The sequence below is a fragment of the Nansenia antarctica genome (genome assembly GCF_963989245.1).
Source record: "Nansenia antarctica genome assembly, chromosome: 3".
Taxonomy (NCBI): domain Eukaryota; kingdom Metazoa; phylum Chordata; class Actinopteri; order Argentiniformes; family Microstomatidae; genus Nansenia; species Nansenia antarctica.
Window position 1 is genome coordinate 21,157,818 of NC_137688.1, and position 70,000 is coordinate 21,227,817.

The window sequence follows — 70,000 nt, forward strand, 5'->3', positions numbered from 1 at the left end:
CGTCCTTTTTTAACAAATAATTAACTCCAGTGAATAAGAAAACATCCACATGCCATATGAAACGCTGCCTAATGTGGATCAGAAGTCACATGGAAAATTCTAAATCCTAATCTCAGAGAGCTCTGGTAGCTAGCTAACACACAGGCTACTGGGCTCCACAGACCGCCTGTCCATGTGGACCACAGCATTTTGGCTATCTGAGATGGTTTCCCTCCTTCACCATCCAGCAGCACACGCCTTCACCTGCTGCTCAGCTCACTTCCCCTCCTCATTCTGACACCGTTTAAACACTTCCTATGGTGTGAGGTATCATCCTGACTAGGATTGGAGTAGTGTTTCACTTTGTGTGTGTGTGTGTGTGTGTGTGTGTGTGTGTGTGTGTGTGTGTGTGTGTGTGTGTGTGTGTGTGTGTGTGTGCTGATCTCTTCTCTTCAACACCTATTCATGAGGTCATAAACTGGATGTGAAGTGAGCTCACCGTGCCCCTGAACCGAAATCTGTTTCTGATTCAAAAGTGTCGACTTTATGTCTGTAACTAATTTTATGGGCACACCTATAGCCTTACCTCATTACTGGTACTAAACCGTAGAGTGTTACATTTGTTATTTTACTATAGCACCTATAGCCGTACAGTATTAAAGTATTAATGTTCCATTAAAGTGATTTTGATTTCCAAATGAAATCATTTCTGGGTAAACCTACTTTAATTGCTAACAATTAAAATGGGCAAAAAGAAACAAGAGGTAGTTTTGTGCAAACCACAATGTCTCAAGCCAGCAGACTAACAGAAATGACTTGGAATGTCACTAAACTTTTTTTGATTGACAGTTCGTCTTGTGAGTCGTTCCTAGGTTCAGTGTTATTCAGCTGGTTGTAACATTTACCAATTCACTAGCTATCAGCTTAGAGTCTCGTATGCAGCACTGCTGTTAGCCAGAGACCTCACGGCTGTCGCCAGTTGTGGCTGCCGGGGGGATTGAGTCCTGTGGCACAAAGTCATTCTACTGACGGTCTTAACGTTATTCAATTCCCCGTCTCAATGCCGCTTTCTTACCATTGTATTCTGAACAGCCTTGCTGCGTTTTACCACAACATTCTAAATGGCCAGTTTCATCTCATCTCAGCTGTTAGGCCTGGGGCATCACTGTGTCCGCAGCTAGTGCCGGCTCAAATGGGAGGGGTGTAAAAGGTAAACAAGTTATATTATTGGTTTATTTGATTTTAGTACCCAGAGCAAAATGTGTTATTGGAGTATTACATGAGCAGGGGGGTATTCCATCAATGTTGCTAAAGAACAATCCAGGCAGGGTGCGAAATAAGGGGGAGCTCGGGGAGCTATAGCTCCCCTAGTGGTGACATGAGCTCCCCTGGAAACATGGTTTGTGAAATGTTGGGGGAGCTCTAAAATATTCCAAATTGCGATGGATTTATTCCAAGTTGTGACGGATTTTACCTGGTGTAATATGATTTGTAGAGGCATACAATCTATTTTGATGTTGGTATTAGGTATATAAATGTTATATAATAGCCTATATAGCCTACATATAGGCCTTTATTGGCTACAACTATGCGAAGGTAACAGAGCGGGGTGCACTGACGTTGAACCCCTCATAGTGATAAGTAGGTGGACATGGTGCGTGCTGCTGAAATAGCCGACATGCGGTGTGTGGTTTAAAAAGCCAGCTCAGTAAATAATTCAAACTTAATGTTTACTTATAGGCTATGTGAATGTGACTGCACCACACATGTGAACAGTAACAAAGCAAATGCAGTTTAATTTTATGAAAAACATTGACAACTAAATCGGCGCCCAAAAAAAAAAAAGCTGAATCCGCTTAGCCTATATGCTCCTGAAACGACAGAGCAAACACGCTACATTACCAGGGATATTAATTACAATGAGCCATTCATTAAAAATAGAAAAAATAATATTAGGCTATTAAATCTCACTTAATGAGAAAACTGGCATCTCCCATCGGTCACTATTTGTTGGCTATCTGGTGATATGGACGTCTTTGAGTGTCTAGAAAAGCGCTATAAGTCTAATGTATTATTATTATTATTTATTATTATTATGGACGTCACTTTAATCCGGCAGTTCTCAAGGTTTTTATGCACCAATCGATTCCTCTAGTCCGTCTTTATCACATTCATTGACGAAAAGGACGACTCGCATGTATAGGTGGAAGGGAACATTCATTGTGAGCTCGGAAAATGTGAGTCTCACAACGGCTTTGCATTCATGAAACCAGGTAGGATGAACGCATAGTTCACTGTCCATTCCTAAATGCCCTGTTTCCACCGTCAACTTTCCTCTTTAGACCTTTGGAGAGTGACATGATGTTTCTCTTGCTAGCAGGTTAAATGTTTAGCTAACTTCACCCGGCACGCAAACAACCAATCCAATAATAATGTGACCTTGTAAGTCTGGGAGGAGGGGGGAATAATTATCACAATAAAACTATGTTAAATAATTATTTGATTAAGTTAGGCTGCGCTACATCGTCAGTCCACACATTTATTATTTAAAAATATGGAAAAAGGTGAAACTACGTTTCAACGTTGTTGAGAATCACAACACAAACTTGCTAGTCAAGCCAAAATACTGCACCGTAATGGATTGGACTGCTACCTAGTTAACTACAACACTACTTTACATTGTTAGCAGGCTCATAAAACAAGCCGTGTTAGTTGACTAGCGATGTGTCATTGATTTTCGACAACGCGGAAATGTATTCACATTTTTCGAAAGAAAAGTCAAAGCATTAGAACGTAGAACGGAAAATCGCACGCGCGCTTTGCGCACGGAAAGCCGGCCCCGATTTGGCCAGAAATTTTTTTTTTCCGTCAGGAGATTTTTTTTTTTTTTTGCTTTAATCCCTGGGCTCCCCCGCACACCGTGATTTAATTCGCACACTGAATCCAGGCTTATTTTGATCAATCTCGCGAGATGTACAAAAAAAATCCAGCCTTATTTTGATAACTCTCACAAGCCTGGATTTCCCTTTAGCGACGTTGATGGACGTTGATGGAATACCCCCCAGGTGTCGCTGACAACACCGAAGCCTCTTACATAACACCAAGACGGAGTCCTCCAGGGTGTGCAGGACAGGGCGCTTTTCTTTTTTCTTTTTTTAAACAAAGACTACAACAAAACTACAAGACCTATATTTTGTATATTTCAGTGATTTGATCATGTGAAGCCAAAATTTCAACCAAAAATGCTGGAAATTGTGATTTTCACTTTAGTGGAAATCACAATTTCACAATTTCACTTTAGTGGCCCTTCATACCACTAGAGTTGCAAGCTCAGGACACAGATAGTGCAGGAACTTGATCACTGAATCTGAATATCTGTAATGGTTTCCTTTATCAGGCAGTGTTGGAATCAGAGGATATGGTGTAAAACATGCTCAATACCACAAGCAGTGTTTTTGTGGTCACAGAGCACCACCTTGTGGTTAAAAGAAGTATTAAGAATGTAAACCCTGCAAATGCTGCCAGAGGTTTATTGGAATTAAGGGGGCACCCAACCACTTTTTAGCATAACGCATGTACATATCTCCAGCACCACACCAGGGTCTTCATATTATGTGAAAACAGCTAAATGTCATCAGTCTACAAAAAAATTAGGAAGCATGACAGAAAACAGATATAGAATTTATTTTCAAGCATATGTGTAGAATCCACTGCAAAGAATAAGAGGAGACAGATCGAAACAGATATAGAATTTATTTTCAACCATAAGTAGGAAAATACATAGGTAGGTGTAAAGGAAACAAGCCAAACTTGTTACTAACAGAAATCTAGTCCAGATAACCAAGAAGACAGCTGAAGGATAACATAGAGTAAGCATTGTTTACCATTCAGTCTCTTTAACAGTTTGTATTATTGATTTAAAAACAGCTGCCTTGATTTCTTATCTCTGTTGATGAACATTCTTGAACATTGTGCAAGTGTTTAATTTTTGCTGGTATTCCATGAATGGTAAACAATATTGGTCCAGTGCATATACACAGTGACACATATCAATAAATGTACTCAGCTGGCTACGGATAGACAATCCTGACCATCGCACAACTACCACTATCAGCGGAGACAAGGGTGACGTGCCAATTTACAAGATGGAGGAGACACGAGAGTGGGAGGAGATGCTGGAGTTGGATGGTCAGTGAGGTGGAAGGAATCCAGGGATACTGCCATGAATGTAGAGGGACAAGGTAAAAGATGCCTGACACAAAGTCCTTCAAAAATTGTTATTTTCCAGGGAAAATATTTCCAAAAACAATACTGAATGAATCTGTGGGTATTATTGCTAAGGTTATGAAAAATGAAATGATGACATGAACGATGCAATTAAACTGTGACATAGCTGCTTCCCTTACAGCCTTGTGTCATGACCATGGTCTTCTGACAGGATGTGTATGGCTTGTGAACGAGGGTGCTCTACATTTGGACGGAGAACAAAACTACAAGCAGCTCTGTACACTAAGAAACTGTGTGCTTCCAAAGAAAGGCCGATATATAAAAAGCCTAAAGTCAACAAAGAAACAAATGCAAAAGAAAGAGAAAGAGCACAAAGAGTACAACATCTGATCACTAACTGCATGCTCAGGCTGATTCTTCCCAAACTCAGACTCTGCCATTTTGTCTCTCAAAGTAACCAGATTTAGTGGGTTCAGAAAGTGAGGGGGGGATGGACAACCAATTGAACCACTCAGTGACTGTAGCAGCTAGCTAGAATGACAGCTTTAACCACTGTTAAGCACAACACATAGTGAGATGGACTAAATAGTACTCAAATCACCACTGGAACATGTCTAGCTACCAGCAGCACATCGCTAGCTTAGTTTTACACACATTTCACACTAGTCAAGAACAGTGCTCTCTACAACTGTATGGCTGCCTAAGCCTAATGCTAGCATACACTTACTAGCCCAAGCAACATCCCAAATAAAGCTGTGGCGAAAAAAAAGCTGAAGATCTGTTTGGAGAGAGTACTGAGAATCAACTCCTCTTCAGGACTATTCCTTCTAGGGGTCATCTCTTTCTTCCAGTCAATCGTGAGTCAATTGATAACAACCAACTCATTTTGCCAACTTGAAAAGAAACAAAGATCTCCCATCAATGACAGAAGGAGAATAGTTTGGTTGGATACAAATATGAAAAACAGAGTAAAAGTAAGAACAATGCAAGAATCATTACCCTATGGAATCATTCATGATATACACATTAACAACACCATTCCAGTTTTTAGAAAGGAAACATGAGATGCATCTTTTATTCACACATTACAAAAAGCTAGTCTTAAATCTACTACAATACTATACGCAATTCAGGATAAACAAACTGGACACATTGGTTTTTCTTCAAGACAAATAAAACATGTATAGGGGACAAGAAAAATAATTCTGAAAAAGGAAGGACTACATTTACATTTCAGTAATGTAGTACCAGTAAAATCAGTAAAACTTAATAAAATTCTAACTTTTACCCAATAGCAAAAGTATCATTTACTTTAAAAAAGTGATATTTATTATTTAATAATAAATGTGGTTGGGGGGGGTGAAGGGGGGGGCTGCAACTGCATATACGATAAGTGCTCATCATCGCCTCCTGTTTAAAAATGTGACCTGAGTCACCATTGACATTTCATGTTCTGATTCTGGTGGTAACAAAACATATAGATAAATGGCAACATGTATGTCTTGTCTATCTGACCAATAAACAAGTGAATTCCCTGCCCCTGGTCCCCTGGACGCCTGGAAGCATCCACTGTGACTTTGGAGTGGGAAGTACTCAATAGCGGAGGGAGAGTGGATATAATCAGACAGAGAGGTTCAGCTAAGGGGATTAACACAACGCGAGTTCAGTAACACACTGGTGGAATGTGTGGGGGGTGGGGGTCAGCAGTGTAGTGGGCCGGGGTCAAAGAGAGGCAAGCGATGGGGGACAGGGGCAAGAAACCTTGGGAACTGTGCTAAAGTACAAGGAACGGGTGCCGTACAAATATTCCATACCTGATACTGGAGAGCTTGGTGAGGAAGGAAGGATATATACACACACTAACACACATCATAACATTGTCACAGCTCATACAAAAAAATGAAATAGACGATAACAAAACCAAAAGGACAAAATCTTCACAAATGTCGACAGTATTTAAAAATAAAAAGGAGAAGAGGTTGTTCAGGTGTTCACCGATTGTAAATAGTGCAAGACGACAACTGCTACGGTGAGGCACAATGTTCCGTTTGTACGATACAGGAATTATGGGATGTTGGAGGCTTGTCAGTCACTGACACACACTTCTCAGCAGGGGAGGGGGGGTGAAATCACTGCTTTGTTGTGATTCACTTTTCCTTACATTGGGTTTTGTTTGAACTGTGAATGAACGAGTGGTTGGTGGCAACAGTGTGATCAATGGCTTGTTAAATGGGTGAGAAGCATCCGGCAGGGTTTAGTCAGAATCTATTTACAATCTGAGCAATATGCTAAGAAAATCTAAATGACAGCGAAGAGAAAAACAAACAAAACGTACACATAAAAACCGGTAACTTAGGGACGAAGTGCAAAGTAGTGATAGCGAATGCCCTGAACAACCTCTTACGTCTTTTGTACAAGCTGGTAATTTCAATTCATTTTAACATTTAAAAATTTAGCCATAGTTTACAATACAATCTTTCTCTTTTTTCAAATCGGATCATAATTTACTCTTAGTACAAAAAAACGCCAGAAAACAGGTCTTATGTGGTCCATATACAATCATGTAAAGACTGAATCTATATTTCTATTCTGTACAAACACTTGTGAAAAAACCACTGCTGTTGAGTATGGAAATTATGGCTGGGGAAAGTCACTACTGGCCTCAGAGACAGTGCTACAGATCTGCCTGTGTGTATGTGTGTGTGTGTGTGTGTGTGTGTGTAAGGAGCTGTCAGAAAACTCCAGACAGTGAGAGGAATGCTGGTTTATCTCCTGTACATCAGCAAATACCCTGCCCAAAAGCAACCAACAATATTGAAAAACATAAATATTGAAATACGCGCACCGCCCTGCCGCCACCCTCCCCCCCTTTGCCCAACAGCCAAACTCCCCTGCCCCAGTCCCCTGCCCCAGTCCCCTGCCCCAGTCCCCTGCCCCAGTCCAAAAGGCTGTTTAAAGTCTGAATGAGCTCATCAGAACAAAACTAGCCAAGTCAACGCCTGTCATGTACCATAAGCATGCAGGAGGCCAAACAACAGTGTTCAGGGGAGGGGAGCAGGCCTCTGTCTAAACGGGTTTCAACTCACTAAAAATCTATCCATTTGGTTTAACCCAATTGACTTTCTAGCACTATAACCTGACCTCCGTGCCTACAAGCAATCTCCACTACCAAAAACAGACCGAGTATATTTGGTGATGCGGTCGTCCTGTCCTATAAGTATCAACAACATCCACGTAAAATGGCAGCAGGTAGTGTTTTGTTACCATTGGGAGAGGGAGGTGACTAGGAGTGGTAGAAGAGCAGTGGACTTGTAGCACCAGGGGAGATGGCCTCAGCACCGGTGACCCCTGACGACTATGGAGGGTCAGGTCTACAGAACCAGGGACTGCCCACAAAGGGAGCAAACTACTGGAGCTCCCTTCACGTACACTACCAGCCACCAGACCCTGCATCACGAGGAGTAGTGCACTGACCTGGGGAGGGAGGGAGAGGAGAGGAAATAACCCAGAGGCCTTGGCTGGTGCATCAGAGACAGACAGGTCTTCCGTTTTTGCTGGTTTCACATTTGTACAGGTCGGACAGACAGACAGCTGCAGGCAGGCAGTTTCTCTCCTCTCCTCTAGTCCACACCCCCAAGTGACACAGCTTTCCTTTCACCCAACCACACAGGTCAGGTCAACAACATCGATGACAATGGTTGTTGGCATTGCATTGTATGGGTCAGGAGGGAGTATTCTGAATAAGCTACAATCCTATATGAGTGTTACAAAAGTCATGGGTGGGGGGTGGGGCAGAGGGGGCAGGGGGGGGTTTCAAAACGCAAGAGACACAATGAACAGGATTGACTTTAGCATTTCAAAATGAAAATGAGAGAAAGAAACCAAAAAATATATAATATATATCTATAACAATGACATAAGAAATCCCTGTTGGCCAGACCTCACTGTACGATTATTTTACAGGTATGTGTTGTCTTCTTCCTTCAGTGTGAAGAGAGAGAAGAGCAGGAGGGTGAGGCTGCAGCTCCCCCTGGTGGTGTGGTGGAGACTCACTACCTGCGTCCGGGCAGGTGGAGGCCGTTGACCTGGGGCAGGTTGGGCAGGAGCAGCTCCAGCTGAGCAAACAGGGAGAAGTGGTCGGAGGGGATGTGGGGGTGCGGGCAGCCGCTGACATTGTTCTCTTGGAGCCAGTGTTGGTCCAGCGGACCCAGGACCCCCAACACGTTCAGCTGAGGCCTGGAGAAGAAGATGTAGTCGATGACACCCTGCGGAAAGAGAGAGAGAGAGAGGGGGGGGGGGGAGAAGTGGTCATGGAACAGCAGGCAGTACATCCCTCACTCAGGACTTCAACCTGACTTTTGCACCACTGCTGTTTTTGCACACTGTACATATGTGTGGTGGCCTGGGAAAACCCGTCGGATGTCGCTGGCGTTCGTTTGTGGCAAAGAGCAAAAATAGATGGAAATCGCGATTTTGGCGATTTTGATATTATGTGGTATTCTAGTACTTTGAACTCCATACTACATTATGGTGAATAAACATTTTAAGAAAACAAAAGAGAAAGTACTTATTTTTGTGTTTTTGTGGTGGGTAGTTTGCTAGCGAAACAACGTCATGTTGAACGTGTCTCATTCTCAGTTAAGCAACGCACGCACACATGAGCGAAAGGAGAGACGATACTTCCACCTGTGTTATTGCCAGTTTACAGATGCTCACAATAAGCATAAAGTAATAACATCTTAACTAGAAGACACACCCTCGCATACCGACGAGGCGAGCAGACTAACACCGCATCACAAGCAGACAAACGAGACCGGCCGATCTGCATAGGCTCCTCCCCCGACCCGGAGGAGAAAGGGGTAGTAATGACCTTTCACTTTTTTTGACATGATACATTAAAATGCTCATAACTTTTTAAAATAAAGGGCTATCTCAGTCATTCACCAGTTATGAATAGCTGAGAACTTCTAATTTATGGAAATTAAAAAAATGAAAATGTCAAAATGCCACCATGTGAAGGGTTTTCCCAGGCCACCACACATATAACCCAACTGTACATATTGTATTGATATTGCCCTTGTCCTGTACATATCATACTGCATATATCTTAACTGTACATATCTTCACCCATATCACACTGTATATATATATCTGTATAGTATATATTTATATCTCCATACTTTTATGGCTTTTGCACTATTGCACTCTTCAGATGCCAAACTGTGTTTTGTTGTTTTTGTACTTGTACTCTGTCAATGACAATTAAATTGAATCTGAATCATCTGAAACCATTGAGAATGTCCATGTCCGGCATTGTGACAACTATGTTGCAGAAAAAGATTCTAACACTAAGAAATGCCCGGAAATGTAAACATTGAGACGTTTCACAATAAGAGCAGTAACAAACAGCAGGTCTCACCTTGAAGTCGAAGGTGTAGTTGGTGTAAGGCATCAGGCCGTTCTCGTAGGCGCTCTTCAGCTTGAAGCCGTGGGTGATCCTGCTGTTGGACGTGCCGTTCTTGCCGTTGCAGTTGAAGTTGGTCAGACTGTCGATGTAGCGCAGCTCCTTGAAGTCCTTGTGGGTGCAGTCCACTCCACCGGTACTGAGGTACTCCACCACACCTGGAGAGAGAGAGACATGGGAGGCTTACTTCACAACCCTCTACATGAAAGACCCTTATTGCGGAATCTTTTCCAGAATGAGAGAGGGGGGCAGACCGTGGGAGGCAGTACCACATCGGCAAATGTCCCACAGTCGTTTGACCTGTGGAGGCCAGGTTTGGTCAATCAACCCTATGGACTCAGCTTGACTTTATCACCACTTTTGAGATATTATCCAACTGTTCAATGTCACTTTAAGTCACTCACCGGAGTCTGGCAGGGAGTTGAGGTCAGCACACAGCACCACAGGGACAGGGTTGGTCTCCCCAGAGACAGAGGAGAGCTTGAGGCTGCGCGTGGCCTTGTCCACGATGTTCTTCACCTCCGACAGGAACATCATGGTCTGGACCAGCTTCACGTCGGAGTACTCGGGGTCCCAGTGCATGTGGGCGTTGGCCACCAGGAGGAGCTGTTTTTCCATGCCATGCAGAGACTTCCCCGCTGAAGAGAAGGCGGGGGGGGGGGGGGGGGGGGAGAGAGGTTACTTTTAAGGCAGAGGAACCTGCCAACTAAAACCAGGGGTGCAAACTGGTGATGGCCCAAAAAGGTGACACTTTTTTTCCTTCTCCACACTGTATGGAATTGTACCTAGCTGCCTGAAGCTAAATGTTATTTCAACAGTAGTGCAGTTTAGCAGAGAGGAAGATTAGTTAGCTCGCGCATCATGTGACTTGGATGAGACTTAGGGCCAATCCCAATTCACCCCTACGGCTTCGTTTTCACCCCTAGGCTTCGTTTTGCGCGTTCACGTTTAAGTTAGGGGTGTCCCAATTCATATTTCATCGAGGGCTAGGGGGAAGCAGGAGGACTATCCACGGCTTCGTTTGGAGCGATTTCACGAGCAGACTACCTTCGGAGCCATACCCCTACCTTCCACCATGAGCCATACCCCTACCTTCCACCATGCATACCCCTACCTTCCACCATGCCATACCCCTACCTTCCACCATGCCATACCCCTACCTTCCACCATGCCATACCCCTACCTTCCACCTTCCACCATGGAATCATCTACTGCAATCTTATTTCACTCTCCAATGCAGAAGACAGCCACAAATGTCATTTACTTTTTCTGTAATTACTTATTAATAAAGATTTGAAAAAAATATGATAACCATCTTATTAGGTAATTTCAATGCATTATAGACCTTTTCTTTACAACAAGCATAACACAGTCCAGCACGCAAGGAATTGCCTAGATGCGTGAAAGGGAGCAACACGGGTATCTACCGGCATTTGGCTCATGTGTGAACGGCGAAAATGCCAAGCACAGCCTTCCCATAGAAGGCATGGCACGGAGCGCGATTCACATTTCCGAGATGTACAATCCTGTTTATTTAGAAATAAATTATCACCTGTGGCGTTTGACAGCGGATGATGGTAGACATATTTAATGTTAAGTTATCTATCTAACATTAGGCTGTTTTGTGCATGATAGTTGCGCGTTTTGACCTAGTTCCATGTAACATTTCCCCCCCCTTAATGGTATATGACGATATAGCTGTATAGTGGCACTTATTAAACCAAAACAACCCGCAATCTAACCCGAGCAGTTGTTATTATGTAATATTATTGATGGATGTGCCATTTTTGATGGAGAGCAGTGAGCGGGAGACTCATCAAGGAGCAATGAATGTATCAATGTAGTTGACTAATGCAGTGGACAGCGGCTGTTTCTCCAGCGTTCCTGTCACATCGGATTTCAGAACGCCATAAAAATAAATCTGCGCTCCCTGTAAGTCATGCATTTGTTCATGTCTTATTTCCCCCCTTTGATGGCATATGACGTAGGAAATTTAACTTAAGTTCAGCCGCGATGTTGCTGCACTGTTGTCCTATATCAGTAGAGACTGGCAGGGTAGGAGCACAGGTTTCATACAGGTTAGAGCACCGTTATTCTGTCATGGTCTGATAATGAAGCATTGTTCTTTTTTATTTGATGACTTGTTTGATCGATTGATAGCGTAAAACGTAAGTTGTGAATGAATCGCAAGCGTCAATGCTTTTCTATGATGCTACTGATGACGTATCAGGGTCTTGAAGGGTTGTCCCATTTCATAGGGAAAGATTTCAACCACTATGGCTTGTGGCTCTGTTCCGAGGCCTTGGCTCAAAAGCGACTGGCACTCGAAAACGAGCCATAGGGGTAGAAAAGGGAATCGGGATTGGGCCTTAGACCCTCCCCCCAAATTATTATTTTTGCAGATCTACATGATTCACATGGATGACCGATTTTGAGGTAAAAACAGCTAATTTAGCAAAAAGGTGACAAGTTTGCACCTCTGTAAAACCAACAAATGCATAAAGCAGATGGCTTGACACAGAGTGCCTGTAGTAACAGCTCCAATTCCTTCCCTAGCCCCGGGATAGGTAGAAGCCCCACTTTATCTAGGTGGAGGGGGAAGGGGTTAGGCACCATAAAGAAATGGCCATACTCACAGGAGAGCTCCATCATCTCCTTGCGGACCTCCAGCAGCACAGCCACTCCGATGTTGTCCTTAGTCATCACCCTGTTTAACATCGCCTCCGACCCCTCTGAGTTAGCCATGGCTAACTGGTTAAACTCCACTGTGTGTTTCTGCACCAAGCTGAATCTGAGAGAAGAGAGTGAGAAAGAGGATTTAATCTGTTAATCATGTACAAATAATCACATGAGGCAAGGGTTGGGGTCAGTTGAATTTCAACACAGTATATTCAGGAAGTAAATTTAATTTACAATCCAATGACTGCAAATAAGGGATTTGCGTTCAATGATCTCACAATAAACTGAAAAGAGAAGCTTTTTTACATCAAACGTTCTTCCAATTTTGAATTTTAAATGCAAATCCATTTCTGTATTGCCCCCCACCCCTGAACAGAACTACTCACTTTTCAGTCCGGTAGAATATTGCACAACCGTCCACGTGCTTGCGGTCCGACTCGGACATGGTTCTGGCTCGAGACTTTGGACTGAAGAACCCCTCGTACCCCTGTTCCTTCAGCTCTGGCAGGAAGTAGTTGTAGTACTGCTCCGTTTCCACTTCCTGTAAAAAAAAAAAAAAAGAAGAATCAATGCAATGAGTATGAACAATGCGGACGAGTAGCAACGTGATCGTTCAATGATGTCAAGAAACATACAACTGGTACCCTAGTTTCCCAGAACAAAGCAAGAGTCCTGTGCACACCTCATCTTTACCCCCAGAACAAAAAAAATTAAAGAAAGGAGACACGGAGGAGGCCACTGGACTGCTGATGGGGGGGGGGTTAAAACAGCACTGACCCAAACCATAGCGTGCTGGCTGGGCCATTTTCCTTGCACACTGCCCTTTCCGGCACTGTTACAGGAACTAGGGTGGATGAGCAACCAGGCCAGCCTAGTAACAGCTCTGCTGGACGCTGTGGTGTGACTACGGTTGAAACGTCCAGCTGAGTTCCGCCACTCACCTGTAGACTCATGATGTCAGCATTGCAGCCCATGATCTCCTGCATGATGGACTTCTTCCTGTACTCCCAGTTGAGCGCCCAGGAGGGGCAGTAGCCGTAGAGCTGCCGCGTGGCGTACTTATCACACAGCACGTTGTAGCACATCACAGAGAACAACGCTGAGGGGACGGAAATGAGAGAGAGAGAAGAGAGATGTAGAGCATTCAAGAGTCTAGGTTGTCAATGCAACATGTTGTGTACTATGGTACTGAGTGTGAGACAGGCTGGCTGCCGGTGTGGTGTGGTGTGGTGTGGATGTGTGATTTTCGTCTCACCTGCGGCCCGTGTTCGTTCCGGCTCCTGGAGTACGATCCACGACCGGGACGGGGGCTGCTCTGTGGGCACTGAGAGGAGGACAGGAGAAATCACACCACCGTTCCATGACAAGGAGGGACTAATGGAGCCTCTGGGTACCACTGACTGTTTTTCACTGACTGCAGAATCACTCCCTATCTTTCGCCATAGACTGAAGACTCATCTCAGTCTACACCTTAACTGTCCCTCTTGAGGCATCTACTTCCCCCTCTACTGTTAATAAATAATAAATAATCTTCTTGCATTATTGCCAATGGCCCCTGGACCGAGCATATATTATTTTTTCCTGCTAGGAACGGTGGATAGATGATTCATGTACTTAGTCAAATGTTCTTGTTGTAAGTCACTTTGGATAAAGGCATCTGCTAAATATGCAAACGTTTTCCAGCCACATTCTTGGGACCAGGGCTGACCAGAGGTGCTTCTGGTCTGATACATACACGTTTTAAAATGCAGTCAGAAAACAGGGGAGGACTTACTGCGTTTGATTGAACCTGCCAGATTGTCCAACAGGTAATTCAGCAGTCGCCTCGTTCCATCATGCTCCTGGTAGAGGCTCATGATTTCTTGTGCAAGTGGATTTCCTGTTAGCGGGCACGCGGCAGGAGGAAGAGGGAGGACACGTTGAGTTGACAGATTCAAACCGCCAAGAGGGGGTACAATGGGGTTTCCAGGACGGTTTGGTTACCAAGACGATAAGCCACACTCACCTTTCAACCCCAGTGTTTGTAACTGAAACAGTTTCCCCAATTCGAATGGCAGAACCCGCAACTGGTTGTTATTTAAAAGCAGTTCCCTGTTGAGGACACAGGGCAATGCAGATGTCAGACTAATCTACTGACAAAACCCCCTTTTCAGTGCATACATCTGCTCTGCAGCCATCACCATGAGCAAGGAAAGAAAGTCAGTGACAACAGTATATTCAACTAATTGCTGTGTCATTTCGTATGCCAACAACAGAGTACAAAAAATGGAAAACAGCCAACTGTATAAAAGCTATTTCTATGACCCTTTTCATCCATAACAAACAATGCCCCAGTCTAAAGACAGTGAACCACGGAAAAACATCGTCCTACTAGCTCACCTGAGAGATACCATGTTGCCAAGCTCTGCCGGCAGGCTCCTGATCTTATTGGACGACAGATCCAGGTACACCAGGTTGTGTAGTTTGGCAATGTCTGGCGGGATGCGTGACAGTGAGTTGTCACCCAGGTGCAGGGCAGTGAGGTGGGTCAGAGTCCATAACGCTGAGCTGAGACTCCGGACTTTACCTGGAACGGGACAATATGCAGGCAGAGATTTGAGAACAACACACAGTTCTCCGCTTTTCTGCTTTGCATGGAGTACCATTACAGCAACTCATTTACATCTTATTTGAATGTACATAAAAATGAGTAAACACCGTCTCTGGAAAGCGTTGTTTGACGTTCTGGTTTGCCGGGGAATATACAGATCATATTTAAGATATGGTTCTCTACTCAAAGGCAAAAGCAAAGAGCAGCAAACAACTGAAAGGATTAAAGCAGTATTCAATCTTAATCCAATGGGTACAGTGACAACTATTTTACCCACAATCGACAGATGAACACTCATTGAGGCCACATTAGAGGGTGATATGACCAACAGTAAATCTACATCTCAGCTATGACAAATCATACAACATTATGATTATGTAATGATGTAGACTATGCCAGTGATTCTATTCTCAAGTCTAGGCCTGTGCTGTGTTACAGCATCACTGAACAGTCTTGAAATATGAGCGGACATTGATTTATTTGTTCTCAGGGGCTACACAGCATCCCCCCCCCTTACTTGGTTCTGATATCATAACAGCACCCCTCCCCTGTATCTGGGGCACCCCCTGCCATGCTCACCACTGATCTCCAGCTCAGCCCAGTATGACTTCTTCCCATTGGCTGCATCCTCACTTGACATAATTGTGTACATCCGCCTGGGGTCTGGCGGGTCATATTTTTCCTTGGGCATTCCTGTAACACTGTGGGAAGAAGCATTGGTTTTCAAATTAAATCCGGTACTAATAAACACAGACATCAGTCTGAAGGGGGGAAAATGATATACTCAGTACAAGCATGTGTTAAGGAACATGACAGATCAATGACAGATCAGACATTTAGTACATTACCGCAAAAAGGGCCTCAATATTCATCAATAGAGATCAGACTCATGATCAGTGTTGGACCAAGCAGAATATGTCTGGAAAACCAACTTCGGGTACACTAGCTACAAACTAGCTTTGCTTATCTAACCAGTAACCATGCGACCGTTTAAAAAGATGCTGCCTTGCATTGATATCAATAAATGTAAGTTATATAATAGGCTACTCATGACATAACAGTAACCTCGCCGAGGAGCTCTACGTGCCCGTTTCTTAACTCGCCGTGCTTGAGACACACTTTAGCATAATACAGCTCGCTAGCTCCCCAACTACTTAGCTGGCTAGCTCAATAAACTCTTGACAACTAGTCTTGAACCATAACTTGGATACAGCACAATGGCAAATACAATGATAGCTCTGCCAATAACACAAACTCTGTCTAGCTACGTTAGCTAACAGATGGCGTGCTGCTAACACCATATCGAGAGAGATTGAGCGTTCAACCTTTTCAGGCCAGGAAAACACTCTCAGCTAGCTAGCTACCATAGCATAGCTATACCATAGCATAGCTAGCTAGTAAACAAGAGGTATAGCCAACTTAGGTCCACATGTAGCACGCAAACCAAACGAATTAATAGATTCAGCAAATAATTTCAATTACAGCCACTCAACGTCGCTCGTTCACAAAATATGAAAAAGCTTAAATCGGGCTGACAACGTGAGTGAGTAAACTAATAGCTACAAGCTAGCTGGCTAACTCGCTTCTGCCTTGTGGGCTAGCCTAGTAACCAACGGTATGCTAAGCTAGCTAGCAAGATTTCGAAGCCGTCCCGACTTTATACAACAAGACGCGAGGAAATTCACACACAGAATGGCTTCAGGGTCAAACTATTGGATTAGGGATGTCTTGCTCTCAAGTAATTCATCCTAGTTAGACACATTGTTGATGTTTTTACCTGCAAACGCATACCAAACCGCGGGGACGAGTTGGTGTTCTTTTGTTTCTCCTAGTTCACTCGCTTCCTGCTGGATCACACGGAGCAAACAAGCATCGCTGATGGCGACTGTCAGAATGTTCTCTGTTTTGTGGCACCGTGATAACAACGCGTCATGCTATTGGTACCGTGATAACAACGCGTCATGCTATTGGTCAGCACTGGGACCGACCCAATCAGCTGCGGACTCCACTACACCTGCGTCCCAATCATCCATCCTTCACACTTAAGTGTACACTTGTTCACTTCCTTGAGATAATAGTCTCCTACACCTATTTGATGCTTTTGATTCATCCATGTGTGGTCGTGGACAAGTGTAGCCTTGACTTCAGGTAAAAAAGGGCTAATTGGGACACGCATGGGTTTTGATTTATTGTTAGTCGACAATTGTACAACACATGCTTTCTCACATAAAAACCACAAACAACTCAATACAATCTGCTTTTCTATGACTCACACAATGGACTGGACCGGAATTAGATCACATAGCATAGACTGTGGTTGGAGAAACAAAACAGACACGCAACTGTGTAAAAAAACGAAATATGTTTCAATTACATTTTAATTTAAAATATATATAATTATTCATATAGAAAATAAATAACTTCTGAACTGAATGAAACAAATCATGTCAATGCTGACTAGAGGCCAACAGGTGATCCTGCAGGGAGGTGAGGGATGTGTGGATGTGCGGGGGCAGGGCTTGGCCTAGGTCGGCCTGTGATCGGGACAGGAAGGTTTCCACAGCTTCCTGCACAGAGGACTGCAACAACGTATCATTCACTGTCTGGATTGGGGCACGACTGTACCCCGCTCTCTCTGTGACGGAACAGCGTAGATGACCTGGTGGTGACAGGGATCCAAGTGTTAGAAGGGGGTCACAGCAAAAAATGGGGGGGAAACCAGAGCTCTGCTCATTTATTGGTGCTATCATGTTTCATCAAGGATTATTTTGTGGTCATCTTATCTACTGCTCAAAAAGGCTTTTTCTGTTTTGTGTCTGAACTCTTCCCTGTGACCCACCTTTCATCACTTCCCTGTAGCTTAGCAGCAGCATCCAGAGGAGTTGGATCAGCTCCTCCCACCTCCGCCATCCCTCTGCACCATCCTGGAAGAGAAGAGGACACACTGACTCACACAGGCACAAACTGATCTTTACTAATCTTCATAAATACGGGTCACGGTCTTAACGTTGGTAATAGAAGCGTTAGCCTTTACTGGATGACTCTGTTGGGAGGGGGCAAATGACCTTCCACTGTTCATCAAGACCTGTGATGATATTGTAGGAATTCATTTTTTCACTCGAAATAAAGAATGTGAGACTGACCCCAGTGTCTCATCAATTGGGATGAATCAAATGAATCATTTATTATTGTTCATAGAACATGCAGACCCCCAGGTGAAAATAAAATAGCTGTTTACAGGGAGCCACAGCTCCCAAAGACTCGACGAAAACATTGTTACATACAGAAAATGAACACAGCAAAGACCTAGGTTCTAGGCCCTGGACAATCTAGACAATTTGATGGCAGCTACTAGATTGAAATCAAGTGCAATACTGAAACACAACTGTGAACATTTCAAACCTGCAAACTGCGACACTTTTAAATGAATGTGCATTAACACTATGTGCAATATGACAACCCTTGGGTACATAAGGTTCAGAGATAGGAAATGTTAGAATAGGTATAGCATAGCATAGAGTACAGCACAGTGTTTTATTTGTATAGTATAGTATAGTGGATAGTGTACATAGCCTTTATTTATGTAAACCAGCTCTTTTCCCTTCTTGTTTTTAGTATTTTTTTCCTAGCACCAGGGGAGGCCCCCTCCCAAATTTCGTTGTTTGGTACCTGTACTATATCAATGACAATAAAGACCATTCATTCATTCATTCATTCATTCATTCATTCATTCATTCAAAATACCTTCTAAAACATGTGTGTGGGGAAGACAGATAATTAATTCATGGATCTTAGGCCCAATCCCATTTTACCCCTTGGCCCTCGATTTCAGCCCGACGGCTCCGTTTTGTGTGTTCATGTGTAGAGTAGGGATGTCCCAAATCTTGTTTTCATGTTGGGGTAGGGCTACATAGCCCTCAAAACAGAGATGTTTGAGGACCACACTCCAAAGAGAGCCACAGCTGTGTGTTATGAAATCCCAGAATGCCTTGCGAATCATCAGCAGATAGTGGAAGAACCAAAACAAGCAGAAGAGAGAACCACTAATGTAATTATTTTCTTTGTTAATAAAGATTTAAAAAATGATCATAACCATCGTATTATCTTAGTTTAAGTAATTTCAATGTAGACCTTTTCTTCATAACAAGCATGGCAAAACATCGCTATTATGCAGATGCCTCTAGCTATCTATCTAACGTTCCAACAATGTTTTAAGGCTGATTTGTGCATAGTCCCGCATTTTGACATATTTCCATGTCGCATTTCCCCCCTTTGATGGCATATGACGGCCGAAATTTAACTTAACTTCAGCCGCGAAGTTGTTACACTTGTTACCGCTCTTCTAATGTCAGTGCAGACCGGCAGGGAAGGAGCATGGGTTACTAGCTTACAGAGCACCATTATTCTGTCATGGATTGGCCTGATAATTAAGCATTGTCCTGCATTTTATGACTTGTTTCATCGATTGATAGGATGAAACTTAAGTTTTGTTTGTTTTGTTTTTTCAGATTTTATCCCCTTTTTCACCCACATACATTGTTACATACAGAAAATGAACACAGCAAAGACCTAGGTTCTAGGCCCTGGACAATCTAGACAATTTGATGGCAGCTACTAGATTGAAATCAAGTGCAATACTGAAACACAACTATGAACATTTCAAACCTGCAAACTGCGACACTTTTAAATGAATGTGCAATAACACTATGTGCAATATGACAACCCTTGGGTACATAAGGTTCAGAGATAGGAAATGTTAGAATAGGTATAGCATAGCATAGAGTACAGCACAGTGTTTTATTTGTATAGTATTGTATAGTGGATAGTGTACATAGCCTTTATTTATGTAAACCAGCTCTTTTCCCTTCTTGTTTTTAGTATTTTTTTCCTGGCACCAGGGGAGGCCCCCTCCCAAATTTCGTTGTTTGGTACCTGTACTATATCAATGACAATAAAGACCATTCATTCATTCATTCATTCATTCATTCAAAATACCTTCTAAAACATGTGTGTGGGGAAGACAGATAATTAATTCATGGATCTTAGGCCCAATCCCATTTCACCCCTTGGCCCTCGATTTCAGCCCGACGGCTCCGTTTTGTGTGTTCATGTGTAGAGTAGGGATGTCCCAAATCTTGTTTTCATGTTGGGGTAGGGCTACATAGCCCTCAAAACAGAGATGTTTGAGGACCACACTCCAAAGAGAGCCACAGCTGTGTGTTATGAAATCCCAGAATGCCTTGCGAATCATCAGCAGATAGTGGAAGAACCAAAACAAGCAGAAGAGAGAACCACTAATGTAATTATTTTCTTTGTTAATAAAGATTTAAAAAATGATCATAACCATCGTATTATCTTAGTTTAAGTAATTTCAATGTAGACCTTTTCTTCATAACAAGCATGGCAAAACATCGCTATTATGCAGATGCCTCTAGCTATCTATCTAACGTTCCAACAATGTTTTAAGGCTGATTTGTGCATAGTCCCGCATTTTGACATATTTCCATGTCGCATTTCCCCCCTTTGATGGCATTATGACGGCCGAAATTTAACTTAACTTCAGCCGCGAAGTTGTTATACTTGTTACCGCTCTTCTAATGTCAGTGCAGACCGGCAGGGAAGGAGCATGGGTTACTAGCTTACAGAGCACCATTATTCTGTCATGGATTGGCCTGATAATTAAGCATTGTCCTGCATTTTATGACTTGTTTCATCGATTGATAGGATGAAACTTAAGTTTTGTTTGTTTTGTTTTTTCAGATTTTATCCCCTTTTTCACCCAATTTGGTAGCCAATTGAACCCAACCTAGCATCCAATTATCCCCTGCCTATTGCGAAGGATCCGCCGCACGACCCCGTGGCCGGCAGTCCCAGAGGAGGCCGCCAGGCAGACTAGCTGACTGGCTCCTCAAGCCCAGCACCGTTATTCCGGCACCCCGGGGGCGCTGTTGCGCGACGGATCCTTGTCCGGAAATATTCCTATACCGCCCGCCCAATATGCCGCTCCCCGTGTGTGCCCCAGCCATATCCGGATCTGGCGAGCTGGGATTCGAACCCAGTCCCCGGTGGGCAGCTTGCACTAGTGGCCAGTGCTTAGACCGCTACACCACCGTGGGGCACTTTATTTTTTATTTAACCAGATAGGTCAGTTGAGAACCAATTCTCATTTACAATGACGATCTGGCCAATTGGCAGAACAGAGGCAAGTCTGTACACAAAACACAACACAGTATATACAATATAAAACACAACCCAATATATACAATATAAAACATGAGTGCGATACACAAGTATCGAAAACATCATCACAACACAGTATGTAAAGACAGCAGGGACCAAGGGTTATCTTAAAAGCAGGTGCAGTGATCCGAGACAACATCTAAAAGTGAGTGTTTAAAGGTGGGTAACGCTATTAGAGTGGTGAGTTTTAGTGTCAACTGCAACGCATTCCAGTCAGTGGGGGCAGCAAACTGAAAAGAATGACGGACTTTGGGGGGGACCAGAGTGATATATTTGTTGGAGCGGAGATTGCGTGTGCTGGATGAGAAGTTCAGTAGTAAGCAGAGGTAGGGGGGGGATTTGCCGATGATGGATTTATAGATGAACTGATACCAGTGGGTCAGTCGCCTGGTGTGGAGTGATGGCCAGTTGACTTGGGAGTATAGGTCGCAGTGATGTGTGTTGAAAGGGGCACCAGTGACAAAGCGGATGGCAGTGTGATGGATGACGGCCAGTTTATTGAGAAGGTTTTGGGGGGCAATCCTGTAAATTATATCTCCATAGTCCAGAATTGGCAGGATGGTCATTTTTACCAAAGTGTGTTTTGCAGAGTGGGTGAAGGAAGCTTTATTGCGGTACAGGAAACCAATTATTGTTCTGACTTTGGTGAGTAGGTTATTGATGTGGGTTTGGAAGGAGAGTGAACTATCGAGCCATATACCTAGATATTTGTATGTGTTCAGCTCTCACAGACTGCACACGACCAGAGGCATTCCTCTGCGAGTCCAACATCCTTGAGTCTGTCAAGCAGGATGCAGTGGTCCACAGAGTCAAAGGCCTTTGCCAGGTCAATAAATACAGCTACACAGTAGTGCTTAGAGTCAAAGGCGCATATGATGTCGTTTAGCACTTTAAGTGTTGCAGAGACACAGCCGTAGCCAGATCTAAAGCCGGATTGCGTAGTGCTGAAAATACTATAGGACTCCAGATGGTGGGTGAGCTGATTGTTGACCAGTTTCTCTAAGACTTTAGAGGCAGGGTAGGATGGATATGGGCCTATAACAGTTTAGGTCTAACTTGTCACCTCCCTTGAAGAGTGGGACGACAGCAGCAGATTTCCAGTCCATGGGGAATTCTGAGGTTTGCAGGGAGAGGTTGAACAGACAGGTGATGGGGGCTGAGACAATGTGAGCTGCTAATTTCAGATAGAAAGGGTCCAGATCATCCAGCCCAGCTGATTTATAAGGGTCCAGTTTAAGCAACTCCCTGAGCACCTCACTCTCCTCTACTGACTGGAAGGAGAAGCACAGAGTGCTTGGGGGGGGACCAGTGCTAGGGGTTGAGGCAGCATGATTGACAGTGGGAGTGGGAGTGGGAGTGGGTGTAGCAGTTGTAAAAGCATGACCAGCCCTAACAAAGTGCATGTTAAAACAGTCCACCATGGAGGCTTTATCTGAGATGACAATGTCCTCAGATTTGATTGCCGTGGGTAGTTGAGAGGATGTGTTTTTATTTTCCATGGTTTTGACAGTCTTCCAAAACTGTTTGGGGTCGGATCCGCATGTCGAGAACTGATGTTTGTAAAAATCTGCTTTTGTTTTCCTGATCGACTGGGTGCATTTGTTCCTTAGCTCCCTGAAGGATTGCCAGTCAGAGGTGTTTTTGGAGGCCTTTGCTTTACGCCAGAGCAGGTGTTTTTGCCGGATCAGCTCAGACAGTTCGGTGCAAAACCAGGGGCTGTAGCGATTCTTGGTTCTGAATTTTTTAAAGGGGGCATGTCTATTCAAAATGGTGGAAAAGGTGCTTTTGAAAAGGGACCATGCATCCTCAACAGTGGGGATGAGATTCATTCTGTACCAGTCTACAAGTGCCAGGTCATGCAAGAAGGCCTGCTCATTAAAGTTTTTAAGCAACCATTTATACAAGACCAACGGTGGCCGTTTGGCAGTGGAGCCTTTGCGTACACAAGCAATGCAACAATGGTCACTAAGGTCTCGGCAAAAAAACGCAGGGTTATACTTTTATATTGTATTGTATTGCGTATTGGTGAGAATGACATCAATGAGTGTGCCGTTTTCCATAGATGTAGTGTTGAATCTGGTAGGAGTCTGTACAATCTGGGAGAGATTTAAAGCGTCGAGCTGGAGTTGTACAGAATGGGGAGGATTAAGCATGTCCCAGTTAAGGTCACTTAACAGCACAAACTCAGAGGAAGTATGAGGGGCAATTAATTCACTGAGAGCTGTCAGGGAGCAGGCAGGGGCAGAAGGTGGTCTATAACAGCCAGCAACAGTGAGATTTTTAAAATCATTTTTAAAATCATTTTTAGATAGATTAACTAGGGATGCACCGAAATGAAAATTCTTGGCCGAGGCCGAAGCCGAATTTAAGGAAACACTTGGCCGAATACCGAATACCGAATGTGTATCGGCAGTTTTTAATTTTATCATTGCATAAACTAAATACATTTTGCTTTTTATTCATGCTTCTCAAAGAAAGAAATTGAGATTGAAAAAAAAGAACTTTTATATATAACTTATTATAACTAATTATCGTGGGATTTAATCTCTACTGCTTTCCAGGGTTCAAGTTAATGATATTCATGATTTGTCTCTACATAGGCTTCAGAAAGTATTTAGACCCCTTCACTTTTTTCACATTTTTGAATAGATTTGCCATCAATCCACACACAGTACCCCATAATCTAAGTAAAAACGTTTTTTAATGTTTGCAAATGTATTAAAATGTAAATACAGAAATACCTCATGTACATAAGTATTCAGACCCTTTGTCACTCTTAAAATTAGGTCAAATGCTAAATGTCTTCAACAAGTCATTCAACAAGTTGAATTGAGTCCACCTGAGTGTAAGGATAATAGTTCATGTTATTTCAGAATGAATATCTTTTGTTTTTATAGTCTCTGGTTTGCATAGAAACCACCGCATGATACAGCTGCATGTCATAAACTCATGTAGAACAGCTGGGAGTCTGAATATGTTTTCAACAAGGCAACAACTCTGCTTCTCACTCCAATTTTAAATTGAGCTACGACTGCTAAGCTAACTAGCTAGATGAGTGTAAGGTTGCGTTCGTAAAGTCGCTCTGAGAGCGCTGGAGCGCACACTGGGCCCGACGTCATAGAGAAACCGAGTCATTTGATTGGACGAGAGGCATTCCACGAGTGCTGATCGGATTTCCTGAGTGAATTTACGAACGCAGCCAGTTTTGAAAGCGCGTCGCCTCGTGCCGCGCGCCTGTTGAGAGTTATATTTAATTGTATTGCGTCATCAAAACACGGCCACTATTCGGTGGTAAACATTCGGTGTTTTCACACATTCGGCCGAATACCGAATGTGCTTTATTTTGCGATATTCGGCTGAATACATTCGGTGGCCGAATGTTCGGTGCATCCCTAAGATTAACCTTTAAAATCAACAACTCAAATTGTTCGGACACAGATTTTGATAAACTGACAGAGCATTGCAAACTGTCCTTACAGTAAATAGCAACCCCCCCTCCCTTAGTGAGCCTGTCCTGGCGGAAAATGTTATAGCCAGGAATAGATACAGCAGAGGTAGTGACCGATTTCTTAAGCCAGGACTCTGAGATTACTAAAACATCAGGATTTGATGTATGCATATATCAGTGTTTCCTCCAGGATTTTTCACATTAGTGGCGGAGCGGTTGTCTTTTGTTGTATTTTTTTTTCTCGTGCACGCGCATAAAACGCGCACTGGCGCTCAAAACAAAGACGTAGTTTCACCAAAAACTAGAGGGTGGCAACAATTATAATTTCTTAAATAGCGGTTAAGTCATTAAAGCCGAGCAGGTGATTTTATATAGAAGGTGATCAAATACCAATATATCCTACAGCTGCAGCGGAACATGCGGAACGCGCATTACACACACACACAGAAAGATCAATACGAAGTAGGCCTACATCAGAGTACACGCACAAAACCGGCTAACGTTACTCATTAACTGTTTACACAAGTAAAATCACAGTGTGACAGTCAGATGGAGCATTCGGTAAACAACAACAGCAAGGTAATGCTATCAGTCGAGTTAAAGAAAACCAACTCTTACCTTTGAGGACACCAACATGAGACCTGCTTACCCGTACCTCCGCCGTTCTGTTCGTGGTGATTTTAGAGGCAATAGATTATTTTTGCCCCGCGCTTATTGCTATGAATAGTTCGAAGCTAGGTGCCCTAGCTAGGTAACCCACAGTTGTCGCTGATGATGTTGCATTTTCGATTAGGATACGGGATTAAAGGCACCGGCGACGGGCTAAAAGAGAAATCCAAATGTCCCGCTAAATTCGGACCAATCACAAAACTGTTTTGAAAGCGCGTCGCCTCGCGCCGCGCGCCTGTTGAGAGCAATTCAGTCTCGATTGCAGTGCGAACACAAACGACGAGGTTAATTGCAACATTGTAACATATTGTAAATAACTACGCCCTAAATCGTAACGAAATGTTGGTCTGGAAGCGGCCTAAATCTAGCTTCAATCTGCTTTTTTTCTGTTCTCCGGTCATAATAACTCGCTGCCTTTCTGCGCAGCCTGAATCAAAGTGGACTGTCTGAATCAATTAGTGGCGGAGGAAATTCATTCGTGGCGGCGGAAAACTGTATATGCTATGCTATCAGCTCCTCAAGTTTGGGGAGAAGGCTTCGGATATTTAAATGCATAAGACCAAAACTTTTGCGGTTACAAAAGCCATCAAAAGTTAACGTACCAACATCAGGGGACTGAGAGAAGGAGATATAATTATTGCCAAGAGAAACGCCAGGGCCAGGGTTTAAATGCACATTACCAGAAGTCATCAATAGTAAAATAATAAAACCACGGCTATACAGAAGGGTTGAAGGGTTATCCCATTTCATCAGGGAAGATTTTCAACCACTACCCCTTGTGACTCTCTTCTGAGAGGCAAGCCGTGGCTCCGAAACGAGAGGTAGGGGTAGAAAAGGGAAATGGGACTGGGCCTTAGTCCCAGACACTTATATCTCGTTCTATATATCTCTGGATCCTGACTCTCACCCCAGGGCCATCATTGTTTAAATTCCCCACCTATCTGATGTTCTCAAAACATGGCTTCTGACGCACAAGGCTCTACTTAATAACACATTACACAGCCAGTATTAGTTGTTTCTGAGCGTGAGGGACATAACTGTAATATGTGTTTAAACCTTCTGTTACATACTACATTTTAAGACATAGTTGGTCGCAACAAAGTGTAAGAAATAGTATGAATGAAATAAGGATATGGAATGGATAAGACATCAAGACAGACATCCATTCACAGGACCAATTCCTGTGTTTCAGATTCCTTCAATGCTCACCGTGGGGTCTGGTGTCAGTGTGGCGTTATTCAGGTAGTGCAGCACCAGACTCAGAGACATGGGCAGAGGGTTCTTCTGTAGACACGCGTGCCCCAGCAGGAGCTCCAGCAGCTTACACTTCAGCAGTCTGCTGTTCATGGTCTTCAGAAACAGCATCCTGGGCACAGGAAGAGAGGATTGGAAGGAGAAAAGAGAGACATAGCAAGCAGTCCCTAACCTTCCTTTAACTATCATTCTTCTTCTAGCCTTCATTCCCACTGTCCTTGTTTCTCTCCTTCTCCCTCACCTGTGCTCTCTTCTCAGTGGGACAGAGTCGATGGTGTGAAAGAGCTCCTGACAGAGCTTGCTGGCGCTGAGAGCAGGGGAGCGATCCACCTCCAAAGCTAGGGAGAGCATCTTCTGGAAGATGACCACCATTCTACACAGGATGCCAAGAGGTTGAAAGGTCATCAGTGAGTATGTTCACTCTTAATGTGAATACAGAATAAGGGCATGCAATACAGATACTTTTTATAGACACAAAGTGGTTCTCAGCAAGGAATGCATCACACAGAATGTGATGGCTGTAAACATGACTGTTTCTATGCAGAATTCTTCAAACTTTAGTCTAATTTGTCTGTGGCGGTGCTGAATTTAGGTTCTCCAAAACGTAAAGGATGAATCATGTCGTGTGCCACTCACTGGAAGTGTTCATCTCTGTCATTCTTAGCTTTGACTTCTGTGTCCGCAGTCACATTCGCTTTGTCCCCTGTTGATTTCATGACAGCAGCAAACAGCCAATCGATGACATCTCTGGTGGGGGGGGGGCAAAAACATACAAACAATAAAAAACTATCCTCATTGTCATACATACTACAGACTACCACTGTACTGGTGTTAATACCACCATCACCTTGGATTCATTTTCTATAATTATACTGTATTTTACTCCCACAACTCACTCGCATGGCCATGGAAATATGTCCATTCGACTTGTGCAATGCTAATATCCTGTTCTGATGTGGATGTGGTACACTTTTTGTATAACCGGGACTTCTCCTAGACAGACTTGCTCACCTGACCTGAGTGAACCGCAAATCGCACGACAGGGTTGCCTTGGCGATGGAATGGTGGAGGTCACCGAAGGGGAGTTTGACTCGGAAGTCATCCTCCAACGTCTGCAGGACATACTGCAGGAGCATACGCACCACCTCACAGCTGTGCCTCCTAGGATGTTTCTGGGAGAAAACAGCATCATCACCACATGTGGTCAGTCACCCAGTCTACCTTTTTTCATCTTAAAACCATCTCCCGTCTCTGCCCTTCATTCTCTGATACCTCTGCTGAAACATTAATACATGCTTTTGTCACCTCCCACATGGACTATTGCAACAGAGTCCTTCTTGTGTTTCCAGCAAGGCCCTGAATCAGCTACAATATGTCAAAAACTCTGCTGCCAGGACCCTGACTACGATTTTGACTACGATTTTATCTTTTTGTATTTTTCTTTCCTTTTTGTTTGTAGTGACCTTGAGTCTGAGAAAGGCATTTCAAAATTAAATCTATTACTATTAGTATTATTATTATTATTATCACCATCATTATCATCAGTCAGGTCATGTTGTGTTAAATAAACAGATTTTCTCTGCCAAAACAGCTGCTTTGAGAGGTGCTGTCTCTTACCTGTTCAGCCATGACTGACGTCAACAATTCCCAGTCCCATGGAATGGTCGTCTTATCGGTATGGTGGTGCCTAGCATGAGGAAACAGAGATATTTTACCCTCAACAACAGACTTAGCACACAGTCATAATAACAGCAGTCATACAATCCTCGCTCCCTCCCTCCATTATGGCTCCAGAGCCCTGAGATTTGTCTAAGTATTCACGGAGGGCTTTTGAGAACCCCCTCACCTCTGTGTCCTCAGCAACAGGCTGTAGGCCTCTTGGCAGAAGTAGTCTGGACTCTGGTGGTCCAGCAGGATGCCCCTGAGCAGGTGGGAAGTGATGTCCACGGGAGGGTAGAACTGGGGGTGCAGTAGGTCAGACAGCAGCTGCAGCGTCCCTTCGTGGTAGTTCTCCTGCATGGTGCTGTAGACCAGGCTTAAGCTCCGTCTACACAGCTGCTCCGGCTCCCCGAAACCATCATCCTCTTCCTCCACATCCTCCTGTGAAGAGAGAGGAGAGCTTACGGTAGATAAGATACTGTCAATGTGTGGGACTGTTTAGTAGTGTGTTCTTGTGTGTGTCTAGCTGTTTAGAGAGATGTGAGTCAGAGACAGAGACATACACACACACACACACACACACACACAAAATGTCTCTCCTTACCAGGCCTTGAACTGGTCCTGCCATAAGTGTCATCTGTTTCTTGTACTGGACTGGGCACACAACACTCCTGTCCAACTGACTGACATCCTCATGAGCAACACGAGACACCCTATCGCCAGCCACGTCCTCTCCATCACTCCCACCATGCCACATCCCAGGCACTGGGTTTAAAACGCTGCAGGTTTCATGTGATCTATGCCCAGGTTCCTCGTTCATGTCCTCATTCCAGGGCAGGTCGCTAGGGATGCTACACATGGGGGGGTCGCTAGGGATGCTACACACGTATGGAAGACTTACAGTGGCCAGGTTAGCCTCAGTCTCTTTACGCTGCCAGTCTGAGGACTCCCCAGCTAGTATATCTTTGGAGGTAGGAGTGGGGGTTCTGTTGGGCAGGTTCTTAATGCGGCGGGATCTTCGGCTGTGGCAAGGGGACACGGAGCCTGTGGCAGGCTGAGGATGGAGGGGGGAAGGCAGGCGAGCCTGCTGGTCTGAATCCGGAGAGGGGGAGCAGGGCTTGGATGGGGGGCTGGACAAGGCCGAGCGGCTTGTTGCTATGCCACTGGTGGGTGAGGAGTCGCCGGGTTCCCTCTGTGTCAGATCCTCAGGTGGAGGTGGAGAGAGAGACCTCCCGGAGGGGATCTGTGGTTCCCTCTGTGTCAGATCCTCAGGTGGAGGTGGAGAGAGAGACCTCCCGGAGGGGATCTGTGGTTCCCTCTGTGTCAGATCCTCAGGTGGAGGTGGAGAGAGAGACCTCCCGGAGGGGATCTGTGGTTCCCTCTGTGTTAGATCCTCAGGTGGAGGTGGAGAGAGAGACCTCCCGGAGGGGATCTGTGGTTCCCTCTGTGTCAGATCCTCAGGTGGAGGTGGAGAGAGAGACCTCCCGGAGGGGATCTGTGGTTCCCTCTGTGTCAGATCCTCAGGTGGAGGTGGAGAGAGAGACCTCCCGGAGGGGATCTGTGGTTCCCTCTGTGTCAGATCCTCAGGTGGAGGTGGAGAGAGAGACCTCCCGGAGGGGATCTGTGGTTCCCTCTGTGTCAGATCCTCAGGTGGAGGTGGAGAGAGAGGCCTCCCGGAGGGGATCTGTGGTTCCCTCTGTGTTCGATCCTCAGGTGGAGGTGGAGAGAGAGACCTCCCGGAGGGGATCTGTGGTTCCCTCTGTGTCAGATCCTCAGGTGGAGGTGGAGAGAGAGACCTCCCGGAGGGGATCTGTGGTTCCCTCTGTGTCAGATCCTCAGGTGGAGGTGGAGAGAGAGACCTCCCGGAGGGGATCTGTGGTTCCCTCTGTGTCAGATCCTCAGGTGGAGGTGGAGAGAGAGACCTCCCGGAGGGGATCTGTGGTTCCCTCTGTGTCAGATCCTCAGGTGGAGGTGGAGAGAGAGACCTCCCGGAGGGGATCTGTGGAAGGGAGTAGGTATCCTTCTGCCCAGCTTCACGCGCAGCACAATCATTTGAGGATGCGAGAGGGTCTATGTTATCTGGAATGTGATGGGGGCTGCCTATGCTTTGAGGGGCGGGGGGGAGAGTGTCATCCGGTAGTGTTTGTGCAGACCCTGGTTCTTCCCTTTTCTCTGTTGGTACATGGGGAGACATGCTTACAGGACAAGTCAAATGTGCTTCCTCTACAGTAGAGCTTGGCTGAGGTTCATTTGAAATGACGTTTAGGTTCGTTTGACAGGTGTTGTTCTTGGAGTTCATGGATTGTAGCAATGCACAACCTCCGACCAGAGATTCAGGAACGCCTGGGCACGGTTGAGATTCCTGAGTTATTTGGCCTGACGACTTGGGTGAACATGCCCCCTCTTCAGCACTTTTAGATGTAGGCAGACATGGTGACTTTACAGGACTTTTTGAAATATATTTGTCTGAGCATTTCACTGTGTTCTCTTGCTCAGGTGGTTCAGTCGAAGACTCCCTGAGTAAACCCTGATTGCAACCTCGAATATCACTGTCTTTTGCCTCCAAAACAGTAGGGTCCTCTCCTAGCTGTTCCTCCTTCTGAGAACATCTGGTGTGTGGACCCTTGAATTCAGAAAGTGTCTTTGTCCTTTTACATCTGTTGGATAGTGGACTCACTGGCTCCCGATCACCCTCATCTCGGAGGCAGTAGTTATCCAATTCCACCATTTCTGGAGGAGCATTAGGATCACTTCTCCTGCGCTTCCTTCGGAGTGGTAATGGTACCACTATTTGAGCAGCGAGGTTGATCACAAACTAAGACAGAGAGGTGTACAAAAATCAGTTTGAAGTGTTCATATTCACATAATGAAACATATATTCAATTCACATAATGAAACATATTATGATATCTTGGCAAAGTTCATTCATTAATTTATAACACATTTGTTACAACGTTGTAATCCCTTATTTTGGCTAATCAGGATAGGCTGACTGGCTAGTCAGAATTCAGAATTCATTTACAGCTTGACAACTAGCTAAATACTGATTCACTAAGTCACTCGGCATACACAAACATGTATTGTACTACGAAAAATGTATGTTCCAACAATCTGTTATATATATAGTATGTTATATATTTATTATTGAACGTTAGCTGTTTGAAAAAGTGACGCTGTGTGACATATGGCTCGCTCGCGCAACCTGTTGACGTTTATGGCGCCATGCCTTCCCCTCCATCATGGCGGGTCGTTATAACCAATCACATGAATAATACCTAGTCATAACTCCTAGTCCTAACATTAATAATATCTAGTCATAACTCTTAACATGAATAATGTCTACTTGTTCTTGCTTGGAGCGTTAGGACCGATGAAATCCCAAATGAAGCACTCTTGAAATTGGGGTACTTTTTTGGTGGATTGAACTGGATTCGTTCTGGTTCGCCTGAGAAGTGTCAATACAATCTGGCAACCATGCGTTTCACTATGGGGCAAGCTGAACGCATTCTCACCGGTCCAGCGACTTGCCAGCATTCTCCTCGCCGGATGAATGGCGTTGCTTCGGCCGTGGGTCCAGTGCCACTGTAGACACCTACCACCTCAATGTCCGAGTCGTCTTCACTCCCGGAGCTCAGCGAAATAACCTCGTCTTCCATCGCTCGCCGACTCTCAGTCAGTCAGCTTAGCTAGCCATTTCGCTAGCTTAGCTTGCTAACCAGCAAAACAAATGAACGCATTCAGGTCTATTCCGATAGCTGTCTATCCGAACACCGATAGATAAAAACACGGGCTACGTTTATTTCCTACCCGTTCTCTGACACGGTGAACATACAACGCCTCTAAACAAACCGTCAAACCCTTAACTTTCGGTTTGTTTTTCAGTCACGCGATTCAGCCACACGACCTCCTCCGTTCTTGACACCTGCAGCCGTTTCTTTCGCTCTTGTTCTATTCGTAAAACATTAAGTTATTTTAGCTACAGTATTTCAGAACCTGTAGCCATAAGCATTTAAACAGTTAAGTTCACTAGCTAGTTAACTATTTCAACTACACCGTGAAGCTCAACGTGAATGTAGCATGTCTGCATTTCCTTGTTGTGAAATCGAAACGTTAACTACGGTGTCCTGTACGTCGAACGCACCAGTAGAGGGAGCACGCGGAACACGAGTGAGGAGGAAACCTTGAAGGATGAACCAGGCGCGAATTTACGAAACTGTGGTATTGCCCTGCCTTCCCCTACCATCCCAGGTTCCGCAAATTCGCGAACCGGGCAGACACTGAAACTGTTGGCGGTGTGGAAGCCATGCTTTCTAACTCTCTCTGGTCATCAATAAGTACACGCGACTGCTCGCATCGGTTAACATTCCGGAAAGAGAAAGATTTATTTGGCGCTCTTACATTTATAGACATGAACGTAAGCAACATACGTAAACCTGCGTATGACAACACACAGCGTGAGTATGCAAATGAGATCAACACTCAACAGAAACAATCGACGAGTGCAATCAGGCGGTTGAGAGTGTGAAGTAGAACGTGAACTGGAGTCAAACTGGAAGCAATACTTTATTCTACTGTCTTCTGATCTGTTCATTGCACAGTGTTGTTGACCTTTGTTTGTAGTCTTCTTTACCCGTCTCGTCCTGTTGTCTCCTGTTTTGTTTCAGTTTTGTCTTTTCCTTTCTATGTAATGTCAGAGTTGGTTGACTTGGACCAGGCGGAAGTGTCTGGTGTCTCTGGTGTGTGTGTGTGTGTGTGTGTGTGTGTGTGTGTGTGTGTGTGTGTGTGTGTGTGCGCGTGCGCGAGTGCGTGCGCATGTGTATAGGAGGCATGGTTGGTGTGTGTGTGACATCAGTGTGATGGGGTGCAAGACAGGCATCCAGACAAACAAAACATTCCCAGTGCCCACCCCTTTTCTGGTCCCTACATGGGATCAACCTCTGACACTTGACAACCCCCTCTGGACATGATAAAGGAGCCCAATTATCAGTGACATTCAAACCCAGGGGACATAATGGCACGAAGCACACTGTGACAGAGGGGGGAAACAGGAAACAGCTGTAATTGGCTTTTTGCAGATGTAACACGTCAACAAATGTCTGCGCCATGTTTGTTAGTCGTGATGTGTCATGGACAGATAGCCAGTCATTGTGGTGATATGGGCATTGAAGCTGTTTCCTACTGATGGAAGAGACTGCAGTACTTGTTTGTTTGAGTTTATTGAATTCTTGCTCGCAGTCAACAGAGGACTGGATTGTGCAAAATATACATTCACAATTCACAATGAGATTGATAGCCATTTTCACAGCCACTCTCTCCTAACTTGCAGTGAAGGTAGCTTCAATCGGATGGCCCCATTTCATATTATTATTCTCCATGCCCTTCCCTACACTGGATTTTCCAGAGAGGCTTACTGTTTCTTATTGCAGCCCACACGCATTACACTGGCATAATCCAAGCATGGCTTGATCAGTGTTGCATAGATTCCTACAAGATCCTCTGTTGGCAGTCTATTTCTTGCCATCACAGTTAATGGGGCAGAGTTAGTGGGGCTGGCTAGGCATCATATTCTGTTCTCAGCCTTTCTGTTTAGGAACATGTTGAATTCCATCCATTTCTCCATTTGCTGTGCCTCTCTTTTGCAGAGGTGTCATGTTGAATGTTTTCCAGCTGTAATGGCCCTGGATAGCTGCAACAAAGAACATAATGTGCACTTTCTGTGCTGCCACTGATTCTGTGTGGCAATAAAAGCCATGGGAAATTATGTGACTTTTACTGAGATTTCACATTTCCGGCATGTCAATTACTCAATATTGGGGGTAGAGAGGTGATTTTCGCATTATTATAAAGGCGAGATTTGCCTCTCATTTTCAGCATTATGTGCCATTAGATATATCAGAAAGAAACAAGAAAACATCTCACAATCACATCCTCTGGACCTCTCTTAAAGTCATGTCTACTTAACTCTGACTCCGATGATGTCTCCATGACATCATTAGGGACCAAACCAGGACCTTATTGGGATGGTCTTACAACCATTATATCCCTCAGGATGTTACATAGCCAAAAGCATGTGGACACAATTATTGTCTGGGGCTGTTTTTCATGGTTTGGGCTAGGCCCCTTAGTCTCAGTGAAGGGAAATCTTAACGCTACAGCATAGAATGCGATTCTAGAGAATTGTATGCTTCCAACTTTGTGGCAACAGTTAATGCCCATGGTTTTGGAATGAGATATTCAACAAACACATATGGGTGTGATGTTCGGGTGTCCACCTGCTTTTGGCCATGTAGTGTACATGGTCATGCCTACATTCTTGGGACCTTATAAGAATGTTCTTCAAACCTTTTTAGGGCCCTTCAAAGGACATTCTCAGGATATGTTTACCATCCTTTATCATTAGGATTTAAAGACATACCTACTTGCTTCCTCCCTCTAACGCCTCAATTATTTAAATTAATGTATTCTTTTGTAAGCTCATACTCAAACACATTCTGGACATTGAACAGAGGCCATTCCTAAATCTTAAATTATTGATATTTGACGAACCTCTGTTCCAGTGCTATTATCAATGTTATTGTAATATACTGTATAGAACTCTTGCCTTTCATCTCTGAAAAAAATTGTTCTTGGGAATTTACTGTGTTTTTGCTGCCCTATAAATTACCTACAAGAGGTGCCATGAGTCTTGTTAAATTGTGTAGAAATGCTGAAATACGCTTAAAATAACAAAAGAAAATCTGGGGGACGACCCTCAGACCTCTGCCAAAAGTGTTGATAGAGATAAATCAAATCAATCCCACGACTATGGTTCTGAGCTCTTTATATAACATGTTTGTGAAAGGTAGAGAGGATAAAAGCTGACAGACTGCCTGTGCCTGTGGAGCTGAATAAAAGGTTGAGCTGGTCTGGTTTTGTGTGTGAGAACAAGGGCCTGAGGTGCAGTGAGCCACAGTTTTATATAGAGAGGCACTGAATTTAATCTACAAAAGCTTGGTAAAGCATCATCACCTTGATGTCTGTCTCTTTATACAGAAAGTCAAAGCTGCTCACAACACAAAAGACTACAAAACAGTAATGAATTATTGAATACTCTATCATTGTAGGTATTCTAACTTGCTTCTGATAAGAGGCGATGAATCCAGACCAAAGTGCCAGCAATCTATCTACAGTAATGTGGACTTTGAGGACAACATGATTTAGGATTGGAGTACTTGTAATAGGTTATTACATTGTGTTTGAATATTCCAATCCAATGAACTGACTTTATTTTGTTAGTTTTGGGAATCACCATAAATACTTGACCATTATCAAACCTGATGTTACTGACATTCAAAACAGCAGTAATTTTGGAGGGAAAGGTGATCCAAGTTCACGTCTACCTTAGTTATGGATTACTCTCATTCCTAAACATCAGATGAGCTTAAAAAAAACAACTGTATCCCTCGGCTAGTTGCCATACATGGACATGAAACAAGCAACAAGTAATACCGACTTTTCTGTCAGAAAATATAGGCCTACCGGATGACATTTAGCACATTCCCAAATCTACTCATCCCTCGTGGCCATGCTCATTTAAACAAGTTCATTTACTAGATTAATAAGTAATATGTTTCATTTCACAGACCTTGAAATGAAAGCATTCTCTGGATGACAGCTCATACTGTAATTACAGATCTGCTGAATTTCAGGACTGAAGCTTCAAATAGATTTGTTCATTTCAACCCCATTATCCAAGTCTTTCAGGAATTTATTAGCATATTAGCTTAGGGGGGTCATCTTGTCAGTGAAATCCAGGCATGACTAAAAGGCTGTGCCTAAGGCATTAAAATGTGTTGCTTCTCTCTGAGTTTTACTCCTCATAACTTGCCATGTTACATAGATGTATTACGCCACTCTTTTACATAATGTTTGTCACATTCAGACTGGAATGTGAGTTGCAATGTAGCAACACTGCACAGACTGAAGATGAACAAAGACAAAGCGCCAATGATTCCCTGTATGATAAGAGCCACTTGACTTGTGCAAGAGACACAACTTTATCTCTGAGATCCTCGTGTTTCCATTTCACTAAACACAACCTTCCAACATTACACTGTACTGAGGTGAACCATCCCTATTTATTTAATCCCCACACCATGTACAGCAGGTTACTACAGGAAAATGCACGTTTGACAAGCACAGCAGATAAGGGAGTTGGAGTCCGCTAGGTACCCTGAGGGACGGAAAAGCAGGCTGGCTCTGGCGATGAGGTGGAGGGGACAACGTCTGCATCCCATTCTAAAAACGTCTGCCCCATCATCACACATCACACTGATAGGGTGATGGCTTCGTTAGTTACACCTACCCAATCGTCCATTAATCACATAATGGGATCGAATAAGAACTGGAGAGAGACTTTAAAGAAGGACCATCACCCCAGACGCTATGTCACTGTACACATCCAAGAGGGATGACAGGGATGACACACCACAGAGATAAGTCTATTTACCCCTCAGCATCCATGTCCCCTCGGAGCCCAGATTCCCCAGAGGAATCTCACTCAGTAAACCGTCTTTTCAGAGATAGCAGAGTTTACACACCCAGCATTACACCTGGGATCAATCCTATTTCTATTCCAGACAGTCTAGGTCTTGGAGATATATATCTAGTCAATAAAGACTAAATACTAAAGACAAAGACTAGAACTAAAACCGTTTTCTTTTTAAACTATTATTATTCATTTCGATCTATTCAATAAACAAATAGATAATTAGCTGTAATTAATCAGAACATATAATACAGCTCAGTAGTGTATGTACAATGTAACAATGTCACAAAGACTACATACTGCGCTCTCGGCCATCAGAAGGTTGTAGAAATGAACTTGGTGGAAGTCCATAACAGTTTATTGATCAGATGAGAACTTGCAGTCAGGGTATTAAAACTATCGATCTCCATGAAAGTGCCAGGCTATTTTACATGCTGTGGCAGTCCGGTTTTCATTGAATAATACACTAGAACGTGGTTCGCCAGCTGAGACTCGTTTGCATTTGAGAGCAACGCTGTCAGAAACCAGATCACCCAGGCGGGAAGTGTCCCCTTCAGAGACCAGAACAAAGATTTAGACAACCGAGATTTAGAAAACAGAGATTTAGACAACCTAGATTTAGACAGCCTAGATTTAGACAACCTAGATTTAGACAACCTAGATTTAGACAACCGAGATTTATTAGACAACAGAGATTTAGAAAACAGAGATTTAGACAACAGAGATTTATTAGACAACAGAGATTTAGAAAACTGAGATTTAGACAACTGAGATTTAGACAACAGAGATGACTTTGCTTGCTGCAGCATTTCACTAACTCACATGGCACAAAAGGTCATAGGTCATACCCACTGCATTGCTCTTATGTCTTGCCATACATACATTTTGATAAAAAGGATGTGTTCATCCTTGATAGCACTGTAGAAATATTCCTTTTGTGTCTTGGTGTTGGGATCACATACACATACAAGTAACATTGAGATAATAGTATATTGTTATTCAACCTGCAATGCAGGGGAATAACAGCTCTGATAGGCCATGCGCTGGCTGTGGAACTGAACATTACTGCAGGCTGACGGTGCATGCTTGGCTGTTGATCTGTCGGAGAAGTTGTTTCTGGTTGAGGTCAGAGTGACCTTTGGACAGAAGCTGGCGGGGAGCACCTTTGGCCCCTGGCGCTGGCAGACTGGCAGGTTGGCAGTTGACGGTTGACACGGATGACGTGACAATGAGGGGGATGCTGTGTCATGACCAGTGCTGCAGCAGGGACGAGGAGAGCAGCTCGACAGGATGGACCAGATGGCCGGGGATGGGAGAACCGGCTGAGGGCAGCCTCATGGACACACACCAATGACAGGGAGAAAGAGAGAGGAGGGAGGGAGAGAGGGGGGGGGTGGTAACTGAGATCTCCAAACAACTCACCACTGAGCCCCATACACCTCCACTCAACCACTGGTGTCTGGAGGGGAACACATGCCATGCCTGCTTTCAGACCCACTTTCCTGGCAGCTGAGTAGCAGAGCGTGCCAGGGCCTGAGACAGGAGGGCCTGTTGGCTGACCAGGACCCAAAGAATCGGACACCCTGCTGCCCACTGATGTCACTGGCCACCGAGGGCGTGATGGGTGCCAGCGTTCGAATGGGCCCATGACCATCACCTCCAGCAGAGAAAATAGAAATACTGGTCCACAAAAGAGCCTAAAAGGACCTGGTGCCTTTAAAGGGGCAATCTGGGATTTAAACGACAACAAAGCCATCTCCCCGCCTCTGTGGTGTTGTATATAGTTGAGAGTTAGATGGAATGGTATGAGGCTAGAAGAACTTTGGAGTCTTTTACCTACGGATATAGTCTAGAATGATGATGACCATTGCAGAGTTTGACATATTTGTTTTCTTTTTCTTTTCTTAACGATGAGACATATTTTTGTTTCGAAAGAGTTGTTATTTTCTGGCGCCTCTGTTTATTTGCTGAAGAAATTGACTTTGAAAAGTAATTATGGGACTAGTATACTGCTGAACAAACTGCACCATGATTAGTCTTTCCCCCCTCTCTCTCTTCATCTCTCATTATTAAAAATATTTTTGAGAAGCTTATTAAGGAGAGCGGCTTTTGCGCCAACGTAAACACTTACTTGGTTATAATTAGGGCAGATGTTTTCTGCGATAATAAAAGGCACAATCAAATTGCAAATGATGCAAAAAAATAACAGGGAAAGAGGCCAACCTTGAATGCTAGATGAACGCTCTAATGAACACTTGGCACGGCATCGAGATTCAGAAGGATGCCTTGAATTTTCACAGGTCTCCTCAAACCTGCGGCTAGTTTATCAGACTGTGTTGGGAATGTGATGAATCCCAGAGATACGGCTTTAACCTGGTTCGTAAAAAGTCAATTACATCGTCTTCACAACCACCTGACATGAGCTAACATGAGCTGTCCATTTCCTTCACTGCCTGGTTATACAAACAGGGTTTCTGTGTCAAAGGGACTTTATTGTGCCTTCCTCCAGGGAACCAGTAAACCGAGTCTGAGTTTCAAGCAAGAGTAGACGGCCAGACAATGTGATCATGCCATCCCTCTGGAAACGTTTCACTAAACTTCATCACAGGAAAGTTCGTTTTTTATTTTGTCACCAGTGTTTCAATTCTCGCAGAGGAACAGGAAAAGTCGGATAATACATAATATATAATACAGCGAAAGCTTCTGGCTTTTTCCCAATGATTAAATGTCTTCACTAAGTCACACAGAGCCCATATTATTATTTAATAAACTCTGACAGTCTAGATGTCACAGCAGGGTTTCATCCAGAGTTTCATTAAAAACGGATTTTTTTTTTTTTAAGGATTTAGCAGAGCTATTTTGTTAAAGCTCTGTCTCAACTATACAGCATATGGGGATCAAAATAGCACTTTACACTGGGTGACTTCAGGGTCAACAGGTCAGTATAATTCTCAACTGTAGACTGTCAGCTACTGTAGTCCAGTGTTCTCTGGTAACAGTAGATGCATGCCGTAAAGTACAATAATATAAAATACAATAATAAGCCTTTTGCTTATGAGTTAAGTACAACACTTGTTTAAGGTATTTAGGAGTCATTTGAATCATAATCAGGAGAATACCATATTTCATTTTCTGAAATTACTCCAAAATCACTTATAGCTGCTTTCAGGAATACCGCAGATCAGTGAACATCATAATAACTTTACATTTCACGATCAATTGATCAGTTGAATATTAATCATATTGAGCTCAGATAAAGATCACGAACTAATATCCTAATAATCTTATACATGCTCATACGGCAGTGGCACTGAATGAATTTTAATTCATGATAAACAATCGAATAAAACAATGAAATCTGACTTCATTCTAATAGAGCATTAAATAATTTAAACATGACCAAAAATGTCATTGATATCCCACTTATCACACTCTCCCAGTTCAGTCACAAGATCAAACAGATGGTGGCTGACTAACACACATTGTTTTGTTTTTATTATGCCAGGTAGTGTAGGCAGAGACAATTACCTACTTGTTGATTGGCTGAGCTCCAATCACCCCCCATAGAGAAATGACCTAATCTCAAACCTTCTAATGATCTCCCATAGAACGCTGAATAAATGTTACATTAGGGAATCAGCAGAGACAACTTGACCTTTAGGGCTTTATTTACCTGGTACAGCTTTGATGCTCCAGTACATTCTGCCTGAAGGTGCTCACAATTTGATGTAAATCTAGTCTTTTATTTTGGGAAAAACAAAGGTCAGTTGTCATGTATTCTCTATGTCAGTTGTCATGTATTCATGTATACTGACCTCTGCCCAGAATACAAATACAAACTCAAAGTGTTGTTTTGGAGGAACAGGAAAGGGGTGTGATTCCCTAACGGGGATGTGTGAAACTCCAGGCAACTGTGACTCAAACACATACACACATGCACATGCACACGCAAACACACACACACACACACACAAACATAAACACACTCACACAAACATAAATACGCACACAAAGCTATTAATAAGAGGAGGAAGAGGATAATTAATCACTTGCAAGCTGGGGTGGGGGTATTCACACTGTGTCCTTAGATTCCTGGAGGATTACCGAACAACAGTGGGTTCTGAAGAGAGCCAGAGATAACCTAGCTTTTGCACAACATCCTAATCCTTATCTGAGTAAAGTCTAGGATTTCTCAGCTGACGCACCATCCTTTTGTATGTGTGTTTGTTTATGTCCAGCGGCAGTACCTTTACCCCACTTGTACAGTTGAAAAGTACAAGGAACTTTTCTCTCTCTCAGAGCAGTAGTACGTGTACCCAACTCAGGTTGTCCGCAGTCATCTCTGTCTGGCCCTGTGTGTCTCTCCTGTGTTCCCCCCCACCATCACCCCCTGTGTCATGGACTAGGCTCAACCAGGTGAATCTCTCACTCCATCCCCGGGCATCTCCAATGCTTATCTTTGGCCATTGATGTATCTTTGTATGTAAAGCACTTTGAATTGCCTCTGTTGTATGAAATGTGCTATACAAATAAACATGGCTTGCCTTGCCGTCAGGGAGACTTGGCCTTCATGCTGTGGGAGGCAGGGAAAATGAAAACATTCACGGGTAACTCTGAAGTCTTGGCCAATGAGAGAGAGAGAGAGAGAGAGAGAGAGAGAGAGAGAGAGAGAGGGGGGGGGGAGAGACAGAGAGAAAGAGCTTTGGATAGAAAAGAGATCAAGCGAGGATAATATGTCTGAATACTGAATGTCAGAGGACAGTAATTATCACTAAAACCACAGAAATCAAAACACACTGCTGGATTCTGGACAAATGTCATCGCTAATGGGTCTGGGTCTGTTTCTCAAGCAATCTGGGCAGGGGGGGCTTGATGCAGCTTATGCTGCTCCAGTTGGCTTCCGTTCCCTGACAGGTTTGTGTCTTGGGAGTTCATCCACTGTGGCGGTCATACAGTATGAGGGGTCAGGCTGCCGTCACATGTGCACTCTCACACCAAAACAGTGTTAACCCTTTGGTTTTAGGCTAGCTGTGTAGAATGTTCTGGAGAAAGTGGAGTATACGTGTCAAAAAATAAATAAATAAATATATTCCTTCTTCTAGCACGACGACTGCCAATGCCTCCAGGCCTGAGCATAGATTATTTTTAAAATGTGTATGTGTGTGTGGGTGTGGGTGTGGGTGTGTGTGTGTTTGTGCAGAGTTGAAGCCCTCTGGTCACACAGGGTGAGCTCCGTGATGCACTTCCACCTCTCGTTAGGTGTTGACCACAACGCCCCGGGAAGCTGGATCCAAACCACCGGAACCTTGGTTATTGTTTCACAACTTGGAATGAGTTTTGCAGCTGGAGAGGGGGTGCGTGTGTGCGTGTGCGTGTGTGCGTTTGTGTGACTACTGCAACACACACCTGGCCTGCCTCCACCATCAGACCGCTGCAGCTCATCCAGAATGCTGCCACCTGTCTAGTGTTTAATCTCCTCAAATTCTCCCATGTCACCCCCCTCCTTTACAGCCTTCACTGGCTCCCGCTAGCAGCTCGCATTAGATTCAAAACCCTGATGCTCGTCTTCCGGGCGGCAAAGGGAACAGCCCCCAAACACCTTCCTGATCACTCCGCTTCTCCACCTCGGCTGGCCGCCTGGCACCGCCGACTCTATGTGGATGCAGCAGCCTCGCTACTCACTCACTGCTTTTCACTGTCCTGGCTCCCCACTGGTGGAACGACTTCCCAGGACTGCAGAGTCACTACATATCTTCCACCATAGACTAAAGACCCATCTCTTCAGGCTACACATTAACTGTCCCTCCTAAGACTTCTTCATCCAATCTACCCCCTATACATTTTCTCTACTATAAATAAAATATATATATTTAAAAAAAAAAAAAAAAAAAATTCTTCCTTCTTCTAGAATTATGACTGCCAATGGCCCCTGGCCCGAGCATAGATTTATTTTTCTTGCAATAACTGATGGATAAATTATTCACTTACTTAGACATTGTATTTTGTTGTAAGTCGATTTGGATAATGGCGTCTGCTAAATGCCCAACATGTAATAATGTAATGTGTGTGCAAGCTTGCTTGCTTGCATGCGTGCGTATATGTGTGTGTGTGTGTGTGTGTGTGTGTGTGTGTGTGTGTGTGTGTATGTATGTGTGAGTGCATGTGTGTGTGGGGGTGTGATAGCTGCGTTTATTTACTACAACCCTCAAGGTAGAGAAGACAGAAGATGCTGACATTGACTTATCAGCTCAAACAATGAAATGTGTTGTGTAAGTATAACAAAACTACTATACAACTACACCACATTTCTATGAGACTTATGATAACACTGCACTGGCACTGCCTTGAAACTTTACTCTATGCTCCAAGATTGTATATAACACACACGCATGCACGCACACATTCACTGGTTACATTAGCACAGCAATATACTCAGGAATGCGACCCTGACACCTGGGGAGATAACGACATTGCTGTTGAATCTCTGAGAGGGAAGAGCACAGCTGGGGCATCATCATCCTAGTCACTGTACAACACTGGTCTATGTAATGTAATGTAATGTAACCCAGTGGCCAGAAGAAACCACTTGATTTTTTTTTTTACATTTCAAATCCATAATTGTGTTTGCAACCATGAATTCAAATGATGCAGCAACAAACAAGCGGCTGGAAAAGTGTTTGTTTGGTTCTACAAACCATTACATGCATCACCACCTCTGCACCATCCCTCATGTAGTAGCTATATAAGTGCATCCTATCATGCTAGTCACCGTGTATAATAGCTGCATATAGCTTATGCTGGTCACCGGCAGGAACTAGGGAGTTCGTCTGGATAAAGACATTGGCTTAGTTGGTAGTGACAGCCTAATCAATACAGAGTAGAAATGACTCCTATTCAAATCACAAGGGTATTCATTCTGAAATTACACAAGCTATTACTCTTGCACTCAGATACAGCCAATTAAACTTAAACTGAATAATAAAGACATTGCACTTGAGTTCATTTTAGGAGAGTCACAGCAAATGGTGTGTATACTTCTGCAACAAGTCTTCTGTTTTGTTATTTCTAATAAATTATTAATTAAAAAAAAAAACTGTGGTATGGTGGTGAACACTTCATTTATTCCATTTCAAATTCAGATTCTGAGGCAACAAAACCTGAAAGTAGTACATTCCCAGGCTGAACCAGTATAGTATAGTGGATAGTGTACATAGCCTTTATTTATGTAAACCAGCTCTTTTCCCTTCTTGTTTTTAGTTTTTTTCCTAGCACCAGGGGAGCCCCCCCCTCCCAAATTTCGTTGTTTGGTACCTGTACTATATCAATGACAATAAAGACCATAAAGACCATAAATAAAGATAAAGACCATAAAGATAAAGTACACTCCCAGGCTGAATGTAGTACACTCAGTAATACACTCAGTAGTACACTCCCAGGCTGAATGTAGTACACTCCCAGGCTGAATGTAGTACACTCCCAGGCTGAATGTAGTACACTCCCAGGCTGAATGTAGTACACTCTCAGTAATACACTCAGTGGTACACTCCCAGACTGAATGCTTTTGCAAGGCCCTGTATGTCCCCTTCGGCGTATGGGTTGTTGTTTTTCCTCTCCACTCCACCAGGCTCGGGGCCGAGGGGCTACCCTTTTACCACCCCGAGACCTGGTTGAGGGGCTCACCCGGGCTATATTTCTGGACACCCCTCCAGAAGCCACGTCATCGTCTCGTCATCTAATACCGACAGACCATGCATCCCGTTGGGTGGGTGGTACACCGGGCAATCCAGGATAACATGGTCTGCGGTTTGGTCCTCTGCGCCACACTCGCACGACGCATTTGGGGCCAAGCCCCATCTGTGCATTGATGAGCGGAAACGCCCGACGCCGGTCCGGAGACGATTGAGCCTCACCCAGGATAGCCTTGGCAAGTCCATCCCGAGGGGCTCAGCGCCGGCGACTGGGATGTGGTCGCGGAGTTTGGAGGTGTTAGCCTCCCACTCCGCGCGCCACATATAATCCGCCCATCCTGCCGCACTGATGTTGAGATCTCTGCATTGCTGCCTGAGATCCTGTGCGGCAGGCACAAATGGGTGTCTCGACTTGAGACGCCGGGAGGGCTCCGCTGTTATAGTGAGCCTATCATGGAGCAGATGGTTATTAAGCTCCACGGCCCGGCAGGCGAGACGTGCTGTGGCTCCCATGCGGCGGAGGCCTGCGGGCTGGATGCCTGCTAGGATGGGAAGGTTGTCCACGGGGGTAGGACGCAGGCATCCTGTCACAATGCGCAAGGCTTCGTTTATAGGCGAGTCGATGAGGCGGGTGTGGGCACTGCGACACCATACTGGGGCGCAGTATTCACTAGTTGAATAAACGAGGGCTAGGGCTGCCGTGCGCAAGGTCCTTGCGCCGGCGCCCCAGCCCGAGCCAACCAGTCGCCTCATCAACGCCACACGAGCTGTTAACTTCTTGCGCAGTGACTCGAGGTGTCGGCGAAACGTGAGCGTCCTGTCCAATGTCACGCCGAGATAGATTGGCTCAGCGGAACATGGCAGGGGAGTTCCATCTAGGTGTACTCTAAGCTCACGTTTAGCCTCCCTGTTGTTAAGGTGGAAGGCAGCCGACACCGTCTTTGCCTCGCTAAGCTTCAATCTCCATTTCCGGAAGTATGCCACTAGTGTCTGCATGTCCTGGCTCAGAATCCCCTCCACAGACTGCCAATTTCCAGCAGAGTACACCACTGCGAGGTCGTCTGCGTAGGCGTACTTCCGCGAGAGTGTGTTGGGCAGGTCATAGGTGTAGATATTATAGAGGAGGGGGGCCAGGACCGATCCCTGAGGGACGCCGTTCTTAAGTCGTCGAAGCCTGCTTAGCTGTCCGCGACCGGTGGTGAGGGTAAAGCTGCGGTTACGGATGAGCTCCATGATCATTCTGACCATGTGCCTGTCCGGCAGCAGGCGGAGCAGCTTGCAGTCTGCAAGGCTTGTATGTCCCCTGTTAGCTTTTCAACCAGCAGCCAGCAGAACCTGAATAGAGGAAAAGAAGAAAACCACAGTTCAAAGACACAGGTCACAGTGTCTGTTCAGATGAACACAACCAGCTCCATTCAAACACTCTATACATGTTCATGTTATACAACGAGTGTCCCTGTTCCGCTGGCCCTATATGTTCCCCTCATAGTTATGGGTGATCAGCTGTGGAGATGAATTTCACAGACACGTTCCATTGTCCGTGCCTGCCAAAGATGACCCAGTCAGCTCACAAGGTTTCCTGGCTAAATGGTTTCATTTGTTGGGACGTGTTACAGCTAAAAGTGTCCCAAGGAAACTAAAGGGACCAAACCAAAGCGCTGCACAAAAGCTGTATAAGCCAGCCACAACATAGAAAAATGGTCAGTCACTGAAATGGTGTAAAAAGGGAAAAAAATGTAATGGCCAACCCTCATACCTACACAAAGAAACACTGAATCAACAAAACCTCCACTAATAAGAATAAGCAAAACAGGCATCTCCCGCTACCTCAATAATCTATGACAAGGCGGACCAGGAAACAACAGAAGCCATTCACTACTCACCACCCTGCCAAACAAAGAACCAAAGAAATGAACAATGAACAAACAAACCAAAACCCAACCCAACAAAGGCAAAATAAGGCCAACCAAAACTACCAACACAAAACAAAAAGGTAGGCATTGTGAAAAGGGCGACCAAACATTTCCCCATGCTGCAGGTTTTTTGAAGGGCTTGGAGGTCATCAGCCACAGATGTCCCATCAGCCCAATCAACAGGAGCAGCACATCCATGGCCCCGACTCTTCTGACACACCACCTCAAAAGAGCAAATTGGGCAGGGGCATAACAGACCACTGAAAAAGCTATGCACTCATTGCAATGTAGGCGTCTACTAAATGGCAAATATTATTTGTTCTGAAATTAAATAAAAATTAAATGTAGTCCCTAAAGGCAATCATCCACTTGGGCCTCAGCTAAATATATCTATATATACATACAGTATTATGTTTGTATGTATAGTCTAATACTTGTGCCAAACCCAGTTTCCTAACTCTAAGATTACCCCCCCTCCCCCTCTCTCTGTCTCTCTGTATTTCTCTCTCGCTCTCTAAGTTTGGAGATGGGTTGGTCTTAGGAGTGATGTCACCCACTTCACTCCCGCATGATGCACATACACTCCACGAACAGTGTGTGTCTTGCAGCGCGCGCTGTCACATATGTGCTTACCCAAGGACGCACGTTTCAACACTATAGGCTACACAACGCACGGGACCGATCGGGAGAAAACGGAGAAAACGGACAATGTCGCGCATGCTTCTGGAATATAGACCCAATATGGAGACTTATGGATTTGGATTCTGGACTCTATAAATCCCTCAAACTTATTGGACACGTTCTGAACACGGAACGCGCGTCGCTTGTACCACGGAGCCTCTATGGAACTGGTAGGGAGATGCTCGCCAGGACGCGGTGGCCGTGCGGCTCTTCTGTGATCTGTACCTGTTCACCGTCTCCGCGGATCATAAAGTGTAGGACTAATGATTCCGTGTGTATTTAACGCCTCCAAATTAAACTATTTGGGGGTGGAGAAGGAGAAAAGACAACCATACATGATGCGTAAGAGAGGATGAGTTCAGAATGGATGTAACCCAGCTTACCACGTTTACTGACAATCTCTCCGGGGATGCCAACACCACGGGCGCACCGAGAGAACTACCGCACACGGAGGCGGGCTCTGCGCTCATCATCCTGGTGGTCAGCGTGATCATCACGGTCACTATTGTCGGTAACGTGCTGGTCATCGTGGCCGTGCTGACCAGCCGGGCTCTCCGCGCGCCGCAGAACCTGTTCTTGGTCTCGTTGGCGTCCGCGGACATCCTCGTGGCCACGCTGGTCATTCCCTTCTCCCTCGCCAACGAAGTCATGGGCTACTGGTATTTCGGCAGCACCTGGTGCGCCTTTTATTTGGCGCTGGACGTCCTCTTCTGCACCTCCTCCATAGTCCACCTGTGCGCCATCAGCCTGGACCGCTACTGGTCCGTCACCAAAGCCGTCAGCTACAACCTGAAGCGGACCCCTAAGCGCATCAAGTCCATGGTCGCCGTGGTGTGGGTCATCTCCGCGGTCATCTCCTTCCCCCCGCTGATCATGACCAATAAGCACAACGAGCAGGAGTGTCTGTTGAACAACGAGACGTGGTACATCCTCTCCTCCTGCGTCGTCTCTTTCTTCGCCCCGGGCGTCATCATGATCCTGGTGTACTGTAAGATCTACAAGGTGGCCAAGCAGCGCTCCTCCACCGTATTCGTGGCCAAGAACGGCCTGGAGAGGAAGCCCTCCCAGTCGGAGACGTTCGTCAGGAATAAGGACCGCTTCGAGATGGAGAGCCCGAGCAGCCAGAGCTCAGAGAGCCACCGGCTGCAGGAGGAGCTGGACGACATTGACCTGGAGGAGAGCTGCTGCGCGTCGGACAACAAACCGCGGAACCACCGCTTCTCCAAGCGGCGCAAGGTGGAGGGGTCGGAGTGCTGCCCCCCGCGCGGCCAGAGCTGCCGACTCTCCTGGGCCTCTACGCGCGCCTCGCAGCTCTTCCAGGAACAGAAGAGCGCGGCTGTGCACCAGCATCTCGCTGCGGCGTCCAAGACCAAAATGGCCCAGATGCGGGAGAAGCGCTTCACCTTCGTGCTGGCAGTGGTGATGGGGGTGTTCGTCCTCTGCTGGTTCCCCTTCTTCTTCACCTACAGTCTGCACGCCATCTGCAGGGACAGGTGCTACATCCCCGCCGCGCTCTTCAACCTCTTCTTCTGGATTGGTTATTGCAACAGCTCAGTGAACCCTATCATATACACTATTTTCAACAGGGATTTTAGAAAATCGTTTAAAAAGATCATCTGCATCAGCACTTCAAAACGCACTTTACCTACTTGAACAGACAGAGTCACTGTGGGACTGACTATTGTACTGATAGGAACTTTTCACTGTAAATATATCAAACAATCTCGTGTTGTGCACACATGTTTGGATGTTGAAGAAAACTGTAAAGAGAAAAAAGGTATTAAAAAATAAATAAAAATAGGCCTAATGTACGGAATGTTGTCGTTGGTGAAATATAGACCAATTTAAACACACTGTCCTTGTTTGATGATGTTGATTCCTTTTCAAATTAAAGGTTACAATTTAGCACAGGCTACTTTATTCAATGATGCATAATAATCCGTGTACCTTGGAACTATCCGTAGGCCTTTCGTTCGTTCTGTATAGGCTAATTCATATTTTATGTTGCACCATGAAGGAAAAAATCATACATACAAGCCAATGGATCTGTGGCTAGATTTGGGTTCAAATAGATATATCATTAATCACAGTGTCACCTATAATGACATGAGGCCATGCATGTCTATTAGGCTACGATTATATCTGCTTTTGTGGGATGCTACGATGGTAGCGCATATATTACCATATGTCGGCCTACTTAACCCGGTGTTTCTTTGCCTAAACATCCAATTACTACAATGACGTGATTTACTTAATTCTCTCGAGTGGGGTCTTGCGCGTCAGTGAACCCCCCAGGCGTTGTCCGTGGTGCTGAACGACGGCGCCCCCAGAGCTCTGGTCTACCGCAGGGTCTCTCTATTAATAAACACATGAATATGTGGTCTATGTATCTCATTCTGTCACTGCAAGCTACGCTTTCCACTTCTAAGTAATGAGATTGGCCTTCTGTGAAATAGCCTGGGGTAGCTTTAAGGCATCTCCTGCCCTGCTGCCCATACATATAATTTGATATGATTGATTGCTTTAATCTTCAGCCAAAGCAGATGTATAAAAAAAAAAGTCTCGAAAGCATTACTCAGACATCTCTCTTGAACATGATCCATATTGTAGCCTACACCCGATGGAGAACACTCATGTGTGTCACTATGTATGTAAACAAATAATAATTAATTTAGGGTCTCAGTTTTGTGAACGCTTCCTGTGTAATAATGGCTTACATACCCGTCATTCAACCAAGCTTTACTCTCTTATCCTTTATGTTTTGTAAAAGAGGCGAACTGTACAGCCTCTTGCACATGACTCGAGACAAGAGTACCATATTGCGCCAGGCGAGCCATTGTTGTCAATGGAGGACGCGCGCGGCTGCGCTTTATAATGAGATGTTTCCGTCCAAGAGTTCAAACTCGTTCTTCAAATTCATTAAACTCTCGCAAACTGCACCGGACCTTGTGAACACTCTGTTAGAGAGAATTAATCCAAAACTGTACTGGACATTATGCATTATGAAGAATTAATCCAAAACTGGACATACTATCATAGCGCAAAGGACATAATTTAGTGACGTCATAAAAAACTAACAATTAACTACATTTTTAGGAAATTAAATAACATCAACCAAAGGGGACAAATATGTTTCAGTAATTGGATATGTCTTTGTAACTTGAAGAAATACAGCCAAGCAGACACCTCATCTTGTGGTTGGTCAGGACACACATGCATAATGTATAGTACCCTATGGGATAGGGTATAGTAGGCCTACGTGAGTAGAAAGTGGAGAGAGTCAGAGAGAGGGAAGTTTGCTACACCCATATGATACTATTGTTCTGAGCCCTGACAGGGGTCTAGGAGTAAATACACTATTAATATCCACTGAAGAATGTCATCTAAATCCTCTAAGCCATAGTGGCTTGTTGCCAAAGACTCAGCACTACAGTACCGGTTGGTCACCCAAAGTGAGGGGTCCAATGCTTGAGAAAAGTTAGCGGTCTCATCCTGTTGATTTCACTGAAGTCAAGTGATGTGTTGTGTGTCGTTCAGATGTGTCTGGAGGACGTTATAGAAGACGTGTTTGTGCCGTGTTTATTTTCTCCCTGACTGAGATATTTTGGAGAGCGTGGCGGATTGTTTATGAATAGAATTAGAGAGTTTGAAAGAAGTAGGATTGGTACGGCAGAAACTCGCCTGGTTTGTTTGCAGTTTGTGAAATCTATTTTAAAAAGTTGGTGATATGTGTAGCAGACCTCCCGACTCCTTCTGACTCACACCCAGAAAAGTAAATGAGATCATTTCTAATTTGCGAGATCTAACTGTTCATGTGTTGTTGACATGTAACTTAATTTCTCACAAGAGTAAACCTAATGTAGCATGAAACCTAATAGGCAAAATTAATTTTATTTTGCTATAATGCATTCCTTGACCGTATGACACTTCCATATGTCAACATTTTGTAAGCATAAATGAGGTGCTACATCGCGCTGTTTTCGATTACCATCGGATGAGAAATGAAACTCCCCTGTCAAATCTTGCTTCCCAATTCAATTATCTTTCTAATCTACTGCTCCATTGCAGCACGAACGAAACACAATGCATTTAATTAGCGATGCTTTTCCCTCTGTGTCGTGATCCATGCGCATTCTCTGCGGGCCCCTTGTTCACGCAGCTACACTCCCTGTAGAAACGGTGTCTCAATCGGCTTACGGTATAACCTCCCACAACTGATTCTGTTCACCTTCTCAACTGCTGAGCAAAACACACAACAGACAACCAACTGTGTCTTACAACTCACTGTGGCTCCATTCAGGAGATCAGAGGACTGAGGTCCTCCCCCAGTGAGGCTGTGTGGGGCTGTTTCATGTGAACGTTCTCAGGCCTCTCTTTGCCTCCATCCAATGGCCTACTCTGGTTTCATATCCTCGGCTGGAAACAAAGTCAGAAAATAGCTCAGGAAAAAAAAAAGACAGGGGACCTACACTGACCCCTGACCTTTCCTCTTCCCTCCCAGAGACATAACGAGAGCGCCAGGCCAACAGGAATGGAACCAGAACAATCCCTGAAGCCCGTGAAGCGGCGGAGGAAAAGCGATCCCTCCGTCTTTGTTGAAGGAGAAAGGAAGAGAGACGTGGCGATAGGGGAAAGCTTCAAAGTGGGAGCTGCGTAAGGGAGTATGGGGGTGTTGAGGTGGACAGGATGGGCAAGGCTATTTGCAGTCAGGCAGTGGAGATGAGACTATAAATGTTTCACGCTGGCTTCTGAAGAGAGAGGCTAGAGAGTAGTCGGTTGTTACACGGCATTCCTGTTACCGACACAGAGGCTCTGTTCGGCTGATTGCTTTCTTTTTCAATTGTCTTTAACAAGATAAGGCTGGAAGCGTACAAGGCCAACGCGCACGTCAACGCCAGGACTTGGTGTATCTGCCGGAAAAAGGCAGAGGGTTGTCATGAGTATGAATCAGCTAGTGTCAGGTAGGAGGCAATCACGAGGGATATTGTTTCTGCCGGTATAAATCACACTGTTTCATAGCCAGTCACTGTTTCTACAGCACTGCGTCTTACAGATCCACTGAGGCTCAGCATGGATACCTGGACGAGACAGGAGTACCGACGCAGGTTACTGGAGCACGTGACGAAGACCAGTCCTCATTCCCTCCATTCCATGGATTCCACACCACTAACACTGTACAGCTTCTCCTGTGGTACTGTAGGTAGCATGTTCTGTTATAGCGAGAATTGTGATCCGCGTCCTTACCTATAGGGGAATACAGCCTTGTATCGGCCCTGTATAAATCATACTGTTTATAGCAGTGACACCTATTAGTCAGGTAGCTTTCTATCCATGCTAAGGCAGATGGAGTAAAGCCACAACACTTGAGTTTCCTTAATAGCAAGTTATGATCAATGATATCCAAGGCAGCACGGAAGTCTAACTGCCCTCTACAAGACTGTAGCTCTGTTTTAATTCCTAACATTCAGAGTGTGGAGCGTGCCCGTTGAGGCGTCTGGTGTGGATGAGAGGGACAGGACTGTTACATAACCCACCACCTCTTGGAGTCCCCTGAGTTGAACCAAACAAAACACAGAGATGAGCCGTTTATAGTGAGTCAGCATTAGCTTCTGAATCAACAAAAACCTATTTCATGCCAAGATGTGTGTGCAGAGCAAAGAAAAAAAGAAGAAAAAAAGGCCTTGCCTGTGCCAATAACAAAGCTAGGCCATGGTTCAATTATATTTGTTCAGATCCCTCGTGCCTGTTTTGAGCCTTCTGGTGCGTAGAAGGGGTGTGTCAGCTGTTTTCTAAAATGTAATTGTTTTTTCTCAATTGAATATCTACACCCACAGGAGAGAGAGAGAGAGAAGGAAAGAGAAAGAGAGACAGAGAGAGAGAGAGAGAGAGAGAGAGAGAGAGTGTGTGTGTGTGTGTGTGTGTGTGTGTGTGTGTGCGTGTCTGTGTGTACTGTATGCAGCTATGTGTGTGTGGGGGCTAAGTGGATTGGGAGTAATTAGTAGTGACGTGGGTCATCTATTGAGTTGGGAAACTTGGGGGTCCTATTAATGAACTGTTTTGCTGAGTGTGCTCTGATCGACTGGCTGGGGACTGGCGATGGGGCTGTAATTACATTGTTACCCCTGGGGGAGGCAGGCTGTTTGAGCTGAGAGAGAACAAACACACAAGTCAAGGGGAGGGAAGCTAGGCACACACACACACACACACACACACACACACACACACACACACACACACACACACACACACCAGAGGAGTAGCATAAGGCAGGGCAGAGCAAGGAACTTGGTTTAGGTCACTGGTCATCTCCCGCCTTGACTACAGCATTGCATGCCTGGCCTCAGACCTCTGCAGCTCATCCAGAATGCTGCTGCCCGTCTGGTGTTCAACTTCCCCAAATTCTCTCATGTTACCCCCCTCCTTCGTACCCTTCACTGACTCACGATAGCAGCTCACATCAGATTCAAGACCCTGGTGCTCGCTTCGAGGTGGCAATGGTCAGCCCCCAAACATCTGCCCGATCACTCCGCTCCTCCACCTCTGCTGGCCGACTGGCTCCACCACCTCTACGCGGATGCGGCAGTCATGCTGCCCGGTCACGTCTCTTCACTACACTGGCTCCCCGCTGGTTGAACGAGCTTCCCACAGCTGTCAGAACTGCAGAATCACTCCCCCGTAGACTGAAGGCACATAATAGTAATTCTTCCTTCGACTGCCAATGGCCCCAGGCCTGAGCATAGATTACTTTTCCCTGCTCTGCTATGACTGGTGGATAGATGATTCACTTACTTAGTCAAATGTATTTGTTGTTAGTCACTTTGGTTAAAGGCGTCTGCTAATTGCCAAAAATGAAAGCATAGGTCCAAAAGAGAGGTCCTCTCTCTCTCTCTCTCTCTCTCTCTCTCTCTCTCTCTCTCTCTCTCTCTCTCTCTCTCTCTCTCTCTCTCTCACACACACACACACACAAGCGTGCACATCTGTACATGTAGAGCATTTCATAATAATATCTGTTTCCACATGAAGCTTTGGCACAGACGTTTGGCTATATTTTGTTAATAGCAAAATGTATCATTGATAATCTGTTTGTTTTTTTAGTGCAAGAAATGTCAAATGAATGAATCAGATGATGCTTTAATAATACTGTATACTTATACAACTATTACAATATATACAATATATAAATTGTACATTCTAATAGAAAGAGGCTATTAGATCACAGGTCATTCAAATCATTTCTACTCACAACATGACGATTGACACCTTAAGACATTCCACAGGACTTACAGCCATTGTCATATCAGGGGAAGGTGAACTGAAAAAGATAGGGGCAGAATTTAAATTCTTCATATTCCCCCTTCATACACACACACACACACACACACACACACACACACACACACACACACACACACACACACACAGACAGACACACCAGAGACACCAGACACTTTCCACACTATGTTTGATAAACAAGAGAAATGTTATGAGATTTTTGTTGTGGAAAAGTAAGTAACTTCTTAGCAACATCCTATATCGCTAATTATATTTCTAGTCCTTTACTCATTAAAGAAATGCTTAATTATTATGCATAAGTGTGCACTTCTTACAAGCGACCAGTACACAAGATGTTCTGTCAGAGGAAAAATAAAGTTTGTGGAATTCAATGAAGCGAGTCTGAAGACATGAAGAGAGATTCTTTGATCTTTTCTTGCTTCAACTTTTATTAAACAAGCTCATATGAAGGTAGATATGGGAGGTCACAAGGATACAAGTGAAGCTTCTGTAATTCCAAACAATATATTTTACATTTACATTTACATTTTTGGCATTTAGCAGACGCCTTATTCCAAAGCGACTTACAATCAATACATTTGAATACTAAGCATGTGAATCAGCAGTCCACCATTCGTTGCAGGAAGAGTAATCTAGCTCGGGCCCGGGGCCACTGATAGAAGAAAAAACCTTCTCCCTATCGCCTTCTACTAAAACTATTTTTTTTCTTTTTCTGGAGAAACTGAGAAACAGTACAAGGGGGGCAATAGAAGTTCTTAGGGACACAGTAGAGGGGAAAGCGGGTGTCTTTAAGAGACGTAGTGGTGAGGGTCAGAAGATGTCTCAGGAGGAGCAGTTAAGATGTAACCTGAAGAGATGGGTCTTCAGTCTACGACGGAAGATGGGTAGTGACTCAGCCGTTCTGACGGCCGTGGGGAGCTCATTCCACCAGCGGGGTCATTGCTGTCATAATATTTCTTCTACACATACACACATACACACATGCACACGCACATACACGTGCATGTGCACACACATACACGTGCATGTACACACACAGACACACACACACACACACATACACACTGTTTCATAAAGTGAACAAGCCTCCTCAGCAGTGCGTCCCGAGGGAAATTAAATTGACTTTTATTTCAAGCCCCCCAGTACTGTTTAAATTAAAACAAAACCCTTTCGTTCCATTGCTGCTGATTCATTCTCAATTGCGATGGCAAACATGAGATAAGTGTTTATATTTTCCTGCTCTAGATGACTGATAAAGATCTGATAATTATTTCTTATTGTATATTATTTTGTTCTGGTTTGAGGCAGGTTGCAAGGATCCCCCCTGACCCTTCCTCCTCCTCCTCCTCCTCCTCCTCCTCCTCCTCTTTCTCCTCTTCTTCTCATCATTCTGCCCCTCCTTTTCCTTTTCATCACCTGCCTCCACCTCCTCCTGCTCTCCCTACTCCCTACTGTGCATTGCTATGGAACCCCTGTTCCATGTTATCTAATCTGTCCTTTTACCAGCGGTACAGTGTTATAGATGGTTTCAATAGGCACCATAACTCTCTGAACCAGCCAGGGCTTGAGATTGGTTGCAGTAGTCAATCTCCTGAAGTTATACATAGATACAGTTATAGATAACTCACCAAGGGGGACATGACTACACACAGACTTCTGTGGTGGTGAGTAACTAGGGCAGGCAGAGTTTCTAGGCTATGTTTCTAAACAGTCGTCTGTGCCAGCCTCTGCGCGTCCTCCACTTCTGTGTAGGTGTTACGGTTTTGAAGGAAGAGGGTATAGAGTAATAATTTATGATTCATCAAGAGTATGGTATAATCATGTTCCCTTGTGAGTCACAGACCTAGTGTCGTGTCCAGGGGGTGTACTTGTACATCAAGTTCTCTCACGCTACAGAAATAGGAGAAATAGGAATGCTACCCTATTGTCTCCTCTGGCTTGTGTGTTCCAGTGTACAACGCTACTTACTTACTTGTGACCCACCTGATAAACAGAACAATACTTCTAGCCCAGACCTAGTAGATTGAGCTGTGAACTCTCCATGTGGGAATAGGGGAAGGCCAGACTGGGAGTCTGTTGGCCCAGGAAGAGGAGGGAGACATGGGAGAGAAGGAGGGAGTTTCTCTGGTCCTGACCTTGACCAGATCTAGCTTCACTGTGGGGAGGAAGTCAGGGAAAGGAGGAGCGACAGAGCCTGATAAACCAGACTAGATGTGGCTATTGTGTCCCCTCTGTCAAGATCTATTAATCATCGTCAGTGTGGCCCAGGACTTTGATAGAGTTTATGTCCTGTCATAATAGTGCCAGTCCAAAAGCGAAATGGCGGAACAATAGCGAGAAGTAGCTGATCGGATCGTGCTGTCATTAGAGCACAATCTCCCTCAGGGGGCTAGGATGAAGTTTGACAAATAGCAGTGGTCAGGAGGGTCATTCACACAACAATAACTCTGTGGTGACCAGCAGGTTCTCATGAATCCCCAACCTTGCCCTGGAACTATCAGCCATTGAGAAGTGGTTATGTTTTCCATCCAGAAACTCATTTATTCTGCTTCCTCAACGTAGAACTATTTTAGACCCCTAAAGGCCTTGCGGTCAGCGCTCCCAGCACGAATGCTTGTGGTTGTGGAGTTTAGCTGGGTTGCAGACAGACCGCATACCAAAACTACAGCTCTCTCAAGGACACCAGGAAGTAATAAATCAAGGGAGGGAGATTGAGAGAGATTTCTGTGAACTGAACAGCTGTGATACACCAGCTCCGGAGATGTAATGAGGATTGCTGCAAGTCCTCTGTGGCATCAAAACAAACAGTAAAAAGAAAAAAGGAGAAATGAAACCCCTAAGGACATGGGTGGGTTAGGTTGGCTCCTCAGAGAAAACAACACAAAGAAGAGAGACCCTGGGGTGAGTGTTTATCTTCATGACCCATGACCCCCCCCCCCCCCCACGTCCACTTTCCACCGTCTTCGTTCTTTAAATTCAGGAAATGAAGATCCAGCTCAGCACTATAACACAGTGGTCGCAGGGATCAGTTGGCTGTAGGCTACTTTCATTTCATTTATGCTTGTGAATGTGTGTGTGTGTGTGTGTGTGTGTGTGTGTGTGTGTGTGTGTGAGTGCGTTTAATGTGTGTCGCTCGCCTTGTCACAGATGATCTATGGCGGAGTCAGCGGCAGCTCAGTGATACTCAAATCAAAGTATCGACTAGACCTCGTTTCTGTTGATCGACAATTGCCGCCATTCACCTTTAGAGGAGGGCAATCCACACACAATACCCCATAATGACAAAGCAAAAACACGTTTTAAACCATTTCAGTAGATTTATTAAAGTTGAAATGCATAAATACCTCATGTACATGAGTATTCAGACCCTTTGCTATGACACTCTTAAAATGAGCTAAAACAAAAATGTCATCAACAAATCACTTAATAATTGAGTCCATCTTAATGTAAGAATAATAGTTCATGTAATTTTGGAATGAATCTTTGTCTTTAGATTAGATTACGAAATGCAGCTTTACTGGGTCTCTGATTTGCATAGGAATAAATGACACACAAATCTCGTCGTGTGTAAAATCGTTTTCTATTGGATTCCGATCCGGTGACTGGGAAGACCATTGAAGAACATTGTCATGTTCATGTAACCAGTTTGACGTGACCTTTGCTTTGTGACATGGTGCATTATCGTGCTGGAAGTATCCATTAGAAGATGGGTACATTGTGGCCATGAAGGGATGCACATGGTCAGCAACAATATGTCTGTGGCATTCAAGTGATGATTGATTGGTATTAACAGGCCCAAAGTGTGCCAAGAAAACATTCCCCACACCATTACACCACCTGAATGAATGAGAAGGTGTACAGGTGTTCCTAATAAAGTGTTCGGTGAGTCTATATTTATATATATATATATAATGTATATCCCTCTCATGTGTTATCTATCCATCAATCTCCTTAAAAGGATAATATCACTCTGCTGACCTGTCCAAAACCAAACATCCCTCTAACCACAAGTAGTTAATGACATTGATATTTCAGTATGAATCAATCAGGGAATGAAACCAACCAACAACATGATGTGGACTCTACCCGAGGCCTTGCATCCGTCAAACCTGTATACTGTCCAAGATGAATGACTCTCTTAAGGAGGAAATTCCTCCTCCAGCCAAAATAGCCCACTTATTCTTCCTGAGTAAACTTTTCTTTTAATAGATTCTGAATGCAGGTGGGGGGGGGGCGATTTCAGAGTGAATTCCTAGAGGAGCACGCATCAACAGTAACACAAGAGACTTTGGAAATCCCATTTCCATTCAGCATGTGGATGTTTAGAAAGGACACAATGAGACCTTTTGTAGGTATCACTGGTTACAGAGGTATGAGTACCATGTGGTGTGTAATCTTATTTATTGATATTTTGACTCGACAGCACATCAATCGGGCTTTGAGAAGGAAGGCAGTCAGAGGGGAAGGGGGAAAGGGAGTTTGCCGGGAGAGGCAGGGGGGGTCACGGCACTGCATGAATGTAAAATATATTGATTTTCTTTCAGCCTCTCAGATTGTCACCTTGATCTCTTTCCATTTCTCTAAATGTTTGACTTGAACTCTGTGCGCAACGTTCACATGCAGTGTTGACGTGTGGACATGCATTGTGAGAGGCTTGAAGCACATAATGGAGGTGGTAGCTTAGCAAGCTAATGAGCCATCAAAGGTATTTTCTTACTGTAATGAAGCATATCAGATATATGACTAATGACCAATTTTGTTCTAGGAGTATGTTGGGGGAGTTTTACTGAAAAACCCCATGGGGCCAATTAGGTATACACATAAATAACTGATTTTATTAGTCAGTAGCTATGTGCCCTTTGCAACTTTACAGAGAGGTTTCAGAAAGGGGAGTGGAATGTGTGTGTGTGTGTGTGTGTGTGTGTGTGTGTGTGTGTATCTGTGTGTGTGCACGTGATAATAAATGACTCCCACGGGAATAACAGGAACATGAGCATTCCGTCTCCTAATCAAGACAAAAGGAAAGCAAACAAACCGTCTTTAAGACCTTTATTAGGCCATGCATCAGCGCAGGGATCTCAGAGACAACTCACGCCAAGGACGTATAGCTTAGGTCAGGCTGCGTGGGCCGGTGTTTGTCTTGAGGTCAGTGTGAGTGTCAGTACCCCCCGTCCATCTCCTTATTGGGTTTCGTCTATGGTGTGAATGTCATGAGGAGAGTTAGTCTGATGAATGAGAGACCGTGGTTTATGGTTCAAACATAAAGCTTTCCAGGTTTTCCTTATAGCAGATATGGAACAAGTCTCAGATCAGATATACGGCCCCGTTACTTTGAACTGGGTTTCAAGTTCCACATCAAGGGTCTTACTGCAAGTGAGGAGTTATTATAAAGTATTAAGTATTGAGGTGGCTCGGTTGTCTAGACTCTAGAGACTTACGACAGATTTAATGAATAATGGTGTACAGTGATTTCCAAGTCTTCCTAGACAAGCTAATGAAATAATAATAATGTTAATACGTTTCCAAAAACAGAAAATACAAATCCCAGAGCTCTGTAATGATCATCACCTTGTTCTGGGACTGGTTGTGAGTGATGCGCTAACTGGTGTCTCAATGAGGAGGCGGTGCTGTTGATGTTTAGGATGAATAGGCATAAGGGGTGAACAGGCAGGCACAGTGATCATTACATATGGAAGGGACAGGGAAAGCCTCCTCGCTCTGATGACTGGACAGATGGCGCAGGGAATTGGGATACTGTACAACCTGGAAGAGGGATACAGGAGTGTGTGTGTGTGTGTGTGTGTGTGTGTGTGTGTGTCTCGAAGTGTGTCGAAGTGTGTGTGTGTGTGTGCGTGTGCGTGTACGTGCATATGCATGCGTGTGTGTGCATGTGTGTGAGAGAGAGACACAGAGAGAGAGAGAGAGAGAGAGAGAGAGAGAGAGAGAGAGAGAGAGAGAGAGAGAGAGAGAGAGAGAGCAATATTTCTTGGTAATCATATTCACATTTTCGATATTTGCACAACTAGTAGAATATACTATAGGGCTGGGCTCATATCTTGGGCCATTTTGACAGAAGAGCAATGCACAGCCTGGTCAGTGGCTGGAACAACTAAGCAATGGGACAAATTCTGCACTGTGTTATGATGAAAACACCATACTCCACTTTGCACCACTGCAGTAACACCATGATTCTTGACCAACAAATGTATATCCAATCTAAAACCTAATCAGATCTAGGAGGAATGCACCACAGTCATGGAGGAAGAATGCTGTAAATCCCTCAACGAAAACAATTTGAAACTTCTAACATCTAATCAGCAGCCAGAGGCAGAAAGGTCATCCTCACCTCATCATAGTTGTTTTTACGCTCGTCATGAAGACAACCTAAGGCAGGAGTGTGCTCCCATGGGAATTAGGGATGGAATCCTAACTCGTGATCAGCGTGAGTAAATTGAATCATTGGATTTAATTGGGCCCACCCTAACACCACCTAAGGGAGAGTGTTGTCTTGTTGGAATGTGTGGCTTTACTACACTGTTCTGTAGTAGCATAGGAAGACGAGACTCTGGAGACAGAATCCATTATTACCCTGACTGCTCATGTCATATGAATTATGCAATACTCTTACAATGGTGGCTTACAATGATAGGTCTAGACAAATACACAGGATGTGGTAGCCGGACAGTTCAATTCTAAATCCTCCGACCAGGGTGCTCCTCACAACTCTTCCAAATTGAATATGGATTTCCTGTTTATTATGAAAACCATCAGAGGGAGCGAGAGAGAAAGAGATGACTGATATGTTAACATAAAACCGTCTGAAGCATTTCACGCTTGATCAAAAAGGTTCATGGCGTTTCGTTCACAGATTCAAGGGTCACTCACACACTGAGACAGACAGACAGACAGACAGACAGACAGACACACAGACAGACAGAAAGACAGACGTCAGATCTCTCATAGTGCTGCATTATCAGGTTACCCATTGAATTTCTTTGGCTCTTCAGTTGTTATTGTTCGCTCATATCTTGCACTGTATACTCAGAAATATGCACACTCATGCACCCACATTTGCACACATGCACACACACACACAAACTAGATTGCTGACCGGCCTCTCTGACCTCTAGGCTATGCACACACACACATTTCAACACATGCAAATATACACACATATACGTGTTGTGTAAACAGACAAACATGCACACACACACACACACACACACACACACACACACACACACGGACACAGGCACGCAAGTTCCATTACAGTGCTGAGACATCTGGGTTCCATTAGCAAAAAGATTTCAGTGGCAACCACACGTATCAAAGGCTACAAAGTTCAACAACAGCTAAACTTGTGCAGTGCATCTGCTTTTAACCACAATCTCATGTACGACACCCCCTCAGAGACCATTTTAATTTAAAATAGCAGCCATTTGGGTTTCAGTCGTGGTACTTTGTCGGATCCTTTCACAAAGGGAGTGTTAAATGGAATGAGACGCGAGACAATAGATGCCGTTCCAAGCAATTTCATACGGCGAGAGCGTTGTTTTGAGAGGTGAAAGTTGCTGTTTTGCATTTCGTCTCCTGCACCAGCGTCCTTGTTAGCTCTAAAACATCTTCAGATTTGTGTGTGTGTGTGTGTGTGTGTGTGTGTGTGTGTGTGTGTGTGTGTGTGTGTGTGTGTGCGCGTGCGTGTGTGTATCTGTGTGTGTGTGTATGTGTGTGTGTGTGTGTGTGTGTGTGTGTTGTGTGTGCGTGTCCATGTGCGTGCATGCGTGCGTGCGTGTGTGCGTGTGTGCGTGTGCGTGTGCGTGTGTGTGTGTGTGTGTGTGTGTGTGTGGATAGATTCTCCAGCACTATATATGGGCCCAAGTGCCCCAACCTAATCCTTTTGGAATGAAGCCCCTAAGTCAAGTTCACCTCTCACCAGTCTTCTCCAAATCTGTGTCCATCTTGAGATCCACAACCCACTTCAACCTGCCCCTCACCTGGGCTTTTCCTCGAAAAACCTCCCGCGGTTCTACATGTACTCTCACAATAACAATGTCCTTTGACCAGAGAGGTCAACCTGTATAGCATTGGTATATACCATTGGTAATGTTATATAGCATTGTGATTTCATGACTTTCAACCACTCTTGTCACATAGGCTCAGGGAATCACGTCGTACCTTTCCATGAATACTGTTTTAACCTTAATGACACAGGCAGGGAAACCATTATGTCCATCTACCAACGTCATGGAAAACCCAGTCAAGTAAGTGATATACTGTATGTGACGGGGTCTGGTGCAAAAGTCCCTGAGTAGGACAAGGTCCTTTTTCAGTTCTTTTACAGATTATGAAAGCTTTCAAATGATGTGTCATACATTGAAATCTGAGAAAAGTATGCATTCAAAGATACTATGTACATCTGTGCTAGTACATTTAAGTGAATACATACTGTATCTGGATGATATAGATTTACATCTGGAAGTAATATTTCGGCCCGTAATGATCCCCAGCTTCTGCAGAGGAGAGCAATGTGAAAAATGTGTCTTCTGATTGCAGTGACCGTACATGGGCATGACCGTACATGGGCAAGAGTTGGCAGGGATTCAGTCCTCTAGGGTTGAGTAAACCAGAGACATGAAACAGAGGTTACACACAGAACCACATCGTTCACCCTATATTACATACCAGATACACAGACAAGATGTTATTACCCAGCGAGGAAGAGCAACGCACTTATGGATTTAAGGATAAGCACACTTAGGAAGGCCAGTGGTTTCCAGACTGTCAGTTTGGTCGTAAGTTTGCATGCACACACACACGCACACACACACACACACACACACACAAAGCTGCTATTTACCCCATTCTTCTGACAGCAGTGGAAGTGAGCTGGGACACACAGCAGCTGGCAGGGCTGAGAGAGGAGCAGAGTCCCAGACCAGGACCTCAGAGTCCCCTGTCGCTCTTCTGTGTGTGTGTGTGTGTGTGTGTGTGTGTGTGTGTGCGTGTGTGTGTGTGTGTGTGTGTGTGTGTGTGTGTGTGTGTGTGCGTGCGTGTGTGTGTGTGTGTGTGTGTGTGTGCTAGAGTGCGTGTGTGTGTGTGTGTGTGTGTGTGTGTGTGTGTGTGTGAGGATCAGTCACGTCCCTGTAATCCCTGCTCCCTGAGGAGGAGGCCAAGCTAGCGTAGCGGTGTCACTCCCCAGATGTTTGCTGTTGCCAGGGAACAGAGTGGTCCACTACTGATTGGATCAAGTGGAAGTGGAAGATGAGTGACTGAACGTGCTTCACCGGCCGCTCGGTCCGGGGGGAGTCAGGACGTGTACAAGCACTGTGCCCCTGCGATGCTCGATAGCAAGGACGTGAGAGTGACAGGGAGGGTTATTAACTCATGACTGGGGAAGGGGACAGGGGAATAGCAGCTAATCCTCTTGGCGTTTTCTCTCTGAAATGGCACGTTTACTTTTCAATTTCACAGCTGGGAAACAGCTTGGTGTTTTCCCAGTACTGAGTTCCACTGTCACTATCTAAATGATCGACACTTTCCCCTCTACTCGTCCATTTGACTAGAATGCCATCAAACAGATCAGGATCGAGTTGGTTTAATGTCACTTCAAGTCTTCAGGTGGGTTATTGAGAATGCATTCTCTTTTACAATAATGACCTGGCCAAAGGAGTTTATGAATATTGCTGGACTATACTGAACATACTAATTGACAACTGACAATGAGCAAATACAGTATATTCATCATGTAAATACAGTATATTCATCATGTAAATACAGTATATTCATCATATAAATACAGTATATTCATCATGTAAATACAGTATATTCATCATATAAATACAGTATATTCATCATGTAAATACAGTATATTCATCATATAAATACAGTATATTCATCATGCAACCATTTCTACCATGTCATGTAGAGCCTTTATGAGTAAACACAGTAAACACAGTTCAGGTCTGGGCGGGGATCCATGTTCCATTGTCTTCGCCAAGCCAATCAACATTCATTTATTCGAAAAAGACGAAGCCATGGCAACTGCAATCTCGGGCTACAACACAATGGACCTGACATATTGCGGATTCGTGACACATTCATCTGCTGAAATGAGTTTCGCCACCGAACGGATGTTGGTTCCGTAGCGCAATCTCATTTGGATGAGATTGAAGCTTTCAGCCATTGTACAACACAGGCACCCTCTCTCTCTCTAGATAAGGGTCATCACCCTCTCACTCTCTAGTTGATTTGCTGGGCTGGACTTCAATTAAAAACTTACAAAGTGTCTCTGTGTCTTGAGAGTTGCATTCTACATTATTCTATCATACAGATGTAATTGGAAGTACAAGCCATGCCCCGGTGTAAGTGATCAGCAGAGGCTGGTGGAGATAGACATGGGAGAACAGGCTCATTGTGATCATTGGTTCCATGCATTACAATGAGGCTGTCCTCTGACTTCTCCCTCCACCAGCCTCCCCTGGAAGAGATGGACGAGAACAACAGCCAATCTAACACTCTGCTCATCCACACCGATGTAGCTGTGATGGTGTAGAAAGAGACACATTACACATCACTTTGATGTAAGTTGAAATTGATTCCCAGGCAAAACAACACTGCTCTGAAATGTCAACTTGAAGAGGAATTGTAAGCACAGTTCTCAATCTCAGTCCAGAAAATGTTGTTTGTGTAAATCAATCCTAGGTAGCGGATATTTATAAAGACGGTGATAATGATGATGACTGATTGATGATTGATTGATGATGATGATGATGATGATGATGATGACGGTGGAGCTATCCTCAAGATTACTCCATTATGGTTTTTCAACAGAAACAGCATTCAATCTAATCAGTTCCCTCCATGTCTGTCTCCTATTCCAAGCTTATTCCAAGCACACTCCCATCTCCAATCCCTTAATACAACCCTTGATTGCAAAAGTTTACTGAAAACCATAGTTCTGAATACTGAAGCAGACACACACACAGGCATGCACGCACGCACACACAAGCAAATACACACACACACACACACACGCACACACTCACACACACACACGCATACACACACACACACACACACACACACACACACACACACACACACACACACACACACACACACACTATTCAATTGACACACGGCAGCTCCATTGTTCACTGATTGTCTCACATTTCCAGCTGAATTTTAATTAATGAACATTCATTTAACCCTCAGCATCCTGCTCAATTTACAGGGTTGCAGGCATAAAAACAACATATAACAATTTGAAATGAAAATAAAGAATAAATTACAGAATCATAAAATATAACAAATATTCATCAATATTTGTCACAAGTCATCAACATCAGGGATCAAACAGGCACAATATGAATCAGTCAAAAACACCTACAGCCAGATGTGCCTGCCCCCATTTAGAATTACTTTAAATGCATCCAGAGACCAGCTCCCGGATATTCAGGTAATTTTGCAACTGATTCCAATCAGAGGGAGCAGCATACTTAAACAGCCCTTTTCCCAATTCAGTATGGACTTTAGGAATAGATAGAAGGAATAAGACAATATATTCCCAAACTTTTTCTGAAAGATGTAGATCCATATGTAAGATTGAAGCAGACGAAAAAATAGCCTTATAATTAAAAATGATTACGTCTACGGGTGGACAAGGACAAGGCAGACCGTCCTACCTAAGCATACAAAGAGCAATGGTGAGTAAGGGCTTTAATTTGTAATAATTGCGAAGATTCATATAGCATGTATATAGCATCACTATAATCCAGTGTTTCTAAAATAAAAACCCAATTTCAAACTCTGTTTTTTCACCAATTGCTGAATGTGAGAGATTCCAAAATGGCATTGATATAACAAATACAGGATTAGCACAGAAAGGATTTCAATCCATCGGCCTAGAATGACTAGACTGAATAAACCACCACAAATACATCTACTCTGCTTCTTTTGGATTGACTTGAAGAGAAATAGAGATGGATTGTACTCATTTTGTACCATTATCTCACTCATTTAAATTCATTCAAGGATTAAAATTCTGCCTCTGGCTTATGGGATGCTTAGGTAAACATGACAACATAGCAACATTCTGCTCATAATATTCAGACATTCTAAGTGTTCCCGAGAGAGTTATGGTTAACAACCAGTAGAACTTTCTTTCTGCTTATCGTGACAAGATAAGAAAAAAAAAAGATAAAAGAAGCAAAACGTAGTTCCATACAGCGGTTTTAAGATGGTGATGTGTCTGTAATGCGTCAAATAAACAAAAAGGTCTCATCTCTCACTGCCCATCTGGCATCATGTTATGTGGCAGAATATATTTTTGACAGTGTGTGGGTCTCCATAAAACCGTATATTGGATTTGTTATGGATTATTATATCACTCAGCTGTTTTGTGGATATAGATTCCCTTTTTCAGTTCCTGTAATATTCTCAAATTCCACACGTGTTTGATACCATTCCTTATTCCATTCATTTACATTTACATTTTTGTCATTTAGCAGACGCCTTATTCCAAAGCGACTTACAATCTATACATTTGACTAAGTAATGGAATCATCAATCTACCAGTTGTAGCGGGAAAAGTAATCTAGTTCAGGCCAGCAGCCTTTGGCAGTTGTCGTGCTAGAAGAATAATTATTATTATTTCTTTTTTAATAGTAGACACTGGATAAACAGTACAAGGGGGTAGTAGATGTCTCAGGGGGAGCAGTTAAGGTGTAGCCTGAAATAATAAATAATAATAATAACTTTAATTGATATAGCGCCTTTCAAAAACCCAAGGACGCTTTACTGAAGAGCTGTGTATTCAGTCTCCGATGGAAGATGGGGAGTGACTGCACTTCTGACAGCCGTGGGAAGCTTGTTCCACGAGCGGGGAGCCAGTGTAGTGAAGAGACGAGATGGGGCGGTGTGACTGCCGGGTTGGCGTAGAGGTGGTGGGGCCAGTCGGCCAGCAGAGGTGGTGTAGCGGAGTGAACAGGCTGAAGTTTGGGGGGTGACCATTGACCATCGTTTCCATGCATTACAATTCCTCATTTCATTCCATGCGTTACAATGGGCCCTCTGCTATCTGCCTCCACCAGCTTCCACTAATGTAGCTACAACAACAGTTGGGACATCTGTACAAATGTGACACAGCCCAATGAAAAGGGCTACCTGTAGGCGAAATCATTTTTCTGTTTTTTACATGTGCTTAAACTACAGATTGTAAGCTTTCAAATGATGCATCATACATTGAAATCCGAAACAAATTGAAGACGACATGAGTATTTGAAAGTTGCTATACCGGAAATCACTAAGCACAGAAAATCCCCATCAAAGATAATGAATCCCCATCAAACAACAAGAAACGAAGTCATTGTGTTATAGATTACACTTATTTAATGAACGTAAAACTGTTCGGAAAAATAACGAGTGGGTACTTCACATCTTCGAGTTGAATGTTAGCTAAAAAAACGAAAATCTGAAAAAAAAAAAAAACAACTTTAAAGACGAATTTGACGTCTTTCTCATTTCCGAGAGGTGTCCAGAAACACCAGGAGCAGTCACAAATGTCAAATCCAGTCCCCTGTTCTAAAATCTCTTTTTTGGGTAATTATGCAGCAACTCTGAAAAATGACAATGCCTTACCGGTCCCCAATCCCTAAATCATTAGAGGATTGTTGTTTTTGCCAAAGCTTGTCTCCAGAGATGTATGAAATGAATTGTCGTCTGAAAGCATCCATTGACTTTATAAGTGCTGTCATTCCACAAAAAACATTCTTTTATTTATGCAAAAATAATTCTGAGAGCAGTAAATGTTTTCACTTTAACAGATAACCGTCATTTTTATAGAAAAGTGTTTTGAGAAGAAATGACTTAGCTGTTCGAATGGGTACATTAATTTGCTTTGTCACAGTATAGTGAACTCGAATTAAGTGCTCTTTCTCTCTCTCTACAGGCCAGATACAGGGTCAGATACAGAGACAAATACAGGGACAGATACCGAGACAGATACAGAGACAAATACAGGGACATATACAGAGACAGATACAGGGACAGATACAGAGACAGATACAGAGACAGATACAGAGACAGATACAGGGACAGATACAGGGACAGATACAGGGACAGATACAGGGACAGATACAGAGACAGATACAGAGACAGATACAGAGACAGATACAGAGACAGATACAGGGACAGATACAGGACAGATACAGGGACAGATACAGAGACAGATACAGGGACAGATACAGAGACAGATACAGGGACAGATACAGAGACAGATACAGGGACAGATACAGGGACAGATACAGGACAGATACAGGACAGATACAGGGACAGATACAGGGACAGATACAGAGACAAATACAGGGACAGATACAGAGACAGATACAGAGACAGATACAGAGACAAATACAGGGACAGATACAGAGACAGATACAGGGACAGTTACAGAGACAGATACAGAGACAGATACAGGACAGATACAGGGACAGATACAGGACAGATACAGGACAGATACAGGGACAGATACAGAGACAGATACAGGGACAGATACAGAGACAGATACAGGGACAGATACAGGGACAGATACAGGGACAGATACAGGGACAGATACAGGACAGATACAGGGACAGATACAGAGACAGATACAGGGACAGATACAGGGACAGATACAGGGACAGATACAGGGACAGATACAGGGACAGATACAGGGACAGATACAGAGACAGATACAGGGACAGATACAGGGACAGATACAGGGACAGATACAGGGACAGATACAGAGACAGATACAGGGACAGATACAGAGACAGATACAGAGACAGATACAGAGACAGATACAGAGACAGATACAGAGACAGATACAGAGACAGATACAGAGACAGATACAGAGACAAATACAGGGACAGATACAGGGACAGATACAGGACAGATACAGGGACAGATACAGGGACAGATACAGGGTCAGATACAGAGACAGATACAGGGACAGATACAGAGACAGATACAGAGACAGAGACAGATACAGGGACAGATACAGAGACAGATACAGGGACAGATACAGAGACAGATACAGAGACAGATACAGAGACAGATACAGAGACAGATACAGGGACAGATACAGGACAGATACAGGGACAGATACAGGACAGATACAGGGACAGATACAGAGACAGATACAGAGACAGATACAGGGACAGATACAGGGACAGATAAAGGGTCAAATACAGGGTCAAATACAGGGACAGGCCAGATACAGAGACAGATACAGAGACAGATACAGGGACAGATACAGAGACAGATACAGGGACAGATACAGGGACAGATACAGGGACAGATAAAGGGTCAAATACAGGGTCAAATACAGGGACAGGCCAGATACAGAGACAGATACAGAGACAGATACAGGACAGATACAGAGACAGATACAGAGACAGAGACAGATACAGATACAGATACAGAGACAGATACAGAGACAGATACAGAGACAGATACAGGGACAGATACAGAGACAGATACAGAGACAGATACAGGGACAGATACAGAGACAGATACAGAGACAGATACAGGGACAGATACAGGGACAGATACAGAGACAGGTACAGGGACAGATACAGGGACAGATTCAGGGACAGATACAGGGACAGATACAGGACAGATACAGAGACAGATACAGGGACAGATACAGAGAC

At 44.3% G+C, this 70,000-nt stretch overlaps 3 protein-coding genes across 3 annotated transcripts; 1 reads left to right on the top strand and 2 right to left on the bottom strand.

Moving 5' to 3' along the window:
• Window positions 1-8,070: 8,070 nt before the first annotated feature.
• On the bottom strand, window positions 8,071-16,809 carry cnot6a (CCR4-NOT transcription complex, subunit 6a). Its single transcript, XM_080525060.1, has 12 exons — window positions 16,717-16,809; window positions 15,519-15,640; window positions 14,729-14,915; window positions 14,355-14,440; window positions 14,124-14,228; window positions 13,605-13,673; window positions 13,291-13,448; window positions 12,736-12,890; window positions 12,307-12,461; window positions 10,075-10,308; window positions 9,626-9,828; window positions 8,071-8,471 (listed from the first exon to the last, which is right to left on the bottom strand). The coding sequence occupies exons 2-12, from the start codon at window positions 15,628-15,630 to the stop codon at window positions 8,259-8,261; spliced, it is 1,677 nt and encodes a 558-aa protein (XP_080381186.1). The 5' UTR covers window positions 15,631-15,640; window positions 16,717-16,809; the 3' UTR covers window positions 8,071-8,258.
• A 455-nt stretch (window positions 16,810-17,264) lies between these two features.
• Window positions 17,265-27,687, bottom strand: simc1 (SUMO interacting motifs containing 1). Its single transcript, XM_080525222.1, has 6 exons — window positions 27,562-27,687; window positions 27,187-27,297; window positions 26,792-26,923; window positions 26,506-26,662; window positions 17,779-17,863; window positions 17,265-17,598 (listed from the first exon to the last, which is right to left on the bottom strand). The coding sequence occupies exons 1-6, from the start codon at window positions 27,684-27,686 to the stop codon at window positions 17,387-17,389; spliced, it is 822 nt and encodes a 273-aa protein (XP_080381348.1). The 5' UTR covers window position 27,687; the 3' UTR covers window positions 17,265-17,386.
• Window positions 27,688-47,256: 19,569 nt separating this feature from the next.
• On the top strand, window positions 47,257-48,696 carry adra2db (adrenergic, alpha-2D-, receptor b). The gene has a single exon (XM_080525404.1). The coding sequence runs from the start codon at window positions 47,382-47,384 to the stop codon at window positions 48,669-48,671; it is 1,290 nt and encodes a 429-aa protein (XP_080381530.1). The 5' UTR covers window positions 47,257-47,381; the 3' UTR covers window positions 48,672-48,696.
• The last annotated feature ends 21,304 nt before the right edge of the window (window positions 48,697-70,000 follow it).

Coding starts and splice junctions, on each gene's coding strand:
- cnot6a (XM_080525060.1), bottom strand. CDS start 15,630: ATGCCCAAGGAAAAATATGACCCGCCAGACCCCAGGCGGATGTACACA. Junction 13,449..13,604: donor GGAACGAACACGGGCCGCAG/GTGAGACGAAAA, acceptor CCGTCCCCTCAG/CGTTGTTCTCTGTGATGTGC. Junction 10,309..12,306: donor GGAGATGATGGAGCTCTCCT/GTGAGTATGGCC, acceptor CCTTCTCTTCAG/CGGGGAAGTCTCTGCATGGC.
- simc1 (XM_080525222.1), bottom strand. CDS start 27,686: ATGCTCCTGCAGTATGTCCTGCAGACGTTGGAGGATGACTTCCGAGTC. Junction 26,924..27,186: donor GACAGAGATGAACACTTCCA/GTGAGTGGCACA, acceptor CATCCTGTGTAG/AATGGTGGTCATCTTCCAGA. Junction 17,599..17,778: donor CTACAGGGAAGTGATGAAAG/GTGGGTCACAGG, acceptor TGTCACCACCAG/GTCATCTACGCTGTTCCGTC.
- adra2db (XM_080525404.1), top strand. CDS start 47,382: ATGGATGTAACCCAGCTTACCACGTTTACTGACAATCTCTCCGGGGAT.